This window comes from Humulus lupulus, chromosome 3 (assembly GCF_963169125.1).
Source record: "Humulus lupulus chromosome 3, drHumLupu1.1, whole genome shotgun sequence".
NCBI lineage: Eukaryota > Viridiplantae > Streptophyta > Magnoliopsida > Rosales > Cannabaceae > Humulus > Humulus lupulus.
The window spans coordinates 44,069,351-44,141,439 of record NC_084795.1 but is presented as its reverse complement, the minus strand read 5'-3'; the positions used below and the strand labels follow the sequence as shown (position 1 = coordinate 44,141,439).

General features: G+C 34.0%; 5 protein-coding genes across 6 annotated transcripts; all 5 read right to left on the bottom strand.

The window, feature by feature from the left end:
• Positions 1 to 5,628: 5,628 nt before the first annotated feature.
• Positions 5,629 to 7,343, bottom strand: LOC133822609 (large ribosomal subunit protein uL18c-like). 2 transcript variants are annotated; one of them, XM_062254999.1, is made up of 4 exons: positions 7,188 to 7,343; positions 6,850 to 7,034; positions 6,413 to 6,574; positions 5,629 to 5,992 (listed from the first exon to the last, which is right to left on the bottom strand). In XM_062254999.1, the coding sequence occupies exons 2-4, from the start codon at positions 7,006 to 7,008 to the stop codon at positions 5,843 to 5,845; spliced, it is 471 nt and encodes a 156-aa protein (XP_062110983.1). In that variant the 5' UTR covers positions 7,009 to 7,034; positions 7,188 to 7,343; the 3' UTR covers positions 5,629 to 5,842. The 2 variants fall into 2 exon arrangements, with proteins under 2 accessions (XP_062110983.1, XP_062110982.1); XM_062254998.1 differs by having other exon boundaries at positions 6,850 to 7,031.
• Positions 7,344 to 27,098: 19,755 nt separating this feature from the next.
• LOC133824040 (uncharacterized) lies at positions 27,099 to 27,778 on the bottom strand. Its single transcript, XM_062256900.1, has 2 exons — positions 27,550 to 27,778; positions 27,099 to 27,478 (listed from the first exon to the last, which is right to left on the bottom strand). The coding sequence occupies exons 1-2, from the start codon at positions 27,776 to 27,778 to the stop codon at positions 27,099 to 27,101; spliced, it is 609 nt and encodes a 202-aa protein (XP_062112884.1).
• A 92-nt stretch (positions 27,779 to 27,870) lies between these two features.
• Positions 27,871 to 28,254, bottom strand: LOC133824039 (uncharacterized). The gene has a single exon (XM_062256899.1). The coding sequence runs from the start codon at positions 28,252 to 28,254 to the stop codon at positions 27,871 to 27,873; it is 384 nt and encodes a 127-aa protein (XP_062112883.1).
• An 11,015-nt stretch (positions 28,255 to 39,269) lies between these two features.
• LOC133822608 (uncharacterized) lies at positions 39,270 to 41,902 on the bottom strand. Its single transcript, XM_062254997.1, has 7 exons — positions 41,753 to 41,902; positions 41,404 to 41,646; positions 41,159 to 41,291; positions 40,971 to 41,071; positions 40,709 to 40,862; positions 40,461 to 40,628; positions 39,270 to 39,687 (listed from the first exon to the last, which is right to left on the bottom strand). The coding sequence occupies exons 2-7, from the start codon at positions 41,598 to 41,600 to the stop codon at positions 39,541 to 39,543; spliced, it is 900 nt and encodes a 299-aa protein (XP_062110981.1). The 5' UTR covers positions 41,601 to 41,646; positions 41,753 to 41,902; the 3' UTR covers positions 39,270 to 39,540.
• Positions 41,903 to 53,375: 11,473 nt separating this feature from the next.
• LOC133822607 (glycosyl hydrolase 5 family protein-like) lies at positions 53,376 to 57,977 on the bottom strand. The gene is made up of 4 exons (XM_062254996.1): positions 57,491 to 57,977; positions 55,105 to 55,340; positions 54,503 to 55,008; positions 53,376 to 54,207 (listed from the first exon to the last, which is right to left on the bottom strand). The coding sequence occupies exons 1-4, from the start codon at positions 57,905 to 57,907 to the stop codon at positions 53,783 to 53,785; spliced, it is 1,584 nt and encodes a 527-aa protein (XP_062110980.1). The 5' UTR covers positions 57,908 to 57,977; the 3' UTR covers positions 53,376 to 53,782.
• Positions 57,978 to 72,089: the final 14,112 nt, after the last annotated feature.

Below are 72,089 nucleotides of genomic sequence, written 5' to 3'. Positions count from 1 at the left end.
TTAATTATGGTTTTGCTTGGTTGAGGGTTGTAAAGCCTTAATGTTATATGTTATGTTTAGGCTCGTCAGGGATACTTGAAGAGAAGCGTTAGGGTGTGTGGATCGCTACTGCATTTGAGGTAGGAAGAGAGGACACCTACACCCAGGGTGTACGCTTGACGTACCCTATGGTAGAAACTATTTATGAGATATGTTTATGTTAATGCATGATTATGTTAGTGAATGTTTATGTTTAATGAGCTTATATGAAGTATGGTTATGTTTTGTATATGTGTATGTGATAACTGTTTGACATGCTTACGTTTAAAATGCATGTCTACGTAACAAAAAATGCATGCTTATGATATGATGAAAATGCATGCTTACGTTATAAGATACTTGTCCAACTTAACTTGGACTACATTTTCTTTTCATGAGTTTTGATTTATGTTATATTATTGTTACTGTTAATGATTTAAATTCCCGATTAAGGTTATGGGGTTGTGTCCTACACAACTCTTCTTGCTGGGCTTGGGTTCATGGGTACTCTGTGCTGTAGGTAAAAGAAAAGATGTGGTTACTCCGCAATAAGTTGGAGAGTTTTGGCGAAAGGCGTACATGTCAAGGATTTAACGATCATAGGGGATCAGGCCTACATTGGAAATTTACTAAGTATTTTTTTTAGAATGATGTTTTAGTTTTATGGATTGGATTTTAAGTTGTTTATTTTATTTGATTTATGAAAACTACGAAACTCTGGAGTTTCATTCTTTTTAACGTTTGAGTGGTGCTTATGACCGATTTTATAAATAAAAGAGTATCTTTATTTTAAACCTTAATTATGATAATTGTTAAATTAACGCTTCAAGAAATTAGGGTGTTACATCACCACTCGAATTTCGCCGCCAAATGCTGCTAGACTGTGGACCACACAACAGTCAAAGTTGTCAAAGGTGTGACTTTGACTGCATTTTTTTCCAACTCTGGCCACTCCAAAGCCAAGGGGAGGGGGGTACCATTCGAACGAGCACTTCAACAAGAATAAAACCCAACCACCAAATCCGTCTATACCATTGTCATTTTCTGACGACTTTGTGGGTATATTCACCATTTTAGATCAATTTTTAGTGACATCAATAGTCATTTGGGCTCTTCAACTGTTTTATTTTTCTATATGGCAAGTATAAGTTTCTTGCCATTAGCATAAAAGATGACTTTAAGGGATTGATTTTGTGCTATAGTTCAAAAGTAACTTTTTAGTTTCTTTTTTTATTTGGTGAACCAAAAATTAACTACTATTCAAACATAAATTTAATGAGTTACCAAAAAGTTTATTTTTATTTTACATTGAAAAGTTACCACATAGTATCCTAAACAACATTCAAAGCTATTTTAGAAATCTATCGAAAGAAACTTTTTTAAAAGAGAATGTTTAGGATACTATTTGGTAATTTTTAAATAAAATATAGTAAGACACTTTTTGGTAACTCATTAGGTTAATTGCTTTAAAATTGTGTTATAGCTAAAATTAAGTTATGTTTTTTAAAGGTAACCAATTAGTATCTTATATTATTTTTTAGGCCATCAAAAGAAAACTTAATTTTTTTTGTAACTATTTTGCCACGAATTCATGTTTTAAAAGGTAACTAATAAGTACCTTAAATAGTTATAATTACAACCAAAAGGTAACCTTGATATTTTTCTAATTATTTTTTTAAATATCAATATTTGGATAATTCTTTTTGTTTTTCAGGTATATTTTTTGTCATCATTTTTAGGAGTGGTATTTTTGTAAATAAAATGAATTTTAAGTATACTAATGAAAAAATCTCATAAAAATTTATGCATGGCTTTTGCACCCAAAAAAAATATTAGTATACCTCTAATTTAAGTACACCTCATTTTGTTTATTAAAATATTACTTTTATGAAGACATCCACTTCTATTTACAAAATTGGGTCTTCTTTGAAAATATGAAAAAATTTACCTTTGTATAAAAATGATTCTTCTATTGATAAAATCTCAATATTGTATTTTTCTATTGATAAAAAATTTCAAGGGCTTAAAACATAAGGGTTTTTTTTATATATATAAATATGGAATTTTTAACAACCATTTACATATGGCTTTTTTAAGTTTTTGTTTAAAATCTGGAAATAAAAATTAAAAATTTTAAAATATGGAAACTTTTTAATTCCTATATAAATTAAATTTCCATAAATCCCTAATAGTTTTTTTTTCCTTATTTTCCTCTATCCCTCTCCATATATCGATCTCCACTCTCTCTCTCTCCTATTCACGCTATATTCTCTTTCTCCATCTCTTACTATACATCTTCATCATCTCCATACTCACCATTTATTTCGTTCTAGGTTATCATGGTGCTTAAGAGGTCGCCTAACAGTTTAACGGAGTGGTGGATTTTGTAGTAGTAATCAAATTGGGGAAAAATTTCACGTTGAGAACCTCCATTTTTTTCCCATCCAAGATTCTTCATTTTTTCAGATGGTGTTCTTCGCTGTAGCAGGTTCATGTTGCCAGAGAAAATGATTTCTATTCATCTTCTCTGCATAGAGACTTTTTAGGAATACAAAAATAAGTAAGAAAAATTGAAATTGCAATTTTGTATGAGTTAGATTTGATCTGAACTATAAATTATATTGATTGAATATTTTGATTTGAATATTTGTTTAATTTTGCTTGATTTCACATGTTTCTCTGTTGTTCATAATATCAACATTTCTCTGGTTTTATGTGTGTTTCTCTATTTTATTGTTTGTCTCTAAATAAAGTAACCTGGAAGATAACTTGCTTATCCAACAAAGGCTAAAAAGTTATTTGTCACTTGATTATTTACTATATTTGCTACAAAAAGTAATTTGGTAGTTATAATTTTTATTGATTGAATAATGTGAGGATCAATTTATTTTGGTAAAAGTAACCTCGTACTGGAAAAAGTAACCTGTCATTAGATTTTTTAGCTTAATGAAGTAATCTGGGATGTGCCTGCAATTTTAAGTGATTGAATTTGGTGAAAATTAATTGATTTTGGAAAAAGTAACCTCATGGTTGAAAAGGCAACTTATTACTTGATTTATTGTATTATTTTAACTTAATGAAGTAACCTGGTATGAACCTGCTATTTGAATTGATTGAACTTGGAGAGCAGTAATTGGTTTCTTAAAAAAAAAAACTGGTATTGCAAAAAGTATTGTCAATTGTTTATATGCATTGTTTTGCTCAATTAAGTAACATGGTACCTACAATTTCTTATTTATATTTTTTTTTAATGTTTAAATAATGTAATCTAGTATTCTTAAGTATTGTTTAATTTTGTACCAGGTTACCTTATTCATAATACACTTATTGATTGTAATTTTATATTATTTATGTATCTTTTTTCAGGTCAAACCATGCAACATCAATATTTTCCAAGTTATTGAAGAAAATAAAATGTTTATAGTCAACATTAAAGCTACATACACAACAATTGATTGTTTTCTATTGCTTACACACATATTAATAGTAGAATTTTATGGAATACCATATTGATTTTGATCAAGTGGCATCTCATTCATGTCAACCTCCCTAGCCAAGATCAATCTTCCACATAGCTACTATAAAAAGTAACCTAGTATTTATTGGACACTATAAAAATAATCTAAAACAATTTCAAACATAAGAAAGGCAACAACAAAAAGAAACTTGGTATCTTGCAATTCATTAAATTAACAAATACAACAACAAAATGTAACATGATACTTTGCAATCTATAAAATTAACAGAAGACAACAACAACAAAAAGTAACTTAGTACTTTTTAGACACCATAAAAGTAATATATAACAAGGACAAGCATAACAAAGACAAAAAAAAAAAAAATAGTCTATTACTTTGCAATCTATAAAATTAACAAAAGATTGCTTAATACTTTGCAATCTATAAAATTAACAAAAGATAGCAACAAAAAGTAAGCTATTACTTTTTTGATACCATAAAAGTTAAACAATTACAAGTATAACAAGGACAACAAGAAAAAATAATATGATACTTTGCAATCTATAAAATTAACAAAAACAACAAAAAGTAACATGATACTTTTGAAACACCATAAAAATAACCTAAAATAACTTCAAGCATAACAAAGACAATAACAAAAAGTAACTTGGTACTCTGGAATTTATATCGGAATCAACAACAAAATACAAAAAAAAAAAATTAAGCATGAACATTCCATTTTATATAAAGAGTGCCCCTTAACAATATTCCTAGTTGTGATGTACTATTATTTCTACGTCAATCACATTTATTTGCATGTTATAATATATATTTTGTCATTTTTTATACATTCAAATTAAAATAAAAAAAAATATTCCAAATTTCAATTTTACCCATGTTATATATGTATATTTACACGTACTGAGTAGACAAAATAATAAAAAAAATCATTTTTGTAAAATAAAAAAAAGATATATGTTAAAATATAGATATATATTTTTAAATAAATGGGATGTAATGACAAAAATACCTAAAATAATAACACAAATCTCTATATACCAAACTAATAAATGAAATATGGCTTTATTTGAAAAAAATTTAAAATATGAAAATATTTTCCCACACAATTAGCTTAAGTTAGGAAAAAGCCATACATTAAGAAAATCTTAAAATGTCAATATTTATGAAATTTAAGTTAAAAAAGTCATACCTCACATAATTTAGGTACAACTTAATTTATAGAGTGCACATCTCGTTGGCTCTCATTTATATATTTATTTGAGTAAGTAAGGTGTACTCACTAAAACTTAAATTTTATAAATAAAATTAATGTTTAAAACTGTATATCTTAGTAATTTTGTATAAAGATAAATACGTAATTAAACTTTTCTAAGAAAATGGAGTGTAGTTATACTTTTTTGGAATGCAAATATAACTTCATCTTTTATCATCTGCCTTAAATGTGTAGATGTTTGACTCCATTACTAGAATGTGTTGGTTTCAAACTTTTTACTTTATTAGATTATCCCTGTCCTCTTACCAAAACAACAAAATAATCTTTGGTAGGTAAACTAAAAATCGCCTCCAAGCAACCTGAATCAAAATTGTGGGATTACCAACTATCTAACAAAAAATACTTTGGATTTTGACTGCATTTTGAGATGTCTATTTATCTATTACATTTATGATAGAATTTTTTTGTCTAATATATCTAGACTTTCTTTTAACAAGCATCTCTTTTTTACTTATTCTGAAAATAAGAATAAAAAGTAGGAAGTTTGTGTTCATATAGTAGTACTAGTGCCACTAAGGAATCTAACTATTAAATACATTTTTGGATGAAGTGAATATAATTAACTTCTGAAATTAGAGAACAAAAGAAAAAGAAACGAAAATCCTAGAAAGAAGTTTCCCCAAAAAAAAGTGTAGATGAAAATAAAGAACAGATTTTGTGGAATTGTGAAGCAATAATGGCTGCAGTTGGCCAGTTTTCCTTGATCACCAACGCTAAGACACTGACTCTGAAGGGCAAAAAAAATCCCTTGAGACTACAATATGTCAATATGTCCCCTAACCATGATGCGACTATGACTAGGAGGAAGAACATCATGGATTCATCAAGACCTCACTCTGTCTTTGAACACAGACAATGTAGACGAAGAAAAAATAACCAAGATCAGGTCCACTCATTGTTTGAACCCACTCATTGTTTGAATCTCGGTGGAAACAAAGTGAATTCAAATCACCAAATGTTCTAACAGTTCATTGAAAGAAAAAGTTTACAGACGGTGCACTTCTATTACATGGTTTTACAAGAGATTGAAACAAACAATTGTACAAAAAGAAAACCTACCAAAAAAAGAACCTTAAAAATCAAGTCCATGTTCCCGAGCTGCACTGGCGATGGCTTCCACTCGTCCATGGTATGGATAGCCACCTCGATCAAAGGCCACCTTTGTGATCCCTTTCTCCAAACAACTCTTGGCTATGACTTCACCAACCTTTCTTGCTACTTCCTAATGTCCATCAAGAGAACAATAGTTATACACACACACAATACATGGGTGGCAAGACATTCAGATAATTGCTAGATAAGTCTACGAAAAAACAAAAAATACAACCTTGTAGGAGCAAACCATGGACTTTGAAACTCTAATTACCACTATAACTACCCAGTACCCACAGTTATTATTTTTTGAAACTAGCTCCCTGCCTAGCTTACAATATTTGGGGACCATAAAACTATAACAATTGCTATGTAGCTACCCAGATGACCTCAAATCTTTGTGGGAGCAAACACATGCCTGACTATTTGAATTACCCATTTTGAGTACTGCCCACAGATATTATAAAGGACCTGGCGTATATAAACCAGTTGAAAGAGTTCAATATAGTACGAAAAGAGCAAAAGGGCAGTGGTATTTTTAGTGACTTACAATGGTAGGACCTGAAGAGTAGTCAAACTCCTCAGAGATGGGTTTCTGCACTGTGGAAGCTGAAGCAAGGGTGTGCATTTTGGTGTCATCAATTACTTGGACATACAGATGCTTGTTTGAGCGGAAAACACATAACCTTGGCCTTTCTGTAGTTCCTTCAACCTAATAAAACCATTTATTTGTTTACATAAATAAAAAAAGAAAAGAAAAACCCACAAACAATTCTCAAATTTCTTCTTCTACAGATACTAAATTAGTGTATTGGGAAAAAAAAAAAGTAATGCGACTTTGTGGCAGCCATTTGCATAATGGTAATGTATTATGATAATAATTAAACAGCAGAATTCAATTATAGGCAAAATTGAACACTATATAGAATGAATTGAAGATGGGTTTGGTTCTTAACTAAACAACTACCCATAAAAAATAAAAATAACCTTCTTTCTAATACGAGCATGGCGGGCAATTCTGTCTTCTTGTCTGGTTTTGGCCTTGGCTACCACAACAAGTGACTGAGGTCTTGTTATGGATGGTAACCTTGGAATGGACCCAATCCCAAAGAATGAAATTGAATTAGCTGATGTAGACATCGACATTCTTCTTTTCTACTCAATTCTATCTGCTTCATTCAAAAATCATAATCAAAATTACCGTGGATGAGTTAGAGAATGTAAGAAAATAATCACTGACAGTATTATTTAACCCATTATGCTGAAAACCTCAACTTAATCATCTTGTTTGGTTGCCCAGAAAATGAAAGAAAAAATAAACTTACAAGAGAAACAGAGGCAAGACGAGACGAGAGGCCGAAGAGCGAGTGAGTGAGAGTAAGAGAGACCAAGGCAAAGCCGCTCCCGCTATAATGGATAACGTTAGGGAAATTTTACTATGTTATATAACATTCTTAATTTTTTTTAAATTCCAAACGTAAGCTACTCTCCCAAACATATATAATTTCTAAAATTTTAAACAAAAATACTCTTAGCATTAAACATTCTCTTCCCATCCAAACTCTCTCATTATAATTGGAAAATTTCACTTTTAATACTTAATAATGTCTAATATTACCAAAAAATCCCAACACTAATAATATTTTCAATTTGATGCTAAACATTCCTTTCATACCCAAAATATTCCTCATATTATATCAAAAAATCATAAAACATTCTCTTCCCTCTCTCTCTCTCTCATTCTCACGAAATCATCCATAAAACCTACAGATTTGTATAATTTTCTTGTCCAAAATCATTATTAGTCATCTCCATTGTCTATGTGAAGTCGTTAATATCAAATGTAACATCTATTTTGAGAGTTTTTGGAGGAGAAAAATCATGGGTAATAAGATTGTACATTTTATGTGTTGGATATTATTTGTTTACATTTTTTTGGCTATTTTGAACAGATCTGAGCCTATATTGGTGTATTTTTTTGGATTTTTAGAGAGATTCCGCAATCTGCGTTTGTCTGGGTTTTCTGCAACTTTTTTACTCGATAGGAGCTCGATAACAGTTCGATATGAGCACGATTGTATGTAGAAGAAGGTCTTGTATGAGCTCGATGTAGCTCGATGTGAGCTTGATTATAGCTCGATAGGTTTAGGTTTTAGTGCTCGATTGTGCTCGATGGAAACTTGATAAGGGTTCGATTGGACCCTACAATATTTGAGCTCGATAGGTTTAGGTTTTCTCGATATGTGCTCGATAGGAGCTTGATAGGGTTCGATGGAGGTTTTGGTTAGGTTTTATGCTCGGTTTAAGAAATGGTAGCTCGATACTGACTCGATAAGAGCTCGATGCTAACTCGATAAAGCTCGATGATAGCTCGATAATGTTCTTTTTTCATGAATTTTTGAAAAAATGATAGTTTTCCTGACAATGTTAATGTTTTTTTTTTCCAACACAGGCTCTATTGTCTATGTTTTTGTATCCTACAATGGTGTTTGGGAATTACAAGGGAATAAGTGGATTTTCAAGGACCCTCAATGCATGGTGATACCGATGGAGGATATTGTAACGTACTTGCAACTTCTTAACATATTACAAGGAACTTAAAGTTGATAAACAGATGTATGAGTTGAAATTGGAGGTTCCTTACACTTGCGGCGACCAACCGTTTACACCCGTTCATGTTGAAAGTGATCTTGGTGTCTGTGCATTCTTAGGAGTAACATCTAAAGAAAGGTTGGCCTTATGTGTCACTCCTATTAAAAATATTGTCATTGCAGACCCATATTCCACTCCCGGACCTGAGGGAGCAGCCAGTACTTTAGGATTTCCTATTGGTGACCTGAGGGACAACTAGTATGAGGACAACCCCTATGTGAATGACGATCCAGTAGCTGAACACAATGAGGACTTAGGATACAATTCAGTGGATGATGATCTAGTAGCTGAACATTTGCAATTAGAACAAGCACAAGAACAACCAATACGTCATATTGCACGGACGAACCCATCAAGTCAAGGACGTCAAACACCTGGCACCAGCTCTAGTCGTCCTGGTGGGACAGAATATAACTATACAGGGAACATTTCAATATGTTCAACAGAAGATCACAGAAAATGGAGTGCTCCCATATTTACAAAAGAAGATATCATGGCTTGTAGTCGTTCTGAATCCCCCTCATCCATTGTAGCGTTGGGGGAATTACATCTTGGGAAGACATTTGAGAACAAGATGGAATTGAAAACCAAAGCGGCTTTCTTTGCTGAAGAATAATTTTGAGTTTATGGTTAAGAAGTCTGGTACTGATGTGTTGTATATCACCTGCAAGGATCTCGATTGTGGTTGGAGAATAAGAGGGAAAAAAGTAGCGTGATCGGAGATGTTTGAGATCACTGTTTATAATAGTGTACATACTTGCTCACTAGAATTGCGACAAAAAGACCACCGTCAAGCAGCACCTTCTGTCATTGGGCACCTTATCAAGAACAAATATGCTACTGATGGCACTAGCTATCCACCAAACAGCATAAAGGAGGATATGAAGAATAATTTTGGGTCGATATGAGTTATATGAAGGCTTGGAGATGCAGAGAGAAGGCACTCGGTTATGTCAGGGGGACACCTGAAGAATCGTACTCCAAGTTACCTTCTTACCTGTACATGCTGCAGCAAAAGAATCCAGGTACAATAACTGATTTTGTCACAGATGACGGTCGTTTTCTTTACTGTTTCTTCTCACTCGGAGTTTGTAGAAAGTGATTTACATCATGTCGTCCTGTTATATATGTGGACGACACTTTCTTGAAGTCAAGGTACGGTGGCCACATGTTGTGTGCTGTCGCATTGGATGCGAATAACCACATTTATCCAATTGCATTTGCGATTGTTGACAGTGAGAATCATGCTTCTTGGAAGTATTTCATGATGAAATTGAAGGAAGCCATTAGAGTTGTTGATAATCTATCTTTTGTATCAGACAGGCACGCTAGCATTATTCTTGCTCTTGAGTTGGTCTTTCCTGATGCCTACCACGACGCATGCTACCATTACATAAGTATGAATGTAATCGCTAAGTTCAAGACCGATCACTGTCACAAGGAGATGTGGAATGCGGCATATGCATTTCGGAAGTCAAAATTTCACAGGTTCTTCAACAATATAAAGCAAATGGATCCTGCCATAGCTCAATATCTCGAGGGTATTGGCTTCAATAAGTGGACCCGTGCTTACTTTTTTGGGAATCGATACAATGTAATGACAAGCAACTACGCTGAAAGTTTCAACAACAAAACCAGAGACACAAGAACCTTCCCAGTCACTACTTTTGTGGAATTCATTCGTTTCACAATTCAGTCATGGTTTGCCGCGCGTCGTGAGGAGGTAGAGAAGTGCACATCCAAATTAGCAACAATATATGAGAAAGATGTCTCAGGCATTGCGGATGATGCAAGGTACTTGAAAGTCCATCCTCTTGGACAGTTTGAATTTCATGTGGTAGACCCAGAAGGTGATGGTGAGGTGAATTTGATGACCAAATCATGCTCTTGTGGTCAGTTTCACATAATGGGTTACCCTTGTGTTCATGGTGTGGCTGCGGCCATCTTGCGTAGTGTCAACATTTACTCACTGTGTTTGTTATATTATTTTATAATATAATGTTTTAGATTAAATAAATGTGACAAAGTGTGTCACATATTGTAACATATAATAGAGAGTTACAATATTTAGATATATGAGGTATATCCAAATAATGTAACATATTTGGTGTTACAAATTTGTAACTTCCAAATATTACGCTTTATTGTATAAAATTGTTGTTACACAATATTGAGATGAATTTCATAAAGCCATATGTGATATGGCTGTTAGAGATATGATTTTAACCCCAATAATGTGTTTTGGGAATTACATAATCATTTGGGAGGGTTTGGAACCGTTTGGAAAAACAGCACATTTTTTGTGCTGAATTTGGTCAGTGGTCGCGGCCTGTGGGTCAAAGACCAGTGGCCGCGGCCACTAATGTCTCTGGCCGCGGCCACAGGCCAAAACTGACCAATTTTTCAGTTTTTTCAATGTTTGTTGAACAGCTCAAAAAACTCAAATAACTCACAAATCTCATTTTTAACTCCATATTAATCCAATTAAATATTGGTAACAGCCATGGGAGTTTGTGGAATTTGAAATTCAAAGGGTGTCTCTAAACTCTATAAATAGGAACCTATAGCTCACTTGTAAGACACCATTTTTTCTATCCACTAGAGCACTTGGCTAGAAACACCTTGATGCTTGATTATTCCATAAAACATTTCCAAAATCTGTGAGAGATCCCTTAGTGCTTGAGTTAGGAGGAAATAAGCTTTTGGACAAAGGTTTCAAACTTTGTTCAAGTTGGTGATCCCCAACACTCTTCACTTTGGTTGTGTGAGTGAGAGTTTATTGTTTTGGTTCTTGTTCTTATTTTCTTCTATTGCTCTTTCTTCTTTTCTTCTTTTTCTATTTACTTGTACTTTTGTTTAAAAGTTGTAATCCTTTTATTTCATTTGTTCAAACACTTCTAGTTTACTTGTATCTTTTGTAATAGAGTTGTACTTTCTATTTCTATCATCTTACATCTCCTTCTCCTTTTATTTGTATTTTTCAATTATAGAGTTGTAACACTTTATTTAATCAATCCTAGTCTATTGTAATATTTTGCATAGAGTTGTAATATTATTATCAATTTCCATTGAGGCAAAACATTTTTTCCTAACATTCAAAAGCTTATCCCTTTTTTGTTTCAATGAAAGGGGAAACAATCAAGATTATGAACCAAGACCTAGTGAGATTGGATAGGTTTGATGGATCCAATTTTACTAGGTGGCAAGACAAGGTGAGGTTTCTTTTAACCACTCTCAAAATCGCCTACATCCTTGAGTCTTCCTTGGCTCCTCTAGCCGAGCCATCCGACAAAGACACTCCCGAGGAGGTGGAGAAGAGAAGGAAGAGGGAGGAGGACAACCTTCTTTGCAGGGGTCATATCCTCAACGCCTTATCCGATAGGCTCTATAACCTCTACACCGAGACCAAATCGGCCAAGGAGATTTGGGATGCACTTGAGAAAAAGTTCAAGGCGGAAGAGGAAGGTACCAAAAACTTTTTGATATCTCAATACTTTGATTTCAAATTTTTTGGTGATAAACCTATTCTTCCTCAAATACATGAATTGCAAATTATTGTTAATAAATTGAAAGTGTTAAAGATAGAGCTTCCCGAGGCCTTTCAAGTTGGTGCTATTGTGGCTAAATTACCACCAACTTGGAAGAGCTATAGGAAAAGAATCCTTCATAAAAATTAGGATTATTCTTTGGAGGAAATCCAAAAACATATTCGAATCGAAGAGGAATCGATATGTAGAGATAAACTTGTGGAGGGGTCTAATGGAGAGACTTCCAAAGCAAATGCGGTGTCATAACCAAAACATCCCAAAAACAAAGGGAAAAAGGGTAATGAGAAACCCTTGGGTCCAAAAACCAACCCAAACAAGTTTAAGGGCGAGAAAGGTCCTTGCTTTGTATGTGGGAAAAAGGGTCACTATGCTAGAGAGTGTAGACATAGAAAAGACCAACAAGGACCTAAGGTGAACGCAACTCAAGACGAAAACATAGTTGCTACCCTTAGTAAGGTGAATGCGGTCCAAGGCAAGGTGAAAGGGTGGTGGTATGACACATGTGCCACCGTCCATGTCACCTATGACAAATCATTGTTCAAGACCTTTGAAGAGTCAAAGGGCAACCATGAGATACAAATGGGCAATGAGATCAAATCCAAGGTACTTGGCAAAGGTACCATTGAAGTCTTTTTCACCTCCGGCAAGAAAGTTACATTAGTGAATGTACTTTATGTTCCCGAAATGAGTAGAAATTTGGCAAGTGGTGATTTGCTTGGCAAGCCCGGCATTAAAGCCGTTTTTGAGTCCGGTAAACTTATACTTACCAAATCAAATGTATTTTTGGGAAAGGGGTACTCTTATGAGGGTATGGTTAAATTGTACACCAATGATGTAACTTTCAATGTTATCAATAAAAATGCTAATTCTGCCTATATTGTTGAGTATGATTCTTTATTTTTGTGGCATCTTAGATTATCGCATATAGGTTTTTCAACTATGAAAAGAGTAGTAAAATGCGGTATGATTGCATGCAATATTAAAAACTATGGTAAATGTGAAACATGTGTTAAGGCAAAAATGATTAAGAAACCATTTGCTAGTGTAGAAAGATCATCTAATTTACTAGATTTAATCCATAGTGATCTTTGTGAATTAAATGGTGTTTTAACTAGAGGTGGTAAAATGTATTTTCTTACTTTTATAGATGATTTTAGTAGATATACCTATGTATTTCTTTTAAAGCATAAAGATGAGACTTTTGATGCTTTTAAATTGTATAAATTAGAAGTTAAAATCAACTAAATAAAAAGATTAAGGTGCTAAGAAGTGATAGAGGAGGAGAGTACTTCTCTAATGAATTCAATACATTTTGTGAAGAAAATGGTATAATTCATGAGTACACTGCACCTTATACACCACAACACAATGGTGTTGCCGAAAGGAAAAATAGGACTTATCTAGAGATAATAAATTCTATGTTGGTGTTTTCTAAGTTGAACTTCAACTTATGGGGTGAAGCGCTTTTAACCGCTTGTCACATTCTTAATCGAATACCGATGAAGAAAAAAGAGATATCTCCATATGAGTTATGGAAAGGAAGAAAACCCAACATAGGGTACTTCAAAGTGTGGGGGTGTCTTGCATATTGCAAGAAAAACGAACCTAATAGAACAAAGTTAGGTTCAAGAGCCATAAAGTGTGCTTTTGTTGGTTATACCAACAATAGTAAAGCTTATAGGCTATTAGACTTAGAGTCTAATATTGTGATTGAATCTAGAGAATTTGAATTCTTTGAGAATATGTTATGTGATAACAATTCTCAAGCTTCAACATCTCTAAAGGAGAATTTGTTATATGAGAACAATTCTCAAGCTTCTACATCCAAAGTTGATTCTCAAGAGGAGAATTCTCAAAAGGATGTAAAGCAACCCTTTGAACCTAGAAGAAGTCAAAGGCTTAAAAATCATAAAAGTCTAGTAATGGATGAGATAGATTCTCAACGAATTTCATTCTACATGGTAGAAGGAAATAGAGAGGAAGTCATTAGGAAAATTCCTATTGTACTTCCCGTTGAGGATGATCCTAAGACTTATAGAGAAGCTATGCAATCAAGAGATAGTGCATTTTGGAAAGAAGCCATCAATGATGAGATGGATTCCATTCTTTCCAATAACACTTGGGAATTGGTAGACCTCCCACCGGGGTCTAAACCAATTGGGTGTAAGTGGGTATTTAGGAGAAAATACCACACTGACGGCACTATCTAAACCTTTAAAGCTAGATTAGTAGCTAAAGGGTTTAGGCAAAAAGAGGGTATTGATTATTTCGATACCTATGCACCTGTTGCAAGAATAACTTCTATAAGAATTTTGTTCGCTTTAGCTTCTATACACAACTTGTATGTTCATCAAATGGATGTCAAAACAGCATTCCTTAATGGTGACCTCAGTAAGGAGGTCTATATGGAACAACCCGAAGGGTTTGTCCTACCAAAATATGAACATAAAGTTTGTACACTTGTAAAATCCTTATATGGATTGAAACATGCTCCTAAGCAATGGCATGAGAAATTTGATCAAGCCATCATGTCTAATGGGTTTAGACATAACAATGGAGACAAGTGTTTGTATTCCAAAACTTGTAAGGGATATGTGATCATTGTTTGCTTATATGTGGATGACATGCTTATTCTAAGTAATAGCATGAAAGGGATAGAAGAAACGAAGAGGTTTCTATCATCAACCTTCATGATGAAAGATCTTGGAGAAGTTGATACCATACTCGATATCAAAGTAAAGAAACATAGTGGGGGTTTTGCGCTAGGGCAAGCCCACTACGTTGAGAAAGTATTGAAAAAATTTAACCATCTCAAGGTTAAAGATGCCAATACTCCATTCGATCATAGTGTAAAACTAGAGAAGAATGAATGAAGAGCGGTGGCTCAATTGGAGTACGCTAGTGCTATAGGGAGTCTAATGTACGCTGCCTAGTGTACTAGACCTGATATAGCATTTGTGGTAAGTAAACTTAGTAGGTTTACAAGTAATCCAAGTGTGGATCACTGGAAGGCAATTGGAAGAATCCTAGGTTATCTCAAGAAAACCAAAGGACTAAGCCTTCACTACTCCAAATTTCCTTCGATATTAGAAGGATATATAGATGCAAGTTGGATATCCAATCTTGGGGACAACTTGTCCACAACTGGTTGGGTATTTACACTTGGTGGAGGTGCAATTTCTTGGGGTTCCAAGAAACAAACCTGTATATCTCATTCCACTATGGAAGCGGAGTTCATAGCTCTAGCTGCTACCGACAAAGAGGCCGAATGGTTAAGGGATATGTTGATAGAGATTCCCCTAATCAAATATAATGTATCTACTATATCGATACATTGTGATAGCCAAGCAACATTGGCTAGAGCATACAGCGGAGTGTACAATGGGAAGTCTAGACATATTAGTCTAAGACATGGATATGTAAGAGAATTGATTCAAAGAGGAGTCATCTCAATATCTTATGTGAGAACAAGTGAAAATCTGGCGGATCCTTTCACTAAGCCACTAACGAGGGATTTAGTGGCTGCATCATCTCGAGGGATGGGACTTAAACTCCCTAAAGAGATTCACGATTGATGGTAACCTATCTTAACACTAGTTATTCAACTAGTGTTAGGTTCAATAGGTAATAACAAGTCAATCAAGTGAATATTAGTTGTACTCAAAACAAGTCTCATCTGAGATATTGAGTACTTGTGTGTTACCAAGTGGAGGGTTAAAACCGAAAGGTTTTTTAATAGAATTCAGTCTTGTAAAGACAAGTATTTTTGGTAACAAAAAACTGTAAGAATTCTACCTATATGGACCTAGGGGTGGTGCCGCCTCTCATGAGAATTGAGAGTATTCTCAAGAACGTCCATGAATGGAAAGTGCACATGGCCATTAACGGTGCAAAGCGAGACATAGAGGTCTCAAGTGAACATCGCAAAGGTGTGTGTGTTATCACCGATTTGTCATCATGAAAAGATGGTTCAATGCCTAGTGCAACCTAATTTTCGACAAATTTTGTGATAATTACACTATAGTAAAGTTCAAGTTGAAAAACACTTTACTTTATGCACTAATGCAATGACTCCTATAAGAGAGAGTTCTTATTTAATCAAGTGGGGGATATGTTATATTTCAAAATATAATGATTGATTAAATAAGTGTTACAATAGATAACTATTTAATCTTGTCGGAGAATGTTATATTATTTTATAATATAATGTAAAATTATATTATATTATAATATAATGTTTTAGATTAAATAAATGTGACAAAGTGTGTCACATATTGTAACATATAATAGAGAGTTACAATATTTAGATATATGAGATATATCCAAATAATGTAACATATTTGGTGTTACAAATTTGTAACTTTCAAATATTACCCTTTATTGTGTAAAATTGTTGTTACACAATATTGAGATGAATTTCATAAAGCCATATGTGATATGGTTGTTAGAGATATGATTTTAACCCCAATAATGTGTTTTGGGAGTTACATAATCATTTGGGAGGGTTTGGAACCGTTTGGAAAAACAGCACATTTTTTGTGCTGAATTTGGTCAGTGGCCGCGGCCACAGGCCAAAACTGACCAAATTTTCAGTTTTTTCAATCTTTGTTGAACGGCTCAAAAAACTCAAATAACTCTCAAATCTCATTTTTAACTTCATATTAATCCAATTAAACATTGGTAACAGCCATGGGAGTTGGTGGAATTTGAAATTCAAAGGGTGTCTCTAAACTCTATAAATAGGAGCCTATAGCTCACTTGTAAGACACCATTTTTTCTATCCACTAGAGCACTTGGCTAGAAACACCTTGAGGCTTGATTATTCCATAAAGCATTTCCAAAATCTGTGAGAGATCCCTTAGTGCTTGAGTTAGGGGGAAATAAGCTTTTGGACAAAGGTTTCAAACCTTGTTCAAGTTGGTGATCCCCAACACTCTTCACTTTGGTTGTGTGAGTGAGAGTTTATTGTTTTGGTTCTTGTTCTTATTTTCTTCTATTGCTCTTTCTTCTTTTCTTCTTTTTCTATTTACTTGTACTTTTGTTTAAAAGTTGTAATCCTTTTATTTCCTTTGTTCAAACACTTCTAGTTTACTTGTATCTTTTGTAATAGAGTTGTACTTTCTATTTCTATCATCTTACATCTCCTTCTCCTTTTATTTGTATTTTTCAGTTATAGAGTTGTAACACTTAATTTAATCAATCCTAGTCTATTGTAATATTTTGCATAGAGTTGTAATATTATTATCAATTTCCATTGAGGCAAAACATTTTTTCCTAACAGTGTTCACCATATTACACTACTGAGATGTGGAGGGAGTCTTACAAAGAAACAATTTACCCAACTGGCAACGAGGATGATTGGGAAGTTCCCGAGAACATAGAGAAAATGCAAGTTGGGGTTCCCGTTGAAAAACAACCATTTGGTCGACCGAAGAAGAATAAGGTGGGAAGAAGGAAGACAAACCGCACTCCATCGAATGGCGAAATCATTCGCAAAGAGCGCAAGTGTAGCATGTGTGGTGGTCTTGGCCACAACAGGGCTACATGCAAAGCTAGGCTTTAAACTCTTTTTTCCCATTTGAACTTGTTGTATTAATAAACTCGTTTTATTTTATTTTTCTTAAAAGTTATGTTAATGGTTTGATATGAAAATGATATTGCTCAATAACAATTCGATAACAGTTCGATATAGCTTGATATTAGCTCGATAACAGCCCATGAAAGTTATAAAAAAATGATAACAGTTCGAAACTGTACATGTAAAGACCCCGTATACAAGATTATCATGAAGGTAACAAATTTTGATAATTCGATAACATTTCGATATAGCTTGATATTAGCTTGATAACAGCCCATGAAAGTTATAAAAAAATGATAACAGTTCGAAACTGTACATGTAAAGACCCCGTATACAAGATTATCATGAAGGTAACAAATTTTGATAATTCGATAACATTTTGATATAGCTTGATATTAGCTCGATAACAGCCCATGAAAGTTATAAAAAAATGTGAACAAGAAAATGTACATGTAAAGACCCTTTATATATACAATCATCAAGGTAACAAATTTTGATACCATAAGTCTGTGGTCCACTTGTTCCTGAACACCTCCATATTTTAATCATAGATAGTTTCCAATGGAAGACCGACCATTAGATGCTCAATATGATTGACAGCATACACACCACAATCCCCACTGTAAAAAAAAGTAAACATTAAGTGCACATTACTATAACTTTAGTTAGAAACAAAATTAGTATGAAGATGATGTTTGTTACCTTCTCTTTGACTGAGTGAGCTCGTGTTTCTGTTTGCGACGCCATGTGAACTGATGCGGCCTCTTTCCTGCTGATGGAATCTTCAACATCAAGCTATCAGTAAACAGTTTACTCTGCATTAACAGAGAAGGAAGAAAAAAGCACCATGGACTCATAATTTCCTCAAGCTTTGCGTCACTAATCACCGAGTTGTCTGAATCGTAAACAATCAGAGTCCAACTAGAAATGGAAGCCTCAATGGCAAACCAATGTTGTTGTCCATAGTTCTGGCACCAATATACATCCTCAATTCCTCCCCAAGATGCCAGAAACTGCTGCTCGATGCCAGTCAACATGGACATAACGTCAGAATCCCAAGTATACTTTGTTTTGTCGGCTATTTTCTTGTACTGATCATATCGGGCAGGTATCACTTGTGAGAAATAACTTTTCATCACAAATGCATTCTGTCGATATATATTGGGAAAATACTTGCGACGCATACGAAGCATGTGTTCTGCCGCATCAATATGCAACAAAGAGAGTACGATAAAAAAATTAGCAAAGACCATCATAAATTGTTGTTGTCGAGCTCCATCGAGTACTTCCCCCATGGATAGCTGAAGAAGTACTCTACGTTCTCAACAATTTTTAGAATATCACGCCAAATGTGCAACTTGCCCTCAATGGCATTCAGAACCCTCTCAACAAACAAACATAGACCAAGCTTGTACACATCTTCCACAACCGTACAAGTCTTGAAAACATGGTCCACCTGTGAGAGCTTTACTTTCTCAGCATCGTTGAAATACTCCTTTATCAACCAGTCGCTGAGATTACGCCCTTCCAACTCTTCTGGTCACAGGAAGGTACTGAAATTCAACCCCGTCACTAGGGCAAACTCTCCCATGCCAAATCTACAAGACTTCGGCCCCTAGAAAAAATGCACCTCATCTTCATTGTTGCTGGCGATTTTCCTCAGCAACAGTTGATGCACCAAGACTCCGGAGAAATTAAACTCCAAAGCCAAAAAGAACTGCTTGAAAGGGGATTCCTTAGTCCTTTCAAGCAGCCCGAGCTCCAAAAACCTGGTCTTAATGTGATTTAAAGTACTACTACCCCGATATGTCCAAAAACCAGGAAAGTGATCACTGAACAGAACAAGCAACTTAGGCATCTGCAACAACACATGAAAAAAATTTGGTAAGAAAACAGAATGTTAAACATAATCAGGAAAAAATTCAAAAAAATTTCATCAAAAAACTGAAATAAGCTGCCATCGAGCTGAAACATACACTATCGAGCTAGTGTCGAGCCTATCGAGCTAAGCAAAATATGTCTACATAAATAATCATCGAGCCTATTATCGAACTATTATCGAACCTATTGAGCCCTGTTTATTAATACCACAGATTCCATCGAGCCTACTGTCGAACCCTTATCGAACCTATCGAGCTCTTTTAACCTAATACCACAGATCCATCGAGCTCTTATCGATCCACCATCGAACCATTCAAACTACCCTATCGAGCCCACTATCGAACCATAATCGAGCTAGTTTCATATATTACCCATGGATAACATTGAGCTTCTATCGAACCTTATCCAACCTATCGAGCCCTTTTAACCTAATACCACATATCCATCGAGCTCTTATCGATCCACCATCAAACCATTCAAAGTACCCTATCGAGCCTACTATCGAACCATAATCGAGCCTATCGAGCTAGTTTCATATATTACCATGGATAACATCGAGCTTCTATCGAACCTTCATCGAACCTATTGAGCTACTGGTTCAAACCCAGAAAAAACCACAGAAAAACCTAGACCAAAGAACTACCATACCCATTCCACACCACCAGATTCAAAGGAATCAAAACAACAAAAATAATCACGAGGGTTCAAGAATATACCTTAATGAGAAATCGGTTCGATTGATGGGTTCGAAGGGTTTGACGACGTGGGTTTCGAGCTTCTTTGTCGCCATTGGCTCGACGGGTTCGACAGGTCGATGTCGGAGAAGAGAAAGAGAGAGCCTAAGATCGACGGTTTCCTTCGTTTTTTGGGGTTTTAGGGTTTCCTTCGAATTGGGTTTGGGTTTCGGGATTGAGAGACTGAGAGAATGAGAGAGTTTGTGTGGGAAAAAATTTGAGTGGAAAAAAAATGAGAGGGGTATTTTTGGTACTTGGTGAAAGTTTAGCACCAATTTGAAAAATTTATTAGTGCTGGTATTATTTAGTAATTATACCCACTATTATGCATAAATAGTGAAATTTCCCTTATAATTTTCTCTCAACCGAGCAGACCCTTCACATTCTCACCATCTCTCTCAGGCGAAGCTCTCTCTCTCCTCACAGCCGTCGTCGCCACCTTCTTCTCCATCGCCGGCAACGGTAAGGCAGTTTTTGTGGTTTTTTTTTTTAAATTTGAATCGTAATGTATAAAATCGATGAAATTAGTTTAATTTTTAATCTTTATTTTGCAAAAATGTAGCTTAAAATGGGTTTGATTCTATGTGCATCATTTTGGAAGATTATGTTTAAATTCTGCAAAAAATTTGTGGGTCGATGTTCATTCAATTCCACATCAATGCCATTTCGATGCTTCATCGATGGTAATTCGATGACATACAGTGCATGTGCAGATTTTTAAATTATTGAAAAGTTGTTCATCGATGCGCAATTGATGCTCCATCGATAGTATTTCGATGGACCAGTAAATGAAGGCAGTAGTCCATCGATGCACAATCGATGGTATATCGATGTCATTTCGATGGTTTCATGGTTTTCATTTTTTTGTATAAAAGTCGATGAAATTTCGATGCTATGTCGATGCGATGTCGATGGCTTTTATATGTTTATTCGATGCTCCATCGATGTTATTTCGATGCCATTTCGATGGTTGTTCGAGCACATTAATTTGATGGTGATGTATCGATGTTTATTCGATGCTATGTCGATGCGATGTCGATGGCTTTATATGTTTATTCGATGCTCCATCGATGTTATTTCGATGGTTGTTCGAGCACATTAATTTGATGGTGATGCATTGATGTTTATTCGATGCTATGTCGATGCTATGTCGATGCGATGTTGATGGTTTTATATGTTTATTCGATGCTCCATCGATGCTATTTTGATGGTATATTGATGGTTGTTCGAGCACATTAATTTGATGGTGATGCATCGATGTTTATTCGATGCTATGTCGATGGATTTATAAGTTTCTTCGATGCTCCATTGATGCTATTTCGGTTCTATATCGATAGTATTTCGATGACAACAACAGACTGAGTATTTTTTGTAAATTCAACTAATTCTTTTTTTTTTTTGGATATTTTGCAGATGCCACCCAAACGTATCCCACCGCTTGAGATTCCTATAGAGGATCATTATGTCGGTCGTATGACCTATAGGGGTTCCAGGAGGTTAAAAAAATTGAAGAAAAGATTTGAGGAGCATGGATTGTTAGGGAGGGTGAATGAGTCTATTTTTGGACCATTCTTCACAGCCCCTGCCTTTTCATTCTCTGGGGCATTGGTGCACACACTGCTTTTGTGGAAGGTCAAGTCTCCGCGTGGTGATGAGGTGCACTTCTTGATGGGCCCAAACTTATGTAAGTTTGGGGTGCACGAGTTTGCCATTATCACTGGCTTGAGCTGCTCTTGTCCACCACTTGTCGTTGACATTCAACCTCACCTTACTTCCTCCCGCCTAGTTGATACATATTTCAGTGTGGAACCCGAGAAAGACATTAGGTTCAGTATGTTGGAACGAGCTTTTAGTATGTGCGATGTACCTGATGATTTGTACAAGCTCTGTTTGGTTTACTTTGTGGAGGGGATACTATTGGCCGCTGAGAACGACAATGCTATTTGGCGAGATTCATTGTCGATGGTCGAGGATTTAGATTATTTTGAGAAGTATCTGTGGGGATCCCTTTCATTCGATACAACTGTGAAACAATTCAATAGAGATATGAAAGCGATTGGTGCTACAATACTTGGTAAGAAGGCGAAGAAGATCACTGAGGTGGAGTCTTCTAAGGGTGTTCAAGTAGAGGCAAAGCACACTTGCAAGGGGTATCCACCAGCCTTGCAATATTGGGCATACGAGACGATTCTTGATTTACAGAAGGAATACGCCAAGCCCTGTGGATTCAAGTTCCCTAGGATGCTATAGTGGGAGAGCACAGGCCAGCTGAAGCATTTGCATTTGAAGGATGTACTTGCGAGGAGACATGTAAGTTATATTAAATTTAAATAATTCAAGAACTTTTGAATTATACTAATCAACTTATGTCGTTTCTAATTTGCTTGTTTTGTTTCCATTACAGTTGCCATGCATTTCTATCCTAAGGCCTCGACCAAATGAGCGAGACTTCTTCGATGCCATATATCAGAGGACAGAGGGGGATGCTCCTAGGTATACGAAGCTGCAGGATATGATCCAGCTTGCACCAGAGGATGGAAGACCTTACGATCCTGAGGCAGAGTCTGCTGCGGTGGCTGAGATAGCCGTGGAGGCTGGCATATTTGTGGAGGATGCCCCGACAGAGACTGCTCCAGATACTAGTGCAGAACCTACTTCTGATCCTGCTCCTAGGGCTTATGAGGTTGTGTTGGGTGAGATGGCCAGACTATCAGGTGCAGTGGACGAGGTTAAGGCCACTCTAGGTATCGTCCTTAAAAATCAAGAAGTCATATTAGAGAAGCTGGAAACACTAGGTGGTACTTGAATCGATCTTCCTCAGTGACAAAATCTATCAACGTCCCGGGATTTTTCTGTTGAAGCATGAACAGGTACGATGGTAACTTTTGGTAGGATGCTTCCAGTGTCCCTCTAACATAAGAAAGAGCCTTCTCTCGACATCTCCAAGCTTTTCCATATGACAACTCAATGCCATAATCATTCTTAATGTCTTCTCTTATGTTGTTTGCCATGTACGCATTCAATCCAGTCTGATATTTTTTCTTTATGCAATGACCAATAACCCAAGGTGCAGCTTGGCGATGACCTTTATGTCGGATGTCAAGTGAGCAAGTGTGTTTGTTGGTGAAACAAGTTATCTCGAACATATCAGATTTAGGAATTCTCTTCCCCCTCAATCTCCACCCATAATCAGGATCCTTGCAAGTGATATACCAAACTTCAGTACCTAACTTCTTCACCACAAACTCGAAGTTCTGCTTCATTGCATACAAGTGTGTCTTCGTCTTCAACTCTAACTTTTTCTCAAAAACCTTCCCAACTTCTATTACTCCACAACTCACTCCAGATAACGTGGGGATAACATAAGAGGGGCATGGGATATCTTCAGCAGTATACACCGGAGAACTCCATCTATTTCTATCGTCTTGTGTGGTTGGACAACTGCTCTCTGAGCCAGCAGTCCTCCGTCCTTGGCTTTCTTGACATCTTGGCAAGGGTCGTACATTTAAATTATCTACTTGAACCACAGGTAGCATCAACAACCGATCCTCTGAGTTATCATCAAAACTACTACACCCATCAACTCTTTCATCATCATCACCAAAATGGGCAACTGGATCGTCATTGACATAAGGCTCATACTCATACCCATCATCATGCGGGAGATTTGTGGGGGAAAAAAAGTTTCATTATGACTAGGACCTCCCACGCATACACTTGGCCCAGGAGTTGTTTATGGAACAGCCGTGCAAGATTGATTATGATTTTCCATATTACACTCGCTCTAGGAGATGGATCAATAAGAGCAATGTTCTTTGCAATCGAAATAACGCATAAAGGAACCTGATGTTTTAAGGACTTCGAATTGTCAAGAATAAGAGCACTAACTCCTTCATCATCTGTGATTTCAATAGGATCTACGCTAAAATCATTGCATGTAAACGACACTTCCAACTTTAAGTCAAACAATGACCTATCCACTTTCAGCTTTGAATACAACTTCTCCAATAATTCTATGTAACTAACATCAATTGGTACATGTATTATAGTGTTCAAACCAGCTTTGAAATTCCATTTCTCTGCTTTCTGTTCCCAAACACCGTTGTAAGAAACAATTATATTAACTCTGGAACCTGTAAATTTACAAAAAAAAACATAAGAAAATTATAAAAATAAAGTGTAATCGATGAAGAATCGATGCCTATGAAAATCTGTATTGCAGTTCAACATCGACGCCACATCGATGACATTTCGATGCATAATCGATGCTGATGGTTGCCATCTGTATGCGATTCCATTTCGATGGTATATCGATGCTGAACCAAATCAACATATATGGCATCGATATACCATCAATATTATATCGAACATAACATCTAAATTATATGTTCGCCCCAACATCAAAATTTTATCGATGTACCATCGATATACAATCAAAATGTCATCATTGTATAATCGATGCTGATGGTTGCCATCTGTACGTGATTCCATTTCGATGGTATATCGATGCTAAACCAAATCAACATATATGGCATCGATTCAACATCGATATACCATCGATATTATATCGAAAATAACATCTAAATTAGATGTTCGCCTCAACATCGACATTCCATCAATGTACCATCGAAATGAAATTGATGTACCATTGAAATGTCATCGATGTACCATCGATTTTGGAATGGCTCCCACATAATCCCAGATCCAAAGAAAAGTTCAAAAAATGCAGAAAAAAATCCAAACTCAATTGCGAAACAGTTCGAATCTAATATCTAACCATGGCATTTCATATTCACAAGTAGATAGAATGAAATGATACTTACCCATGATTTTTTCTCTTAAAAAACGCCAAAAATGACAATTTCTTCACTTGAAATGAAACTTCCATATCCAAGCAATCCAATTTCTTCACCGATTTGGCTGTGAAAATCAACAATGGGTTGCTGTGAAAATGGATGTAAATGATGGATGAGAGAAAAAGATAGAGAGAAAAATGTGTGAAGTGTTAAATTTGACTGATGAGGGTATTTTTGTCCAAAATAGGGGAGGGGGCACATTAGTGGGAGAATTTTTATGATGGCATGTTAAAAAATTTAACTATATTATGATGCATATAGTGTAAAATTTCCCTAACGTTATATCATATATTACCGTATCATATGAAATTCCGTATATATAATATGTCATTTAATATTATATAAAAAAAAGGAGAAAAAAAAAAGAATGTAATATTATAGCTTTATTTCTATACACTTGCCAAGTTTTGTCAGAATAGACTGAGGCACGTTAGATGTTTTAATGTTTTGATGTTTAATTTTGATTCACATATTATTACTCTTTTTTAAAAAGAATAAGATTTTGTTTTACTTTTTTTCCAATAAAATAAGAAGGAATGGACAAGTGGATTCCAAAAATTTCCACGGGCTTGATGATAAACATGGAGCATGCTTGAGCCCCCAAAATAAAGAGCTTTGCATATTTTCTTAAATGAGTCTCATTATAGTGTGTATGTGTTTTATGAATTGATCTCATCCAGCCATGACCATGATCTATCTTTCCCAATCTTTTTTTTTTTTTGAAAAAGAGACAGAGGTCACAAGTTGACCTCCTTTCAATAACATTGAGAACCCTCATTTATGGTGGAGGAATATCGTGATAACAAAAAGAACAAAATAAAACAATAAACCAATCAAGCTCAAGAAAACAACCCTCAACTCACACTCTAAAAAAACCATTACAACCACAAACTACTCCACTCCCTACAAAGATCCAAAAAAGAAACACCCTAAAAATCTCTCGATCTATACACCCAAGTGGAAACCCATAATTTAATTTTATCCTAGAGATTATCCACCGTACAAGAAACGTCTTTGAAAGTCCTACTTTCCTCTCCAGTCAAATTGCCCAAAAAGTCGCCCACACAGTGCTCTGCCACAAAAGACTCACCCTCTGTCCTCCTTCTAAATGGCACAGGAACAATTGAGAACAAAAGGAAGGCATACACCAAGAGACCCCAAACTCAGCCAACACTTTAAACCACACCTCCCTAGTAAACATACACTCCATAAACAAATGGCAAACTGATTCCCCATCATTCTTACAGCAAACACACCAATTTGGCGACATAAAATGAAAAGGTATTCGCCTTTGCAAGTTAACGTGGTCATTCAACTTATCCAAGAATAATAACCATCCAAACAATTTAACTTTGGAGGGAACGACGCTCTTTGATAAATTCTTAGCCCAATCCAGCTCAGGGCCTAAATGAGCGTAGCTCAAGCAATGAAAGGCAGATTTACAATTAAAAACCCCGCTATTTTCTGGAATCCGATGCCTCATATCCTCCAAGATTGACTAGAGAGCCACAACCTGAAGCATGTTCATCATTTGACCAAAACTGGACACCTCCCTATCAAACAAATTCCTCTTGAAGTGCAAGTTCCATCTTAGGCCCCCCAAACTCCCTTCACCTACTAAGACTGCTAGGTCTTTAATCACACAATTCTTGGCCATGGACACTAGAAATAAATTCAGGAATTGAGATTGCAAGGAAACATCACCAAGCCAAGCATCCTCCCAAAAACAAATCCTATCTCCCCTCCCCACCTTGAAACAGCCCATCCCCCTATACTCCTCATACAAGGCCAAAATATCTCTCCAAGGACCACGAGCCGACATTCTTCCCCCTCCATCCGTGTCCCAAAGACCATCATCTACCCCATACCTACTCTTCACCATCCTATGCCATAAAGCCTTATTTTCTAAAGGAAAATGCCATAACCATTTCATAAGAAAAGTCTTGTTCCTCTTCTCAATATTCCCAATACCCAAACCTCCATGGCTTCAAGATTTACAGACTTCTTGCCAAGAGACCAAATGATCTGCCCTTGACTGATCCGCTCCCTCCCACAGAAAATCTCGCATCAACTTCTCAATAAACCCTGCTACATTCTTAGGGATCCAGAAAAGGGAGAGGTAGTAAACCGGAATAGAAGACAGAACTGACTGAATAAGAGTCAACCGACCACCTCGAGACAAAAAACCACTCTTCCAACCATCCAATCGTTTAGCACACTTCAAAACTATAGGCTCCCAAAATACTCTGGATCGAGGGGAAGCTCCCAAAGGTAGACTCAAATAATGAATCGGCCACTGGCCCACTTCACAACCTATCTCACTAGCCCGACGATCAACTAACTCCTCAGGCACATTTATTCCAACAACTGACATTTATGCAAATTAATAGATAGCCCAGACACAACACTGAAGACCTTCAGAATATCAAGGAGCACACCCAGGGACTCCTCATCGTTAACAAAAAAGATCGTATCGTCTGCAAATTGAAGATGGCTGACGTCAACTCTGTCTCCGCCCACTGTAAATCCTCTAAATGTTGAACTACTTTTAGCCTTATCAACCATTCTGCCCAATACATCCACCACCAAAGTAACACAAGAAATGGGACAAGGAATCCCCTTGACGAAGACCCCTCGATCCCTTAAATTTTCCCCTAGGACGCCCATTTATAAACACAGAGAAAGACATAGAGGACAAGCATCCATTGCCTCCAAACTTCTCCAAATCCTTTTTTATACAGAACAAAATCCAAGAATCCCTAATTCACACAATCATAATCTTTTGTAAAGTCAATTTTGAACACCCAACCCTTACTCCTATACTCCTCCACCGCCTCATTTGCTACCAAAACTGTGTCCAAAATCTGCCTGCCTTCCACAAAAGTTCCTTGAGTTTCCGCTAGTGTGTCGGACAGAACACCTCGAAGTCTATAAGCCAACACCTTTAAAATAATTTTATATAGACTAGGAATAAGACTAATAGGCCTATAATCCCTCACACAACAATTATTGATTTTCTTAGGAATAAGGCAAATATAGGTTTCATTGGCCCTCCCATGAATAACTCCATCCTTAAAAAACCCATGTAGGACTGTCATCAGGTTGCTCTTCACAATGTCCCAATTTTCTTGATAAACTGCCATAGAGAAATCATCTGGCCCTGGTGCCTTGGACCCATCACATCCGCGTCATTAACCAAAATCGTTCCATCATCTTGTTCAATCCTTGAAATGAAGTTTTTAGCTTTCCGAGCACTAAGAATATTGTGAAAAAGCTTGGAATTAGCATCCCCTTCCTTAGCCCATTGACACTTTAATTTAAGCCAGACACTTCTCTCTTCTTCCAAGACAATATGCTGCCATTCTTCCTTCACCTTGGATCGTTCCTTAAGAAAATGCTCATTCCACAATCCCCCTCCTCTATTCTATCTAGAGCAAACAATCTCCTTTCCAACGACTGTTTAACTACTTTTCTTGATCCAAAGACTTCCTTACTCCACTCCTCGATTCTATCTCTAACCCAGGCTAATTTGCACATAAATTGATACCCTGGCCACCCTTGCCCTCTGGCCGAACCCCACCACTTCTTGAAAAGCCTAGAAAAATCTTTATGCCCCAACCAAGCATTGTCAAAACTGAAAGGACTTGGCCCCCAAGAGGGAGGATTTGAGTCCAACACAACTGGGCTATGATCCGAAATAGCTCGTACCAACACTTATTGACATAGGAAAGAATAAACCCCTGACCATGTCGGAGTATACATGAATCTATCCAGTCTACCACAAATAGGCTTTTGTCTATAATTCGACCACGTGAAACGACCATTCTGAAGTTTTGGGTCAATTAATTTTAACTCTTATTTAACGCCCAAAACGTGCATCTACTAAGCGATGGTTGTAGTATAGATCGGGCGGTCGATTCCACAAGAAGGCAAGGAAATAAAGTTAATCGATAAATAAAGTTAAGAGATAAACAATATGAGGAAAATAAAACAAGTGATATTTTTGTTGTTTTTGATAAATATAGATTAGAAATAAAGATAGACTAAAGTGTGATGTAACAATAGGTAACAATTAGGAAGGGTCAAGAGCCACCAATATGCATACTTATTTATTTGGATCTTTGATTCATAAAAATTACACAAATGAGAAGTTCACATCCCAACTATTCATTTGGAAGATTTAGCATTGAAGCACAAATATGTTTCACAAAAATGTATTCAAGTGATTATTATTCTTTATCATGGAAAGATGAGATAAATCTTATGAGAAATCTAAAAATGACATTATACCATTGGCCATAATGCAATAAAAGATTGGACATAAAACCTAACACAAATATTTCTTTTATTATTTATAAAATACATAGAAAGAGCATGACTAATTCTATATAGATTTAGCAAAAGTAAATATATATGAATGAGATGGAGAAAATGATAAAAATATTACCTATATTATTTTCACTAATTTGATAATACATAGAAAGTGCTTGACAAAATCTATATACTATTAGTAAACATAAATATAGATAGCAAGATGAAGGAATACAGATAAAAGAAAATAAATCACTCAAATGTATAAACTTTAAGCACAAGGTGAATAAAAAATATCAAACAAAGTCATAGTGCATATAGGATCATCCTAACATTCCTAAGAAAGTTAGCCTATTATGCTAGACATTCTCATAAAATTCTAGAGAGAAAATATGAGAAATGAGACTAAAATTTGGTAGAGTTTTGTTACCTAAAAATTACATAGAAATGGTGAAAGAAGAGTCTCTATTTATAGAGGGAGAAAATGACTAAAAAGAAATTAAACAACAATTTGGGGTTTAGAAAATAAATCTGAAATATTAATATTAAAATATGATTTTGAAAAATCATATATTATTATAAATATTAACCTAGTTATTTTGGTGTATGGTCAATATGTCATTTTTCTAAAGCACCAAAAAATATGAGCTTTGAAGCTCAAAATGGCAATTTGCAATGCCCAAAGTACTTAGAAGATTGGGCTCATGGGTGGCTGTTGTAGAGAAGACCTTGACCCAGGCGCAGCCAATGGGAGTGTGCCACGTGGCGTTGGCTGATGGAGGAAAAGGACTGGAGGTTGCTTGGGCGTGGCAGGCTTGGGCTGCTTAGGGAATTTGGTTGCTTCGGATGGGCCAAGCATGCGTTTGGGCCGCTGGGTTGGGAGCTGATGAGAGGTGCTGGGCTTTGAATGGCCGCTGGAGGCCTTGGGAGAGCTTCAGCTACGTTGAAGGAGGCAAGGCTGGAACAGGTCCAGGTGTCAGGCGGCTCGGTGGCTCGGCTCACGTGGGCTAGGGAGGAAAACGGACCTGGGCTGGGGCCTTTGGATTCTTGGGCCCTTTATTTCAAGAAAAATACCATTTTTCTCTTCATTTTTTTTAGATTTAATTGCTTTATTTTCTCTTCATTTTAAAGTGCCAAAATACAACTTTAATTCCTACAAAATAACAATAAATTAAATCATAATCAAATATTTTCATTTATAAAATAAATCATATTAATTCCATGAAAATATTAATTAAAACTTAATTTATTTTGACTACTAAAATCAATAAATGTGTATTTTTCACCACTAATCACAACCCCCAACTAGCTTATTGCTGGTCCCTAGCAATTCAAGCGGATAAAAAATTATTACCAAGATGAATTAGTGAACTAAATTATGCAAAATCATTTAACAAAATGTTTAGTGAGAATTTAGAAAATGCTATTTAAAACTATCAAAGTTGTAATTCAAGAGACTTGTGTGTGTGCACCAAACCATATTCATCTTCCCATAATTTATAACACAAACAATATTGAAAATTCACCAAAGAATAAAGTCTCAACTCCAAATCCTCGCAAATGTATTGAAAGTATTTTTGTGGGAGATGGTTGGCACTCTTGGAGTTGGAAATTTATCAATTAACACTCAAAAATAGATGTTATCATTTCAGGACAAACAATATTAACAAATATTGATCAAAAGATAAGTTAATCAATTAATTTGAATCTAAATGACATAAGAACCTTCGGGATTTTACAAAATGATATTAAGAGCCAAAATAAAGAATAAAACAAAAATAAAATACACAAATTTTTTTCTTTATTTTTTATGACATAAATTGAAAACAAATGTAGTAATGTTGATTTTTTTTATTTGACAATTATTTTCAACAAAACTACAAAAAATGTTGCTCTTGTTCTCCTTTTTTTTCAATTTTTTTATTAATATATTTCTTCTTTTCCTTTATTTTTTATAATTTTTTTGACAAGAGACAACATAAGAATAAAAAGAAATTAAAAGGAAAATTACAATAAAATACAACAAAGGCTCTTTAAAACAAAAATTATCCCTCTAGTAAATGTCATGTTTTAAATCCCAAAAATTAATTTTACCAACTCAAATGATCAATAGAAGTTTTCAAAGTTGTTTTCTCATTCTCACATCTCACAAAAATTAAAAGCTTTAAACTTTAGGATTTTTCTCAATTGAATGTGTGAATTTTTTTTTCAATGTTTGGTTGTGCATGACATTACTCTAAAAAATTACTTCCTAATAGTAAAAATAGCAAAAACTATCTCACAAAAATTATGTTGTCATGAGTTTTGCAAACATTTAACTCAAAATTTTAAAATGGTAATCAAAATACATTGCAACGCATGAATATGCCCTACTACCCCCAACTTTAAATGAGACATTGTCCTCAATGTCTAACGTTAAGCCCATTGTGGGAGAAAAATGGAATATGATAACCAACAAAACCCCAAAAAGTAAAATTTGCAACATAAAATAAAGACACAAATTAAAATAAAACACACTAAAAAGAAAGATAAAACCTGATCAGTCTTTGGTAGACAAAAGCATCGCACTTAGGTAAGTCTACTAACTGCATGTTTGTGTGCTATCCTGTATCGAAAATGAATTTTCTTTTATCCTGCGTCTCAAAAATCAAAGCGTTAGTAACATTTTCAGGATAAAGAAAATGTTTGGTATCAAAATCGTGGAGGAAATTGGATGAATGTTTCATTGCAAATATGTGTATGATTTCCTCAACGATTAAGTTTATCACATCAGTATGATAGCTCTCATTTTTCTTTGGAGTGGTTGGAAGGATTTCAGTATGGGAAAGAGGTTCACTCCAAATGGTAATAGCATCATCCTCCTCGGGTTTAGAACTGGGAGTAAGGGATGGTGTTATGGCCTCAGGTTGGGACGAGAATTGACTTAAATTATGTGAAATAATAGTGTTGGTCAATTCTAAAAGTTGAGTACTAGTTTTTCTAAAATCTTCCACAAATTGTCTATTGAATTCTCTTTGCTCATCTATAAATGTGTGTAAAATATCATCTAAGGAATTTGTGTTAGTACAGACATTATATGGAGGTTCATGTGGGAAGGTAGGAAAATTTTGCTCAAAATTCACGTGAGGCAGTGCATGGTAGTTGTACTCAGGCTTCCAACTAAAATCTACGGGGTTGGTCCAACTAGAATTATGATTCATATGGTCGACTCTTTCAAAGTCACAATAACGTTCATCATAATCTACCTCGAGAACCTCGTAACTTTCACTTTCAAACTTAGTTTCTAAGCCCTCAAGTTCTCGGTATTCTCTTACACTAAGTTTGCATGCACTCCTAAAACGTCTAGTATCCTCAGTAGCACTAGAATGATGATTGTTTTTTAATGAAGAATAATACATTGGAAAATACATCTCAAAACGTTTCTTTTCTTCTTCATTCATATTTTTTTTATTTTGCTTTTGTGATTTTTTTTTATTTTTGATTTTTTTGATTTTGTTGTTTTACTTGTTTCCAGGTCGATTTGAGGATTTTAGAACGGTCCCACTTAAGACCCACACTTTATCTAGAACTCCCCGAGGTTACTAGATAATTATGGAGGGGTCACAATTCATAAAAACGGTCCTCTTACAATCAATACTTACTAGAACTCCCCGAGGTTACTAAGTAAGCATGGATGGAACTTTACTCAAATTGGCCTTTAAGCAAAAATTGCTTATGTTGACAAAACAAGCTTTGTTTTTATTCTTTTTTTTTTTTTTTTGTATTTTATGATTTTTTTTTCTTTTAAGATTTAAAACCTAAAAATAAAAAAATAAAAAAAACTAATAACAAAAAAAATGAAAAATAAAGATACAAATCTAACAATAGAAAAACAAAAATTATTTAAACAAAAGGAATAAGATGCTCACTAAACCTAAAAAAAAAAAAATAGGAAAAGGAAACACTAATACATAAAAGGGCTAAAAAAAAACTCTAAGAAAGTAACATTTTTTTTTTAAAGATGAGGAAAAACTATCTAAGTAAACAACAAAACTAAAGTAATCATACAACCACACAAAAAAAGGACAAAAGTAAGATAAAAAATGTAACAAATCCTAAACACAAAAAATTTTAAAAAAATAAATGAAAATTAAACTAGCAAAAGATAACAACCAATTTATTTATTTTTTTAAGTTTTTTTTTTATAAAAATAAAAAAAAATAAATAAAATAAAATAAGCTATTGAAAATAAATTAACAAGAAAAAAAAAACTAAATACACTCATAACAGGCTTTTTATTTATGTATATTTTTTTTTTATTTTTTTACAACAATAATAAATAAAAAGAGAGAAAAAGAAAACCAACAATAGAAAAATAATAACAAAATGGACTAAGAATAAAACTAACAAACCCTAGAAAAGAAATGATAGCAATTTTTTTTCTTTTAGTACAACAATGACAAAAAAAAATGACAAACTAACTAAAAAGGAACAATAAAAACAATGATAGTGATATTTTTTTTGGGAATTTACTCATTTAGTACCCTATGTTTTTGCAAAGTATCATTTTGGTACCCTCTGTTTTCAATAATGCTCATATGGTACCCTGTATTTTAAAATTATACATATTTGATACCTTAGACTCAGATTTGAAAGATAAAATTTTGTCAATATGATCAAGCTGTCATCAGTTATATGTAATTAAGTAATTAAATTTAAATTTGGAACTTACATAATTGACAGCGGTTTGATTAAATTGGTAAAATTTTATTAATTAAATTTGAGTTTAGGGTACCAAATATGTACGATTTTAAAATACATGGTACCAAAATGATACTTTGCAAAAACACAGGGTACCAAATGGTTACCTACCCATTTTTTTTTTAACTTTTTCTTTAGGGAGTAATAAATCTAAAAAAAAAAACCTAGATAAATATACACAAAAAGAAAATGATAGAATTACTTATCTCTTTTGCAAAATTTATTGAAAAACTTTTTTTTTCACTATTACCTCCCTAGCAACGGCACCAAAATTTGTTTAACGCCCAAAACATGCATCCACTAAGCGGTGGTTGTAGTATAGATCGGGCGGTCGATTCCACAAGGAGATAAGGAAATAAAGTTAATCGATAAATAAAGTTAAGAGATAAATAATATGAGGAAAATAAAACAAGTGATATTTTTGTTGTTTTTGAGATTTATAGATTAGAAATAAAGATAGACTAAATTGTGATGTAACAATAGGTAACAAGTAGGAAGGGTCAAGAGTCACCAATATGCATACTTATTTATTTGGATATTTGATTCATAAAAATTGCACAAATGAGAAGTTCACATCCCAACTATTCATTTGGAAGATTTAGCATTAAAGCACATATATGTTTTACAAAAATGTATTCAAGTGATTATTATTCTTTACCATGGAAAGATGAGATAATTCTTATGAGAAATCTAAAAATGACATTATACCATTGGCCATAATGCAATAAAAGATTTGACATAAAACCTAACACAAATATTACTTTTACTATTTATAAAATACATAGAAAGAGCATGACTAATTCCATATAGATTTAGCAAAAGTAAATATATATGAATGAGATGGAGAAAATGATAAAGATGTTACCTATATTATTTTCACTAATTTTATAATACATAGAAAATGCTTGACAAAATCTATATACTATTAGTAAGCATAAATATAGATAACAAGATGAAGGAATAGAGATGAAAGAAAATAAATCACTCAAATATATAAACTTTAAACACAAGGTGAATAAAAAATATCAAACAAAGTCATAGTGCATATAGGATCATCCTAACCTTCCTAAGAAGGTTAGCCTATTATGCTAGACATTCTCATGAAATTCTATTTAGAAAATATGAGAAATGAGACTAAAATTTGGTAGAGTTTTGTTACCTAAAAATTACATAGAAATTGTGAAAGAAGAGTCCCTATTTATAGAGGGAGAAAATGACTAAAAAGAAATTAAACAGAAATTTGGGGTTTACAAAATAAATCTAAAATATTAATAATAAAATATGATTTTGAAAAATCAAATCTTATTATAAATATTAACCTAGTTATTTTGGTGTATGGTCAATATGTCCTTTTTCTAAAGCACAAAAAAAGATGAGCTTTAAAGATTAAAATGGCAATTTGCAATGCCTAAAGTGCTTAGAAGATTGGGCTCATGGGTGGCTGTTGCAGAGAAGACCTTGACCCAGGCACATCCAATGGGAGTGCGCCACGTGGTGCTGGCTGATGGAGGAGAAGGGCTGGAGGTTGCTTGGGCGTGTCAGGCTTGGGCTGCTTGGGGAATTTGGTTGCTTCAGATGGGCCTGACATGCGTTTGGGCCGCTGGGTTGGGAGCTGATGAGAGGTGCTGGGCTTTGAATGGCTGCCGGAGGCCTTGGGAGAGCTTCAGCTACGTTGAAGGAGGCAAGGTTGGAACAGCTCCAGGTGTCAGGTGGCTCGGTGGCTCAGCTCGCGTGGGCTGGGGCCTTTGGATTCTTGGGCCCTTTATTTCAAGAAAAATACAATTTTTCTCTTCTCTTTTCAGATTTAATTGTTTTATTTTCTCTTCATTTTAAAGTGCCAAAATACAACTTTAATTCCTACAAAATAACAATAAATTAAATCATAATCAAATATTTTCATTTATAAAATAAATCATATTAATTCCATGAAAATATTAATTAAAACTTGATTTATTTTTACTATTAAAATTAATAAATGTGTATTTTTCACCACTAATCAACTATCTAATCAGTGCATCAAACTTCTTCATACTCCTGGTATTAGACCCACTATTCAATTTCTCATCAAATTTTCTAACTACATTAAAATCGCCCCCCACACACCACTTATCACCGCAAATAGCACTCAAACCTGCTATTTCGTCCCAAAAACTATCTCTTTTACCATACACCATAGGGCCATACACACCAGAAAACCACCAAGGATCATTTCCCTTGGCCTTAATACAAACAGAAACAGAAAAATCTCTTGATAAAGAATCAATAACAGAGACACTCCTTGTATCCCAAGCCACTAAAGTACCTCCTGATCTACCTAAAGCATGCTGATAAATCCAAGCCCTGAATCTGGATCGCCAAATGCTTCCTACGAATCTTCTATATATTGTTTCCTTTTTTACCTCTTGAAGAACGATAACATCTGGACTAACTTTGCAAATAGATTATTTAATCGCCTTCCATTTTTCTTTGTTACCGCACCCCCTCACATTCCAAGTCATAATCTTCATAAATCACTACGGCACCCCATTGCTATCTTCTTCCTCTTCTCGTAATTAACATTGAAACTTAATTTTCGTAGTTCACGATAGCTCTTCTTAGATAGACAAAAGGAATCTCCTTTCTCCTTTTCCCCAAAATCATTAGGATACACCGAAATGCCTAACAAATCCATTGCCTTGAGAAGTCTGGAAGACTCAATCAAATAATCCTCTTCCCGTCCCACAACCAACCCATAATCCCCTGGCCCCCTTGCTTAGGAATCAAGGAATCATCCATGTTCAAACATTGGCTCTCTTCTACACTCTTAGTTACATCTCTTTCCTCTTGGGCCCCTTCAATATCTTCTTCGTTCCACATACCACTCCCCAGAAACACATTATCCTCCCCCTCCCTCCTATCACCTTCAAAATCAACCTCCTCAATTTCATCTTCGGAGTTGCCCGAGTCAAGTTCATCTAGCATTGGATAAAAAAACTCATCCTCTTCCACAACAACTTCATTAATGAAAGCCCCTTCTTCCTGTTCTTCAACGAAAAAAGTATTTGAAGCACAATTTTGAGGATTCTTCCAAGTATACACTTTCCAGCCTGACTCCTCTGTTTTAGACTTCGAAGTATCCTCATCAATATGCTCAATCAAAACGCATTATTTTCTAGGAGTAGGCCTAGGAACCATGTCATCCCAAAAATGGATAACTCCTTTAAAAAAATTTTCTCGTGGCTTTGGTCTGACTCCCCGAATGGAACCCGAAATGTAAACTGAAAAGGGCCGACTCAAAGCATATTGGCCCAAGGCCTTAGTTTCATACCTTGGATTGAAGAAAGCTACCATTCACTTTTAATGAGCAAGGCCCACTCTCCAAAATCACAGCCCAGCCCAAACAATTAACTGAAAAAGAAACCTGAACTTTCCCAACACTACACGTGTTGGACAAAAAATATTTCCCCTTCCCAATAGGGCACGTGGAAGGCAGAAAGGATTCCACCTTTTTAAAGCTAGAGCACGTGTAGGCCATTCGAACATCTTTGACCGAGAGATCTTCCAAAATTCTATAGTAATTTTTTTTTTAAAGGTATGCAAGAATTACGGGAATCAATCACCATTAATTTATGAGTTACCTCCTAAAAACTACGATCCGATAACTGCCCAGCAAGCTTCTCCATCCTGTCTCCGGTGACTGCTGTGCCTTGACCTTTCATCTCATCGGGAACCTTTCGAATCTCTGTCCTTTCTCCCCCAGACTCCCACTTCCCCTCCGATTGTGCCCCAGCTACATCTTCAACCCCCATCATCTCTTTCCTCGCCGATTTTCTCATCTAGACTTGCCCCACACGTTTGGCCTTCTTCCCCTCTCTCTCCTGACACCTAACCAAGCACAAAGTTAAAGTTTCACCCTCATACGAAAGAGAGATTCTCTTGGGAATAAACCCAGAAGCATCCCCAGCCACTTTGAGTCGAGCGTAATTCAAGTTCTTCCCCCTCAATGTGTTCTTATCAATCTCTAATAAGCCTCCACAAATGGAGCCTATCACCTTAAACTCATGATGGTTCCAAATGTTCAACAGGACTCCTTCAACATCAATCCAGTTGTTTATGCACAAAATTTTCCTATCAAGCGATTGGTTCTTCCAACTCCATTTAAGGAAAGTTACTGATATGATTGTCGGAATAATTACTGTACCTAGAGAGATCAACGTCTCTTGCTCCCTCTCATTGGCACACCAAATGACTGCTCTATCATCTAAAAAACTGGAAAAGCTAAGGGTTTGCCCCCACCATCATTGCACTCCAATTTGAACTGCAGCCCATGGGAGTCTACAATCCTCTCTGATCATGAGGACAACATATCGACACTCCAAGACTAATTTCTCCCCCTTCTCCTCCACTTCCATCGCCTCTAATGTTGTTTTCGCGCCTTAAGCAACCGCATCCCTCCCTCCTAATATCGGCACCTCCTTAAAGGATCCAGAAAGTGATCTCCTTTTAACTATGGAAGCCCAAGAAGCCGATCTGTCCACCTTCCGATTAGATGCCCCTTGTGAATAAGAACCTTTTTTCCTAACCGAATGATCTAAACAAGCCGCGAAGTCTTTCCACCCCTTGGCGAGCCCCTCCTCAGGAACTATGATCGACTCAATAGCACTATGTTTGAGAACAAATAATTTCAAGAAGACTCCTCTAACATTTTGGAAACATTCTAACTGCAGCCTCTTGGAATTATTCCTAAACGCCCTCCTCCGATCTGCCCTAAGATATTCCTTAGCATCAATCATCCATTCCACCTCTTCTAAAAGTCAAATGGTTGCATCTAGCGATATAAAAATCTCATAATCTGTTAATCTAGTCCTCTCACAAATCCGAACTGATCCACCGTCCTGGAAAGGGTCAACATGAAAACCTTATGTGTTGTTCTAAAACTCCAATACCTAAAACCAGATTACGATTTAGGTGCCCCCAATTCTTATTTTTGTCTAGATCCAGTGGGAAAAAGGGCATTTTTCTTCCCATAACCAGTAGGGTTATGGTGCACTCTCGACATTTTAAAAATACTATTTATTATGAATATAGATAGAGAAGTTGTTAGCTATGAAATAATGAGAGAAGTATGTAACATGATGAAAGTTGGACATCATGTTATAAGTTATAACCCTTTTAGTTGTAGCTGTAAGGAACAAACACATGTCTTGCCACTTATAAGTTAAAAAGCATAACTACGGAGCCAGCCACGACATGTTTATTCCTTTTGTTGGCTGAATTCTTAGTTATGGATCTTTTATCTTGAGATATATAATACACATCTTTATAGTTACATAGCAATGCCAACCCATTTTCGGCAAGAAATTAGTAATCAATTAAGAAAATGGTGAAATGGGATTTAATTAAGTTGACGAGGGACATGATTCATCATGGGGAGAAGCAGTACTAGAATGATCTCTGTAGGAAAATAAGCGGATTGCATTTTCATAGCTTACTTCAGCAACTTCCTCTCGGCTCATCTCTACCAAAGATGCAACGTAAGTGAGCACCTGAAAGTATACAAAACCATACGCCTCAATAATGAAATCAATGAGATATAAAGGAAACCAACAAAATCTACTTCAAAATATTTGGGTTTTGTAATTGTATTGAATTCAACTAATTGCTCATATTATGTTACTTCAGTTTTGGCACATTTACCCCTTTTTCACTTCATTCTAAATTTATAATATAAACTCACCATTTTCCTCAATGACCTCTCATCTATTAAATAAAAGCTCTCACTGATGTGTAAAAAGACACTTTTGCAATTTCTATGTTATGCTAATCTTGTGTGATATATTGAGTATTCCAAGCGGATTTTTTTAAGAGTTGAACATGAAATGAGACAAAAGTTATGGTGTGTATCAGCCATGGCCATCTGTTGAATAAAGTTAGATATTGGGTAGCTACACGGGTTTTCAATGTAAAGGAGTTTAAGGGTTTATTGTTTGCTGATTTAGTTAGAGATTGGAGTTTTTTTATTGCAATCTTCTGGTTTGTAGTTGTTTAAGATATTCTCTGGTTGTAAACTCCTTAGTCTGTTCTCACAGACTTGAATTTTCTCTATATAGATTAGTCAAATATCAATGAAGTGACAAATTTTACTAGCCCAGAAGACAGTATAGATCAATGAGCCAGAGACAATCAAGGCTTTTGTGCATTCTAAGGCCAAAAGTAAACCAATGTAAAGATATGAAGAGTAATTTGTGTTATCTTTTCTCTATCTTAAATAGCAACCAGAAAAAAGGGTTTAAACAAAGAAGCAAACACTGTCACTTACATGGAGTATGTTTGCAGGGTGATTTAGTGTAGATGCATCTGTTTCAGCAGTAGCATTGGAGTTGGAAGAAGAATCTCCTTGAACAAGATACAATGACTCTGAGGCAGGGATAGATTTGGGGAGTGCATCAGGTGCATCAGTCTCCAACAAAATCCTCTCAGAAGGCACCTGTGGAATGGATAAAACTAAGATAACAAAACAACCCAAAAAGGAATATTCAACACATTGATTGAAAGCTGATTGATCACCTTCTTGAGCATCTTCTTTGCCTTTTTTTCTTGCATAGACATAAGAAATCCAGAGAATGAAAAGTAAGCACCAAGCTTGGCGAATTCCGGGACCATCTCAGCTGAACCTAAGTAGGAATGAAGAATAACTCCAGCTGGGAAAGGGCCCATACGCCTAAGAATTTAAGATTCAGATAACAACAACAAAAATTCATCACCTTAGAACATTAGTCATCACTCCCAAAGTGGAAAGGAACAACAAGCCATTACGAAGCATACATACTGCATTATGGGAAGAAGATCACCAAAAGCCCGGACACAATGGACTGAAGCAGGCCTATTCAAGTCTTTGGCAAGTTGAAGCTGTTGCTCAAATACTTGAACCTGAATCAAAATTCGAATTCAAATTCTTATAATAAGAAGAATAAAAATGTTCTTCATTTTCAAGCAAAAATGAATCCAAACCCAAACCTGATCCGCAAAATCAATTAGCTTTCCTTTTGAACCTTTGTCCAATCCAATCTCCCCAACAGCAGCATTAGGAGTGGAATCAAACATGTGTTTCAATGTTTCAAACCAATTGGTAGTCCTTCCTTGAACAAACCTATTCACCACCAACATGATAAATGATATATACACAATATATATATATATATATATATATATGAAGAGCAACAATAAATTGAATCAAATTCAAGGAAAGAAAGAAAGCATACCAGGGATGGAGACCAAAGGAAGGAATAATAGAAGGGTAAGACTGAGAAAGTTGCTTAACCAAACGCCAGTCATTCTCAGAGACCCCATTAACGGCAAAAGCAGCAACGCCAACTACTTGAGCTTTGGCTATTAACTGAGGAACCTTGCCCAATATTCTGGGGTCTTGCAGGTGACAGTGAGCATCAAACACCTTCATTCGATCCAAATTTGAGGATGATTATATATTATTTTTGTTTTATCTTCTGTAAATCATACATGCAGTGTGTGTCAAAACATCAAATCCATAAAGAAAAAGGAATCGAATAAGTAAATTCTAGTGATATGAACAGAGAGATAAGAAAGACGAACCTCAAAATTCAAAGGAAAGAAGAGGAAAAGCACCATTCGGTCGAAATGACTTAAAATTGGTTTTATAACGTTTTTTTTCTTTCTAATTTTCTAATTTTTCTAATTGAATTTGGTTCAAAGATTTTTTTTTATTGGGAAATTTGTTTAAACAGGGTACCATAATAAAAATAACCTATCCATTATATACATGTCCACCCTTATCATTTGTTTCACACTTTCCCTCTCTACTCTCTCGGACTCTCTCTATTCTCTCCCTCACTCTATGAGTCCCGAAATCAAAATCTCCAAAATCTCTCACTCTCATTTTGCATTTAATGTCGAATCTGTAGGCATTGTCTTCCATGACCACAACTGCACATCAATGGCAAGAAATCTCGACTGGAGTAGGCGAGTAGGAGAGAAAACCCAAGAGACCAACGAAACAACCCCGAAATAGAAAAAGGTGATGAATTTACCTGTTTATTTTGCAATAAATTGTCTGGGTTTGATTTATTTGTTAATTTTTTATTCATAGGATAGATCAGAGCTAGAGAATGAAGAAATCTGAGTTTCTTTTTCGAGATTTTTGTTCACCTCGATAGTATAGGTTAGGTTCTGGGTTTGATTGTGACTCGATAGACCTCGATAGAATTAGGCATACTCTGATTATTGCATCTGCCTCGATAGGCCTCGATAGAGTTAGATATATTCTAATTTTGCATTGCCTCGATAGACCTTGATAGGCCTCGATAGAATTAGGCATGTCGAGGCCCATCGAGGTTTAAAAAAATCAAACGGCAAACAAAATATCAAGGTCTGTCAAGGCCTATCGAGGCCTGTCGAGGTACCACACAATAATGATGCTGACTACTACTATCGAGGCTTGTCAAGGTCTATCGAGGCACAAGCAAAATCAGAATATACCTAATTTTATCGAAGCCTATCGAGGCCTATCGATTCCTATCGAGGTCCATCCAAAATCATAAAATTCCTAATTCTATCGAGGTCTATCGAGGCAATGCAAAATCAAAATATATCTAACTCTATCGAGGCAGATGCAATAACCAGAGTATGCCTAATTCTATCGAGACCTATCAAGGCCTATCGAGGCACAATCAATGTAATGACCCGACTAACTTAAAGACCTCGGACCATTAAAAACTACTAAGACATAACTACTATTTTCGAATACATGCATAAAATAATAGAACTTTATTATAAAAATCCAAAATACGGGATCCCATTGTTTATTACATAAAAACATAAAGAAAACATAAACCTTTAATTAATTGTTCAAAAACTAAATGCAAAAAAACATGAATACATAATTAAAAAGACTCAAAATATAAACTTCATCCTCGATCTTTTCCAGCAGTCCATTCATTCCATCCTCTCCCAATACACATGCCAAAGCTGCCATGAATCTGTCCCGCCTTTCAAGCTTATTTTCTTGCACCATCTAAAATAAAAAGGAATGAGCCTAATGCCCAGCAAGGAAAATCTACTAAAACATATCATAAATCATAAAACGTATGATGTAAAAACATAAATCATAAAACGTAGGACTACAATATTAATGGTCATTAACTCATTTCCGTAGTATGTGATAGAAACCATCTAGGTCATCTTGCTACTATTCGAGGTAGGTTTAAACACAATATAGTATATGACAAACCATCTAGGTCCTCTTGCTACTATTCAAGATAGGTTAAATCATAACTATAATCTACGATAATGATAAAAATCTTGGGGTTTGCTTATTTTCTATCTAAGCAACTATATTTCCCAAGTGACTACTACATAAACATATACATACATATACACATAGAACATAAACATAACATAGCATATAAACATAACATAACACATACAATCTAACTTATTTTCCTTACAAAAAACCGGGATATTGGTGACAAGGGCGGGATTGAAAACTCCTAAAACCAAACAGTAAGATCCAAAAGTTTTCTAAAGAAATGGAGATGAAAAGAAGAACTAAACCATCAAGACTTACTGAAATCCTTAAGTTTCAAGAAACTCAAACACCTAATCAAAATCCATTATAACAAGTTAGGATTTTGAAGAAAAATGAAAGAATAAGAAGAACTATCGTGGACTAAACATGAGGATAAAGAATACCTTAGATAGATTAGAACTTTGATCTACACCTCAATACCGAAATATCACTCTATCTCACTTCCCAAGTGTTTAGAAAAGCTTAGAGTGGAAAGTTTTTAATCCCAAAACCCTAGTGTTTCTCTCAAGAATGAACTTAGCAGCTTGAAGGCTTTGAAGAATGCTTGAATGATGAAGCAAATGGCTGAGTGAAAGGTCTTATTTATAGAGTTGAAGGAGTGAAACTAACTCCTTTTAAAAAGAATAAATAATTGAATAAAATTTGAATTTTCTGCTCAACAGATGCCCAGAACTCGGTCAAAAAAGTTCAAGAGCAAGTCCAAGTTGCTGAGGGCTGTTCTAACTCGGATTCCAAAAAATTTCAAAAATGCCAAAGGGAGCCGATATATCGCCCTATAGGCGATATATCGCCTACCCCTATAGCCCAAGCCTCTGTGGTTTCGTTCGTGCGAAGTCGACGTGTTTTCTGTATCACCCATAGGCGATATATCGGCCCCTATAGCTGCAATATATCGGCATACACTGATATATCAAACACTTTTTGCACACTTGAATTTTTTTAAAACCACTTTGACTGAGTAAAACGTGATCCTAACAGCTGAGGGAAGGTTCTAGACTTCCTAGGTCTATCCTTTATTAAATTATTCATCTAAAATCCTTAAATCTTTAATAATCATGCACGTGACAAGTGTCGCGTTCTTAATTATTCTATCTAAACCTTAGGTTATAATTAATAATATTTCTAGGACCAGCTATATTAAGCAAACCCTTTGTTAAAATTAATATTTCTAAACTATAGGCTAAACTTATAAAATCCATAACTATCTCTATGAGTTTCCAACTAAATCTCGACTTGAACCAATAACCACAAAACTAGATTACTAAGCTACTACAACTACTACTATTACTGCTACTGCTACTACTACTGCTGCTGCTCCTGATGCTGCTACTGTTATTGCTGCTGCTACTGCTACTGCTATTGCTACTACTACTGCTGCTACTGCTACTGCTGCTGCTGCTGCAGCTAGGCTAAACTTATAAATCCATAACTATCTCTATGAGTTTCCAACTAAATCTCGACTTGAACCAAGAACCACAAAACTAGATTACTAAGCTACTACAACTACTACTGATGTTGCTACTACTACTACTACTATTGCTGCTGCTACTACTACTACTGCTGCTGCTACTACTGCAACATATACTATCGATGCCTATCGATTACTATCGAGGTGAACAAAAGTCTCGAAAAAAAACCCATATTTCTTCATTCCCCAGCTCCAATCTATCCTATGAACAAAAAATAACAAATAAACTAGACCGAGACAATTTATTGTAGAATAAACAAGTAAATCCCTCACCTTTTTCTATTTTAGGGTTGTTTCGTCGATCTCTTGAGTTTTCTCGCCTACCCGCCTACTCCGGTCGAGATTTCTTGTCATTGATGTGCGGTCGTGGTCATGGAAGACAATGCCCACAAATTCGATAGTGAATGCGAAATGAGAGTGAGAGATTTTGGTTTCAGGACCGAGAGAGTGAGGGAGAGAATAGAGAAAGACCGAGAGAGTATAGAGAGAAAGTGGGAAACAAATGACAAGGGTATTTTTGGAACTTAGGAAAATACTAGGATCAAATAGACATGTATATAGTGGGTAGGGTATTTTTGTTATGGTACCCTATTTAATGAATCAATAGTCAAATTTCCCTTTTTAAATAAGATGAGAGAGAAAAGTAGGGTCAAAGGAGAGAGAGAGAGAGAGAGAGAGAGAGAGAGAGAGAGAGAGAGAGAGAAAGAGTAGTGGAGTGAAGTAGAAGAGAGAAATAAGAGAAAGTCATTTACAATGTACTTAAAAATAGGGTAGCACCCCAAAAAAGGGCACGCCGGTATACCCCTCCCTAATTTTTTGCTCAAGAAGTATTTTCAGTCCAATTTTTTTTATAATAGTGTTATATGGTAGTTATTTAGAGCATTCTGCAAAATTTCGAGAAATTCTGAATAATTTACAGTGTCGAAAACAATGTTCAAATAAGTTACTTTCTACGTACATAAAAAAAACATTAACGCGTACAACAAACTATTTTAACATTTTTTCGACACTGCAAATTATTTAGAATTTCCTGAAAATTTACAGGATGTTATAAATAACTACATTATATACGCCCATAAAAAAAATTTGTGCAAAAAATACTTCTCAAATAAAAAACTAGAGAGGGGGTTGCACCAGTGCGCCCCTTTTTGGGGGGTGCACCAAAATTTTCCCAAAATGTATTATTATTTTTTTGTCGAGTAAAAAATGTAGGGGTTGTTCTCTAGTGCACTCCCCAAAAAGGGGCACACTAGTGCACCCCTTCTCCATTTTTTGGCTTGGGAAGTATTTTCGATGCAATTTTTTTTATAGCTGCGTATATTGTAATTATTTAGAGCATCCTGCAAATTTTCAGGAAATTCTGAATAATTTACAGTGTTGAAACCAATGTTCAAATAAGCTACTTTCCATTCGCATAAAAAAAAAAACACAGTCACGAGTTCAACAAACTATTTGAACCTCGTTTTTTGACACATTAAATTATTTGAAATTTCTTGAAAATTTGCAGAATGCTCTAAATAACTACAATATATACGGACATAAAAAATTGTGCTGAAAATACTTTATGAGCTAAAAATTGGTGAGAGGGTGCACCAGAGATTTTCTCAAAATGATTCTGCCTATAACTCCATGCATCCCAAGATTCTAATATTAAATTATGAAAAATAATTGAGTCAATTGAGATTTTTATTAAGGAAAATATTATTGGGTGTTTCTCTGGTGCAACCCCCCAAAAAAGGCACATTGGGGCACCCACTTCTAATTTTTGGTTTGGGAAGTATTTTCAATATAAATTTTATTTATGGCCGTGTATATTGTAGTTATTTAGAGCATCTTGCAAATTTTCAGGAAATTCTGAATAATTTACGGTGTCGAAAATAATATTCAAATAAATTACTTTCCACACACATAAAAAAATACTCATGCATGCAACAAACTATTTGAACCTTGATTTTGACAATGTAAATTATTCATAATTTCTCAAAAATTCACATGATGCTCTAAATAACTACAATATATACGGCTATAAAAAAAATTAGCACATAAAATACTTCCTGAGCCTAAAACTGGAGGGGGGTGCATCAGTGTGCCCCTTTTTGGCGGGTGCACCAGAGAAATAACCAATATTAATTTGGGCCATTTTGTTTTTATGAAATACTTGATCAGATTTTGTATTTTGTTAAATGATATTTCAGATCCGTATTTTGTAAAACAAATCAAAATAGTAACTTAATCCTTGTAACGCCCTGCGTTTTGGACACATAGTAATAACAATTCGGATTGAGATTTTATTCCCATAATATATATCATACTAGGGTTGTATTACAATTTGAAAATAAAAGTTCAAATTAAGATGTGGCATTATTATGAATTTAATTGACTTTTGGTCAAACTAAGAATTTTGTTCCCAGACCGAAACAAAATCCTTACACAGGTAAAATCTCGGATAATTAATATTGAAATATAAATAATTATGAAAAAAACATTTAATTTGGGCATAGGAATATTAAGAATGCTATGAGAGAATTTTAAATAAAAAATTTCGGAAAGAATCCTAATATGTATTTTGAGAGAAAATGCTTATTTGGCCTTATTGGGGTAAACAAGTTTGCCAGGATGCTTATGCGCTCTTGAATTTTATGTTTAGGGCCCGGTTATACCGGAACCCTAATTCTGGTTAGATTTATGAATGTTGTTATTATGACTAAGGTTTGGTTGTCTTTATTGATGTTATTTGTGATGGGTTGATCTTACTAAGCGTTTTCGCTTACTTAGTTGTTTCATGTTGTAGGTGTAGAGTCCAAGAACTTTACTTAGCTAGTTAGATAGTAGTAGTAATAGTAATAGCTAGTAGTAGTTGTAGTATGTTCATTACTATGGATTTTGGTTCAAGACGGGACTTAGTTGGACACTCGTAGTAACACTTGTAGATTTTATAAGTTTAACCTATAGTTTAAGAATATTAATCATAACCTAAGGTTTGCTTAATATGACTGATTATGGAGATGATATTTATTATACTATAAGGTTTAGATAGACCCAATAAGATAACAACACTTGTCATGTGTATGTTTAATGAGAAATTAAGTATTTTTTTGGAATAGTTTATTAAGAGTAATATTTGAAAATCCTAGAGTCTGCCAGCAGCTTTTAAATCATTAAAGGACTTAGTCAAGGCTGTTTACTTAATTCAAATTAGGCTAAAAAAGTGTAATTACGTGTATAATATTTCAGCGTATGCCGATATATCGCAGCTCTAGGGGGCGATATATCGCCATACGGGGATACGGAAAACACGTAACTTCACACGACAACTTCGACGAGCCTCAGGTATATCAACCCAGGCAATATATCACCTAGCATGGGCGATATATTGGCTATGGTGCATGATTTTTGAACAATTTTGAAACCGAGCTCATTTTAATCCTTAACCTCTTGATAAGTCCATAATCTTTTTGATCGAGTCTTCAGCCTCTGCTGAACGATTATTCAAATTTTTTTTAATTAAAAAGCCATTATTTTATTCAAGCTAAATGACGATTTTTTCATTCTTGAACTCTATAAATAGGACCTAGTACCCAGCCATTTCTTCATTCATCAAGCTGAGTTCAGAGCCTACAAGCTGCTAGGATTACTTTAGAGTGTTAAACACTTGGGTTGGAGTTATAAGCTTTATCATATAAGCTTATTAAACACTTGGGAAGTAAGGTTCATAATGTATTTCAGTTTTGAGGTGTAGTTCGGTCATAGAAGTATTCAAATGTATTCCTATTCTTAGTTCCTTTTAGTATTGTTTCATTAGTTTTATAGTTTTTCTCTACTCAAATCCTAACTCAGTATTCTTTATTCTTGATTAGGCATCTAAGTTCTTTGAACTTGAGGTTCTTATTGGTAAGTATCTACTCGATGGTTTAGTTCATTTCATCTCTTTTCTTTTAGAATACTCACCTCTCTATTAATGGTTTTTAGGAGATTCCAAAGTCCCGGCCTTGTTCTCATCATCCCGGTATTTTTGGTAAGGAAACTAGGGTAGTTCTTGTGCGATATATGTTTATATAAAAAGTGTTATGATTATGCTATAGTATGTTTCTATGTGTTATGATATATGTATGATTGGGGCTTATAGTTGTTATATAGCAAACCCTATCACATTTATGTTTTGGGGCTTATAGTTGCTATATAGAAAACCCCAATAGTTATATTTTGGGGCTTATAGTTGCTTAACTAGCAAACCTCATTATAGTTCGAGGCTTATAGTTTCTTAGTTAGCAAACCCCAAATAGTCACCATGTACATGGGTTAGAATTGTGATATTATGTGTTATAGTATATGATATATGTTCATAATGTGTATGATTATGTTCATGATTGTAGTAGAATTTCCTTGCTGGGCATTAGGCTCATTCCTTTATGTTTATATGTGCAGGAAAATAGTTATGGCGGCGGGAAGGTTCTTGGCAGCTTGGGAATGTGTATTGAAGGAGAATGAAATCGGTGGACTGCGTGAACGATTCGAGGATGAAGTTGTTTAAGTCTTTTAAATTATGATTTTTATGTATTTCAGCACTTAATATTGAAACCATTTTATTTAAGATTTAAGTTATGCTCTATTTTATTTTCAAAACAATGGGATCCCATATCCTACTATGAATTTTTATGTATTTTAAACCTTTACTTTACAGTTTTTAAATAAAGTTATGGTTATTTCATATGTATGTTTTCTTAAGATTAGTGTCTGTGTATAGTAGTTATTAATGGTCCAAAGTCTAGAATAGTTGGGTCATTACAGTAGGTAAGTTGAAATGTAAGACAGAGTAGTGAGCGTTGGAGTCTGCATTGTGGAAATATACATGTGGTCCGACCGTGGGAAATCTACACTTGAAAAATATGCCTTACTTTTAGAAGAACATATCTTGAGCTATGTATTTTGGATGTTTAGAACTTTATAATGTTGTAATCACTTTTTAAGTATGTGCATACTTCCAAACTAAAGCATTATTGTTTTTAAAAGTTTTTTATACGAATTTTTTAGTCTTTTTTAAGGTTAAAATTATTATTATATTCCGCATTATTAGTCTTGTAAATTATTTGGGTTGTTACAAGTGGTATCAGAGCACCGGGCTAATGTAACGCCCTGGTTACCCCAGAACAGTTACGGTGAATGGTGAACCAGAAATTTAACTCGCTACCCGAGTCCTTTGGTTAAAAACGTGCTTCTAAGTGTTATTAACAGGCTAAGGTGGAAAACCAATCAAAAGGAAATGATATATTTTATTTAACGCATAAAACTATTCATGGGCCCATAAAAACATTTACAAGTTATTTACAACTCAAAATGGTCTTTACTATTTCAAATTTACAACCCGCCGTCCTAAGCGGAAAAAATAGGGTAAACCCCCTAGTTCCTCTGAGAACTCCTTGGCCGTGGTGGTCAAGCGGCCGCATATGTACACAACACCACCTAAGCTCTCCACTCAAGGCTGGGTGAGCTTTTCTTTCCCTTTACCTGCACCACATAGCACCCATGAGCCAAAGCCCAGCAAGAAAACACAATGTAGCACGAATATAATATCAACAATGATCATAATAATCATTCAGGACTTTCAGTCCAAAACAGATGAGCGACAGTTGAAAAGTCACTAAGGTGGGTTCCGTTCCCAATAGCCACTAGGGCTTTAGAAATAAGTGATCCTTTCACTAGCTTAAACAGGATAGGTGCATGATGACTAGTCACCAACATAACCTACCTCATGACCATAAAGTCATAACCGTGGGATTCCATTCCCTAGCCATGTGACAAGCTGTCACCTAGGCCTTTGGCCCTGACTCTGAGTAACTAGCTTAGACTAGTCAAGCGCTCATAAGATTCATCGACCTTAGGGTTGGTCCAGCATTAGTGCTCTAGAGCCATTCAACGCTGATATTGATTAGATCTAATCTTCAATCGGCCCTACGTTCAGGACGCTTATGCCGTTTCTGACTCTCAAGTCAGTAATATGCGACCAGTGCCGTCCCTGACTAATCAGTGCCATACACAATTAAGCAAGCTCTGCTAAGCATTTATTATGCAATCAATGTCCACATTTATCAACCAACATGCCTCAACTACGATCATGCATGTCATATACACAGGGTGCAGTTTTCTTACCTCTGGTTCGAGCGAGAAATATAATAAGAACGACTCTTGAGAACGATCGACCTTTTGATTCCTTAGCGGTTACCTAATCATAACCAATTATAACCTCCATTAATGAAAATCAACAATGAAAGGGTCTTAACCTAAACCCCACTCTCGGGACCTCGAAACATGCCCACACAATGAGTAGATTCGATCCCGGGCCTTAAGGATTGAAACCCCGAGCCAAAAACCCTTAAAAACACTCAAAACGGGATTCTGGAGGAACAGAGTAGCGCTACAGCGCTGCTCAATAGCGCCCCAGCGCTATACTTAGAACCCCAAACCGCCCAGCAGAGCACTGGGTAGCGCTATAGCGCCCTCTAGTGGGCGCTGTAGCGCTACACCCAGCCAAATCCTCCCCTGAAACCTCCTTCTTCGACTCCTTCAATTCCAACTCGATTCCAATGCTTCCAAACCTCATTTTTGGTGCCAAATGAACCCAAAAAGCATCCCCACATGCCCTAAGCATCACAACCACAAGAACCCTAGCCAAAAACTCCCAACAAAACCAATCATCCAACCTATAAATCTTAACTGAAAACCAAAGCTAAAACCGAGCAAACCAGGAAATTTAATGGCTAGAAACTTACCTCAAGCTCAGATTATGATGCTCTTCAATGGTGGAACACACTCCCAAGCTCTCAAGACTTACTTCCCAAGCTTGAATCCTCAAGTTAGGCTCAAAAATCCAAAGAGAAAATAAGGAAAAATAGGTGCGAGAGAAGCTTTATTCTATGCTATGTTTCCTCTTCTTTCTACAACCTTCAATGGCTTATATCTATCCTAGGGGTGAAAAGACCAAAATACCCCTAGGTCAAATAAGGATTTCTAAAGGCTCCCAAGGGCAAAATTGACATTTCTCACCTATTTCATTAATCATAATTAACGCTCTCCAATTCCCGCTATTCTCGATATTCTCAAACACCAATAATTCATACCCTTTTACCCTTTAATTCCCGGCAACGCTCTAATCATTAAAATCACCCCGAGACTCACCCCGAGCCCCAAACTTAAACCTGTTATGACTAATCCGCTAATTAATATTCCAATATCGTCTCATGCCGAATAGCTCGAACAAATCCACATTATAATGTGGTCTCAACAATATGTCAACGACATGCATACAAATATATAATTACGTCCTCAACGGGCCAAATTACCAAAACATCCCTGTAATGAAATGTGGACCCACATGCATGCATTTAACATCATATTATAATATAATTCACATAAACATGCATATTATCAGTTAATGACATAATTAAACAGTTATGGCCCTCCCGGCCTACTAATCCAGCCATTAAACCGCATTAGGGATTTCAGGGCATTACAGCTAAACTGGTGCTCCCCACATTATTAGTCAAGCCTGTGGCAGGTGGCTCCCCACCATTACGGATGTCCTTGGGGCGTGGCCTAACTTGAAGACATTCACGCCTGGAAACATATCATAATGCGCTAGGAGGAGTCTACGCTCTGAGGAGCTCTAGGCGAGCTCCACAAGACTTCATTAGCTCCCGAGGGGCCTAATTACTTCTTTAATGATTGCCATGTGTCCAATGATGAAATCACGGACAACAGACACGATTAAATTTCAGGTCAAAATCACGTAAACCGGCTAAATTCAAAATTGATTATTTAACACGATTAAGTACAAAATTAATAAACTAGTTAACCTAAAATTAACCCATTTTCTAACCTACATATATAATTACTATATATATATGACTATATAATATTTTATTTTTGTATACAATTTTTTTTTAATATTAGGTTTATTATGTAACCTATTTATCTAAATATGTGTTATATGAGTTAAAATGACATGTTTGAATTTGTTTTATTTATATGGGTTAAATAAGTTATAAGTAAGTTCAAAATGTAAACGTGTTATGTAAGGTTAGCACGACCTAAATATGACATGTTTAAATACTATGTTATATGTATGGTGTCACAGTTAACTATTTATAAATATGTCGTATTCGTGTTTATATTTTATGACACATTATTTAATTATGTCGTAATCGTGTCGTGTCATAATCATGTTGACCTGAAACATGATATGATAATATAAATTGCTAGTCCTATTATTTGGTAAGAGATGTCAACAGATCGATTACATTCCTCGTCCCCATCCATGCAACTCCGTCTTATTTCTCACCCGGCATATTTCCCACAGTAGGTGTGGGGCGACATTTCCTCACTAGAGTCTATTTATCCAAATAGGTCTCAAAATACAACTACACACATTATAAAATGTCACAATATTTATTATATATATGCAATAATATATATAATTATTAAAAGAGTAATGATATGTGCACAAAAAATATGCACCAAAGTATTACATACATTGACGTGACACTGCTTTTTTAAAATAGTGGGTCTCAGTTTTGATAAATATGATTGATTAGACTAAACTGTCATGACACTGTGTGTAATGTTTGAGCACATATTTTGTATGCAAAAATGATTACTCTTATTTAAAATATATATTTAATACCAAAAAATTAAACAGGACCTAATGTGATAGAGAATGTCATCGCCGGCCCTACTACATATTTGACTTATTACTTTTATCTCACATTGTGGTATTTAGAATCCTCAAACGGCAACACCATGATCAGATTCGTCTTAGTAAATTAGATTCAACTAGTCATGGACTTCTGGTGCTGTCAACGAGTTTGAACCATTGGCTTGAAGGGTCGCATGAACTCTCTCTACTTAAGCATTTACAAGTGTTTGTTACAACTTCATTTGCAGAGTCAATGTCTAGGCAAACAGTGTCACCATTGGGAGTCGTAGAAGAGAGTTGCAACTTGGAATCTGATATGGTTTCCCACTTTGAGTCAGATTCAGTGCACTTTATGCTAAGTCGTGCTGGTTTGCCTACATCATATGCTTGTAAGCAAAAATATGTTCCTTTAATGGTCAATGTCTTCTGAGGTGTATAATTCCAACCATCAGAGCTTGAACAAGGACCTAACTTCAGTGAATCATGTACAGATTTTCTTACCACACAAAGACCTGTTGATGGGTGGAATATGCTTTTGTGTGGTCGAGTTTCTGAAAGACTTCGCCCTGTCAATTTCACTCACCACATGTTAATGCGTCCAAAAATAACACTTATGACACGTAAGTGTGCAACGAGCAACTAATAAAATATTTCTACAGACATAAGGTGATTGGTATAATTTCATATAGTCTAGTATTATTCTACACTAATAAAAATATACTGCACCAAATAATATAGTGCCCTTAACAATACCTTTAGCTTCTAATCATTAAGTGCAATAAGTCACAAAATAAAAGTTTCAATTCTTGTTAAGTAAATAAAAAAAAAAATAGGCATTTGCATGAGATTTCATTAACATACCTCGAAAAGGGCGTTGGATAGCAGAGATTTTCTGTAATAGACTTGAATTTGGAGATTCATCATCCCAATCCCAGTTCATGATTCCATAATCCTCATTCATCCCAATAACACCTTGTCTCCCCAAAGCCCAATCCAAGTCTAGTTCAGCTGCTAAAGCTAAGAAGCAATTCAAGTATCTGTTGTCACTCATATTGGTTCCCTTTTGGTTTTGGTCCACCCAAAACTCACTCAAAAACAAGGGAAATCCTTTTTCTAACAAAAACCCTGATTGTCTCATGATCTTATTTATTATTGTACCACATAATTGGTTGGGGTTGCCACTTTCCCATGCCTTGTCATCTGTAAACGCATACCAATGAGTTTCAAAAACCAATTTCCCAGAAAATGTGAGGCTCATCAGGCGATTTCGCAGGAAGGATAGGTCTTTGTCATGATTCAAACCAGAAAGAATCAAAAGAACATCTGGATTTGCCGAGTGAACTGCCTCAGCTCCTCTTTGCATGCACCTGTGATATACATATATATATAATGATTAGGATTTTTCGTTCACATTACAAAGAAGAGCAATAATATTTTTCATTATTTATTGAAAAAATACGTACTTGTACCAATCGTTCACATTCTGCTTGGGGCCACGGAGCTCGTTCCTCAAGCTCATGCCAACGACATTGCTAAGGCCTTTGAACAATGTGGCCATTCGAGTAAGACCCTTAATCCAGAGGTTAGGGTCGAAGTACTTGTCACCAATGAAGCCATTGTCGTCGAACCAATTGGGCTTGGTAATGTAATTATCTAGGATGACCATCACCTTCTTGTTCCCTAGGCCAGAAACCACTGCCTGTATATTTGTACGTATTTTTTTTTAGAAAAATGAAAATAATAATTACAAACATTACTTAAACCAAATAACACATGGATATATAGTTATTATAGGAAAATACTCTTTAGTTAGATCGGGTTGAACAACTACAGCCAAATGTCAAACATTATTATATGAAGGCAGGCCCTCCACAAAGATAGATCAGATCTAAACCTAAAGTCTCAATTCAAGTACTCCAATTTATAAAAAATTAATTAAAATATATAGCAGTAAAAGAATTAAAAATTTATAATAATTTCAATAAAATTTAAAAAATATTAACAGTGTATGTGATTGTCTGTCTGAAGCGTCTTTTCCAAAAAAAAAATATATATTGAAACAGTACTATTTTGCCTAACACATCGTGCAAAAGTATCCTGATTATGAGTAATTAACATTTAAAAATGGAATTCGTTGTTAAAACAAAAAATATCAACTCGTCTTTCAAAGGCCTATATATATATATTTATATTCAACATATATGGTTGTTTAAGATTGTAGATAGAATGTACGTAACATTTAATTTGTCACGCAACTGAGACCCACTATATAAATACATATATTTCAACCATATAAATACATATATTTCAATGAAAGAGACAACCATTAAAAAAAATCTCTGAAACAAACATGGTGACCACAGTGACCATATAGTTGGACACATTATATTATTATTTTTATCAGCATCACTGGAGTGTTGACACGTACAACACTAGACGAGATGTGCCTTATATTGAATTATACTAATAACACAATACATTGAGATGTACCTTATATTGAACTATTCTAATAGTACTATGACATCATCATGTGTTGTTGACAAATGATACCCTTGGCAATTCTCTTATTTTTATCATATAAGAATGCGGTATAAGAATGCGGTAGAACTAGCTAGATGACTAGATCTAGAGAAATAAAATAAATTAAATAACAAGGAAAACAAAAGATAAGATCGAATTAATGGTGGAAACTTGGTATTGTTACTCTATTATTCTAGTACCAAGTCAGTCTTGTTGATATCTGATCTGATTATCAATGGACGCATATAATTAAGCCCAAATGGCGTATCATATGCATTGAACATGTTTTATGAAACGATGAAAAAGAACGAAAAAATTAGTTGACACACATTATATCTCTTCGATACGAAATGTGTATAGATAACCAAAATTTTTTGTTTTAATAATTTTTTATTTTTTTTATTAATTTTAATGAAATATTCTTATATTTAACAAAAAATTATTATATTTAGATAATAAATATGATTTAAACTTATTTAAAATTAATAAATTAAAATAATATATTTTTTTAGATATTTTACAATAATAATTATTTAAAAAATAATAAAATTATACATTTTATAACTTAAATAAAATTTAATTAAACTTAAATTCACTTATTAGAATAATATCATATTAAATATATAATATAATATAATCTACTATCAACTAGCCACAAACTTAAGTTTTAAAATTCAAGGATAATATTATATTAAATATATAATATATAATCTTTTGTTGTCACTGCTTAATTTAAAAACTAGATTAAACATAAATATAAATTTAAATAAAAATTAATTAATTAATTAAAATATGACATTTTTATGATATTTTATGATAATTTAAATAATTAAATCATATTTGTTTATAAATAATAAAATCATACATGTTATTTTTTATCTTATAAATTTATGTGATAGATTATTTTTTATCAAGTGATTGGAGCTTTTTTTCTTCATCAAATTCACCACATTACGAGAGAGATTATAAATTAAAAATAGTTGATGCATATGTACTAATATCTTCATTATTGACTTTTTCTATTATTATTTTATTTATATTATTAATTTCTTTTTAATATTATTATAATTTATATATATATCATATAAATATATTATAAAATTATAATTCATTATATTTTATATATATTAAAAAAAACTAAATTTTATTAAAATTATAAATAATATTTACACTTTAAAACTATATTATTTCTAACTTATTTCTACCTATAGTATAAATAAATATATATATCTCTACACGCAAGCGTGATGAGTTAGACAAGTAGCAGTTAGAGTCTGATATTAATCTAAGAGAGAAATTTTGCAAAGGGTAGCTTAATTAGCTACCTACCTGGTAGGCTTGTATGAGGGAAAGGTCGATGATGGAGGGATTATTGGCCTGAACACCAGCTATGGCTTGCGTGAGACCAAGCTTTTTAAAGGACTGTCGGACCGTGAGAACGGCGAGCGAGTCGTTGGTAGTGGCTAAGTAGAGTGGCCAAGTGAGGCGGACGCAGTTAAAGCCCATCGACGAGATTCGGTCAACGATGGCATCGATGGGCTGTTTGCTGAGGCCTTCGGCCACCCCCGCCTCCGGATGCGAAACCCAATTCGCGCATGCCATTTTCACTCTCTGCCCGCTGCTCTCCTCCACCACCCATCTCGATTTGGTGCTCAGAGGCACACCAAACGCCGCTCCGCCTTGGGTTGCTGTGACGATTATGATCGTAACAAGAGATAAGGGTGAGAGAAAGGGAAAGCTTCCCATTTTTCTTTTCTTGGACTTGTGCAAGACTTTGAAGGTGGACTTTGAGACTTTGCTTATATATATATATATATATATATATATATACACTAACTGATTTACTGGGGCTGTTCATTCGATGGCATCGTTTTTAAGCTTATTCGATCCGATCCAATCATCTAATTGGATATTGAATTTTTGGAACCGATCCGATCCAATCATCTTGAACCTACCGATTCGATCCAATGGATGATTGGATTGGTTCGGTTCCATCCATTAGTTATCCGTTGGATCGGATTTAAAACCTTTATTTAGGTTGATTTTTAAAAAAAAAGAAATATTATTTGAATTATAAGAACACTAATTACTCATCCAATAATAAAAATATTTAATTGTAATGTTTAGTTTATGATTTTTTTAATCATCCCATGTGTGCAAGCCTATTGTAAGCTTCAGTGAGGTATTTGATGTAATTGGATGGAAATTTGATCGGTTCGGTCGGTTTTTATTGGATGTCGGATGGTCATCCAATAACCGACCGATCCAATTTGGATTTTTAAAAATTACATTTGATCTGATCCAATAGTAATTGGACATCCAATTTTTGGCGGTCGGTTTTTTTTAGATCGGTCGGTTTTTATTGGATCGGATATTTTCTGCATACCCTTATGATTTACTAGTATTTTTTTAAATTATACAGTATATATAAATATATTTATATCTTTAATTTTTATATATATATACACACACACACGACATTTAAACATAAAGTTTATATATATATATCAAATATAATAATATTTAAAAAAAATTATTACTATATTTTTATTATTTTTATTTCTAATCAAATAATAAAAATAAATTATTACACAAATTTATAAAATAAAAAAAATATTATATACACTTTTACTATTTTTAAATAAATATAAAAAACATTAAAAAAAAAATTCCTTTTATCTACACATTTATAATAAAAAAAATATATATACCTACTGGCTCGTACACTTATTTTATAGAAAAGATATATACAGGCGTAAATTCGCACTCCTAACTTTTTTTTTATTCATTTTAATAGAAAGGGTACACTGTTTACTGTTACTAAAGCTGCTATATATAATTTTTCTTAAGTTGCTTTATTAAAGCATTATTTTAATAATTGAACATCGAAAATTGGTGGAAAATGAATCTTAAAATTGATTAAGCGCTAGCACCAGAAAAATATTACTTTACGCTATCAAAAAATTCAATTCTTATTAGTACCAATGTACATCACAATTCATAATCATTGCATTTTTGTCATCAATATATTACTTTTTGGGGTACTTGGCATACTTCCCAGGCAATGCATGTTCTGTTATATGCAAAACTTGTAAGAAAATTCACCACATATTTTTTTATATAATCGATTACGGTGTGAATATAATATCTATGCACACTCAATGCAAAAGGCTACTTTAATTGGATTTCTATAAACTTTTTAATAAAGCATTAACGCAAACCAAGTTCACACCAATTTTTGGAGGACTTTTATGTTATTGTGGTATATAAAAGAGACTATTATTTTAGCAATTTTATTTTTTCATTAGTACTTGTTAGATTATCTGTTTTGAAAATACTTTTATAGACCTCATGTTTTACTAAATGATTCAAAATAATCTTGCAAAATCAATTTTGATCAAAATTATTACACCTATTTTTTTAAGCTGAATCACATGAATAATTAGACAAGACACGTGTAGATCGAAGACACATGTCACATGTGGAGTGCTCGGGGTTAGGACCCTCGAGAGGCCTTCTCGCAACTAACATCTACATTCAAGCACTAGGAGTAAGAAGGTCTTAGCAGGCACTTGAAAGCAAAGCTACTCGGGCTCAAGACGCATGCTCAAAAATTATGGACAATTGAGACCAGTGACCTGAGTGTACAACACATGTGCCCACCTTCCCCTGACACCAAAGGCGACCACCAATAGGTAGTGGCCTGACAATAATTCAGACTATTAATTCGGATGGTGTCTAGAAAGTAGTAGAGCAACTTTCATTCTCTTCTATTTAGAGTAAGTAAGCCATAAATTCTAAATGGGAAATTTTACACTATATGCATCATAATATAGTTAAATTTTTTAACATGCCATCATAAAAATTCTCCTATTAATGTGCCTCCTCCCTTATTTTGGACAAAAATACCCTCATGAGTAAAATTTAACCCTTCACACATTTCTCTCTCTATCTCTCTCTCTCATCCATCATATACAACCATTTTCACAGCAGCCATTGTTGATTTTCATAGCCAAATCGGTGAAGAAATTAGACTGTTTGGATCTAGAAGTTTCATTTCAAGTGAAGAATTCATTTCAAGTGAAGAAATTGTCATTCTTGACGCTTTTTAAGAGAAAAAAAATCATGGGAAGGTATCCTTTCATTTATGTACTTGTGAATATGAAAGTCATCGTTAGATATTAGATTCGAATTGTTCTGTTGTTGAGTGTGGTATTTTTTATGCATATTTTGATATGTTCTTCAAATCTAGAAATATGTGGGTGCCATTCCAAAATCGATGGTATTTTGATGGTATATCGATGGTACATCGATGGAATGTCGATGCTGGGGCGAACATCTAATTTAGATGTTATTTTCAATATAATATCGATGCCATATATGTTGATTTGGTTCAGCGTCGATATGGCATCAATATACCATCGAAATGGAATCGCATACAAATGGCAACCATTAGCATCAATTATACATCGATGATATTTCGATGGTATATCAATGCCATATCGATGGTACATCAATGCAATTTTAATGTTATTTAGATGTTATATTCGATATAATATCGATGGTATATCGATGCCATATCGATGCTGAACCAAATCAACATATATGAATCACGTACATATGGCAACCATAAGCATCGATTATGCATCGAAATGTCATCGATGTGGAATCGATGTTGAATTGCAATGCAGATTTTCATAGGCATCGATTCATCATCGATTTACCATCGATTCTTCATTGATTACACTTTATTTTTATAATTTTCTTATGCTTTTTTTTTTTTGTAAATTTGCAGGTTCTAGAGTTAATATAATTGTTTCTTACAACAGTGTTTGACAACAGAAAGGAGAGAAATAGAATTTCAAAGTTGGTTTGAACACTATCATACACGTACCAATTGATTTTGGTTACATAGAATTATTGGAGAAGTTGTATTTAAAGCTGAGAGTGGATAGGTCATTGTTTGACTTAAAGTTGGAAGTGTCGTTTACATGCAATGATTTTAGTGTAGATCTCATTGAAATCACTGATGATGAAGGAGTTAGTACTCTTATTCTTGACAATTCGAAGTCCTTAAGACATTGGGTTCCTTTATCCGTTAGTTCGATTGTAAAGAACATTGCTTTTCTTGACCCATCTCCTAGAGCGAGTGTTAATATGGAAAACCATAATCGAAATGACATTGTTTATATATATATAACTAAGGAGAAATATACTATTGTGTATCATCGAATAGCCATCGAAATGACATTTTTTATATACAAAACTAAGGAGAAATCAAAATAAATTTTCTAACATATAGAAATCAAAATAGATGTTCTAACATCAAGAGTACACATTCTCATAAAAAAAATTCGATGCATAATTTATCCCTGAAGTACTGAATGTGGTTGTCGATGGCATAAGGGAATGTCTCCAAGAATAAACTCCAAGTGTTTGATGGCAAATACGCCACAATCTCCACTGAAACCAAGAAATCGCATTTGTGAGTGTATTGAAACTTGAAGGAGAACAGTGTTATGAAAATCTGAAGTTAGTACGTCTAAATACTTGCTTTTAGACTGTGGGACAATATCAGTGGACATGCGCCGCCAATCAAAGTTTGGAATAGTGATCTTCGGTCTAGCTATTTTCAACTTGGGGTGTCCTTTAAACATACCAGAAGCGTTGAGTAAAGATGGAAGCATCCTAGTCCAAGGCTCGATTAACTCAGATAACTTATTATGGCTAAAGTTGGAATGATCTGAGACAAATACAGTGCTCATCCAATCAGTAAAATTTATTTCGCAAAGGACCCAATGACAATTTTCCAAGCATCAGTGGAAGTATACCTCGTTGCAATCACTCCAAGGCTTCTTGTATTTTTTAGCATCTCCTTTCGCGAAATTAAGAATGTCCTCATCCCATTGGTAAGCCCTGCTTTTGTTCTTGAAGTCCTCATATGTAGCAAGAATATACTGTGCAAATGATGAATCAAGTACGGTGGCTTTTACGGGGTACGTCCTCGGCAACTCAAAAAGACGTCTCCGTATAAGATAATTCGCAGTGTCAAGATGCTGCAAATAAATAGAGTATCGTTAAGGAATAGTGGATTGTTAAAATGAGATAAATGTTCTTACAAATATAAAAGACTTACAGTTTCTGCCAACCATTCTTTTGCCACCTTCAACTTCAAGAACCAAACAGGGGTGCCATCACAACATTCCAACTTCCTCGATCTGCTGTTGTCAATCTCACCGAGTACCCATCGGTTAAAAGTTGTCAACATATCTTGATCCAACACCTTTAAAGGATGGATCGTAACTGAGTCCTTGAACTTTGGCTTCTTGGTTGCTGGAGTATAGTCCTCATACCTTACTGGTCTCTGTCTAGTGCGCTTACCTGTAACAAGAGAAATTAGTATCTAATCTCTCTAAAACATGTAAAAACTCATGGATTAGTCATACCTAAGAACATCTACTCTGGTTGAGAAGGTATGGCTTCTCCAACAGGAGGCTCGTAACATGTGGGGAGTATGTCGTACTCTACATCCTCTGTTGGAGTAGGTGTAGGAGTAGGTATACCACCAAGTGTTGCCACCTTCTCTAATATAACTTCTTGATTCTTAAGGACGATACCTAGAGTGACCTTAACCTCGTCCACTACACCTGATAGTTTGGCCATCTCACCCAACACAACCTCATAAGCCCCATGAGCAGAAGTAGGTTATGCACTAGTATCTGGAGCAGTCTTCGTCGGGGCATCCTCCACAAATATGTCAGCCTCCACGACTATCTCAGCCACCGCACCTTTGGATTGTAAGGTCTTCCATCCTTTGTTGCAGCCTGGATCATATCCTGCAGCATCGCATACCTAGGAACATCCCCCTCTGTCCTCTGATATATGGTGCCGAAGAATTATCGCTCGTCTGGTCGAGGCCTTAGGATAGAAATGCAGGAGAGCTGTAATGGAAACAAAACAAGCAAATTAGAAACGACATAAGTTGATTAGTATAATTCAAAAGTTCTTGAATTATTTAAATTTAATATAACTTACATGTCTCCTCGCAAGTACATCCTTCAAATGAAAATGCTTCGGCTGGCCTGTGCTCTCTCACTGTAGCATCTTAGGGAACTTGAATCCACAAGGCTTGGCATATTCCTTCTGCAAATCAAGAATCATCTCGTATGCCCAATATTGCAAGGTTGGTAGATACCCCTTGCAGGTATACTTTGCCTCCACCTGAACACCCTTAGAAGACTCCTCCTCAGTGATTTTCTTCGCCTTCTTACTAGGTATTGTAGCACCAATCGCTTTCATATCTCTACGGAATTGTTTCACAGTTGTATCAAATGAAAGGGATCCCCACGGATACTTCTCAAAATAATCTAAATCCTCGACCATAGACAATGAATCTCGCCAAATAGCATTGTCCTTCTTAGCGGCCAATAGTATCCCCTCCACAAAGTAAACCAAACCGAGCTTGTACAAATCATCAGGTACATCGCACATACTAAAAGCTCGTTCCAACATATTGAACCTAATGTCTTTCTCGGGTTCCACACTGAAAATATGAATCAACTAGAAGTAAGGAAGTAAGGTGAGGTTGAATGTCAGCGGCAAGTGGTGGACATGAGCAGCTCAGGCCAGTGATAATGGAAAAATCGTGCACCCCAAACTTACATAAGTTTGGGCCCATCAAGAAGTGCACCTCATCGCCATGCGGAGACTTCACCTTTTGCAAAAGCAGTGTGTGCACCAATGCTCTAGAGAACGAAAAGACAGGGGCTGTGAAGAATGGTCCAAAAATAGACTCATTCACCCTCCCCAACAATCCATGCTCCTCAAACCTTTTCTTCAATTTTGTTAGCCCCCCGAAACCCCTATAGGTCATACGACCGACATAATGATCCTCTATAGGGATCTCAAGCAGTGGGATACGTTCGGGTGGCATCTGCAAAATATCAAATAAATAGAGAATTAGTTTAATTTACAAAAAATACTCAGTTTGTTGTTGTCATCGATGTTCCATCGAAATACTATCGATATACCATCGAAATGCTATTGATATACCATCAAAATGTCATCGATATACCATCGAAATACCATCGATATACAACTAACTAAGCCACTTACAAATAAACAAAAAACTATCGATGTGCCATCGAAATGGAATCGAAATACTATTGATATAACATTGAAATAGCATCGATGGAGCATCGAATATCTTTCAAGAAGATAACATATAAAAGCCATCGACATAGCATTGAATTAACATCGATGCATCACCATCGAAATGGCATCGAAATAACATCGACATAACATATAAATTAATGTGCTCCTATAACCATCAAAATGGCATTGTGATGGACCCAAAACGGGTATGTTTAAATATTTATACTCGCAAGCGCACGAATCGTATTTATAGAATAGTTTTCGTGTAAGTACGAGGTCGAACCCAAAGGAGTTGTCTAAAATAAAAAAAGAAAACTATTTTAAATCAAAAGTAATAAATTCTAACCTAGTTCCAAAGATTGATGAGTTTTAATATTATGAACATAAAATAAAAGATTGAAAAATAAAGCTATTTAAGAGAATGAAAATAAACCAATAATGATTTGACAATAAGTGTTAAAAGAAAATATTATTAAGATACTAGAATCCACAAAATGTAAGTTTAATAATATTTATTAGTATATTGATTCCCAAGTTTTAGTGATAGTTAAAATAATTTAAACTATCATTTTCCAAAAAGATTTATAATTTTAAACACAAATTTCTTATAAAAAGATAGGATTTTTCTTCACTTTTCAAAATTATAATTTCAAAGCATTTAGTGTAAATCAATCTAATGAAATAACAAATAAATCAATGAACATTATTTATAAGGCAAAACATAATATTTTTGTTCTAAGCATGGATGTGTACAATTTAATGACACACCTTACACAAAGAATATTATGTTTATGCACTAATGAAGAACAAAGTGTAAATATGTTCTAACAATCTAAAATGCAAGATATTTAAGATGAAAGAAATATATGAAGAAGAAAAATCCATAGACTTTGTTGCATTACAAGGGAAATCAACATACAACATAAATATTACCTAGTTACAAGTTGCTTTATCATGATCTTAATAATCTTATGAAAAAGATTAGAAGCACATAACTAGAGTAGAAATTACAAAATAAAAGACATACATACTTGCAAAATGCTCTTGAAAAACCCAAATGGAAGAGAGAATGGTAGAGAGAAAATGAGAGAAAAAGATGGTAACCAAAAACATTAAGCACCCTAAAATGGTCTTGAAATACCATATTTATAGCCAAAATGAGATTATTAAAATAATCAATTTAAATTAGTTAAATTGATTAAATTAATTAAATAAAATAAATATGGTATGTAGAGGTAAAATATAGGGTGTAATGATGAAGTTGTGGTGAAAATGTGTAGACAAAAGGGTAAAAAGTTGGCAATTTTGTCATATGGGACAAAATGCAAAATGATGGGCTCAAGAGGTGGCTGATGGTGTTGGTGGCAGGTGGTTTTGGCTGGGCTGTGACTGGGCCGAATGGGCCTGGCAGATGGCTGCTTGGTGACTTGTTGGTGCATGGTCTTCAAGGGGTTCTGATGGAAATGCATGAGGAGAAGACTTTGGTGGGCAGCTGGCATGTGAAGGAGAGGCTTGGGCGTGGGAAGTCTTCAGCTGGAGGAGTTGATGGAAGGCTTGGACGTGGGCCTGGGCTCTAGCGTGGGCCTGGTGGTCATTTGAAAATAGACCATTTTTCTTGTTACTTTCTACAAAAATATCACTTTTATTTCTTTTTCTCTTCTTTTTCAAGCATAAAAAAAATTGCAAAGTACAACCTACAAAATAAGTAAATATTAAATTAGAGTCAAATATTTTCAATTATAAAATAACTCATATTAATTCAATGAAAATACTAATTGAAATTTAATTTACTTTGGCAATTAAGCTCAATAAAATCACATTTTTTAACTTATAATCTAACAAAACAAATTTCAAATAATTAAACTACAACATATTATAATAAAATATATATAAAAACATATAAAAATCTAGAAAACTACAATAAGACTAATAAATTAAAAATTACATAAAAACTTTAATAAGTTAATTAAAAACTCAAGAACTAAGCAACAACTAGCATATAAAATATGGTAAAATAACTCTATTTTGTAGAGTTAATACATTGAAATAACATCGACATATCATTGAAATTAATAGATTTATCGAAATATATCTAAAACTAAGAAAGCATCGAAATACCATAGAACTATAATCGAAATTGCATTGAAGTCAGCATCGACATATCATCGAAATTGTTGGTTTTTATTGATCAAATCAGAGATTATGCACAGCGGAACAACAATCAAATTGTCAGATTAATCCCATAAGATTTCTAGATCTACTTCTTCACACTCATATATATATTGAATCAAGGACAAGAATAGAAACATTACCTCAGGTCCTTCCTTGCTGCTATCTTTTCGTATGACTGAATCCTTGAGATCTCACACCAAGATCTTCCAAAATGTTCTCAGTCACCCAAAGAACGAGTGTGGGCTCGCTATACAAATAATAGGCAATAACTATTTATCAGATATTCTCAACACATGAGATCTGATAAATTTTGGACCTAGGTTTTGTGAAGAACAATGACCTTTGTTTTTGTCACTGTTCTCTTTTCTCCGAGAGAATCCTAGATATTTTTCTATCCCTGAAAACTTACGTTCTGTGAAAACTGATATCCAATATTTAATAATATCCAATATATTAAAATATTTGTTATTTTAAACAAATTCAAAATAACTGATCAGTTATCAGATTTTTGTTTAAATAATAATATTTAAATCAAATCAAAATATCTCATTATTTATTTAATATTTAAATAACTAAAATTGTGGAATCAAGAGACCAAGTCTCTCCCTTATGCGTGTAGCACAGTGCATGTGCACTGTGCCACACGTGTACCACATGCATGTGCAGGCATGTGATTTTTCCCAATTTTATTATTATTTAAATACCAAAAAATCCCAAAAAATAAATTAATTCAAAATTAATTATATTTTTGTTAAATCAAATAATTAATTCTTAATTAATTAATTACACATAATTAATCAATAATTATGTTTGATACATAGAAAAATATTTTACTTATCACATAAGTTCTTTTTGCCCATTTTTGCCCATTTTTGTATTTGCCTTTGACAGTGATTATTTGAGCCATTTCGGGGACCATGGACCTATAACATTAAGCTTCAATAAATTGAAACTAAATAATTAAACTCTTTAACTATAATAGTTAATTTATTAATTCTGATATTACTCCACTATAAATTCAGAATTGCACTCTTTATGTTATAGATATACTTTTACATAAAAAATTTTCTTAAGTCGTCCATAGATATAACCATCTTGCAATAGTTCAACCCTCTAATTAATTAGTTCATAAATTAGAATGGAAGAATTACCATTTAACCTTTCTAATTTACTTCTTATTCCTTAAGTACGATTAATTCACTAGTGAATAATTAATCTATAATCTAATTATAGATTTGAGCTCAAAATCATTCAGTTCCAGACTTAACCCTTAAGGGAACTAATATACGATCCGTTAGGAAAGATTAGATTCCTTATTGTTGATACATGTTCCCAGCCATCCATGATATTAACTCTCCAAAACAAAAGTCATTAGCCTCATGCTTTGAAGAGACCTTAACAAGTGAATCAAAAGATTTAATAAACATGAACAGGAGTTCATGAACACTTAGGATTTAGGTTGATCTATAAATGATCATCTGTTATGATATGAATTACAAGTCTTTATTGTTAAATGGTTTTTGGATAAAGAGTTTAATTCATATCGGTCCATGTCATATATAATCATACTATATAAAGCACCTTTACCGAGATGTCTTTCCACATCAATAATCCGAATCTAGATTATTTGTATCATTATGATACTCAGTAAACCGTACTTACAACTCCAATTAAAGAATACCATAACTTTAATTTGTTGTTGTTGACTATTTTTATTCATTCATGTGATCTTAATTCTCTCGTACTAATACAAGATCACACCCTCAATAATGAATATGGAATTTTTATGATATTTACAAAATTATTCAAACAATAATTTAATAATCTAAATATGACAATAATAATAAACCATTGTATTTATTTATTCACAGAAAAAACAAATGTCTTTACATGCTTTTAGGACACACTCCTAACAGAAATTTCATCAATTTTATACAAAAAATAATGAAAATCATGCAAGCATCGAAATGACATTGATATACTATCGATGGACTATCACCTTCATTTACTGGTCCATCGAAATACTATCGATGGAGCATCGATTGCGCATCGATGAACTACTTTCAATAATTTAAAAATCTACACATGCATTGCATGTCATCGAATTACCATCGATGAAGCATTGAAATGACATCGATGTGGAATCGAATGAACATCGACCCACAAATTTTTTGCAGAATTTAAACATAATCTTCCAAAATGATGCACATAGAATCAACCCCATTTAAAGCTACATTTTTGAAAAATAAAGATTAAAAATCACACCCATTTCATCGATTTTATACATTACGATTCAATTTTTTTTTTTAAAAAAACTACAAAAACTGACTTACCGTTGCCGGCGATGGAGAAGAATGTGGCGATGACGGCTGTGACGAGAAAGAGCTACACCTGAGAGAGATGGTGAGAATGTGACGAGAGTGAGAGCTTCTATTGAGAGAGAAATGAGAGACTTCGGCTGGGAGGGAGTGTTTAATGCTAGGGGTGTTTTTGTCCAAAAAATTAGAAATAGAATATCTTTAGGAGAGAAAGTTATGTTGACATTTAAAAAAAATTAAGTATGTTATAGGAGATATAATGTAAAATTTCCCTTCTAAATATCCTTGAGAAGATGAAGATAAAATGAAAGATGAAAAAAAAGTTGAAAAATAAGTAAATGTCTAATCAAATTGACACTATTACTTTTTAATAAAATAATATAGAAAATATTTAAATGGATATTACTTTTCTATTAAAATACCAATAAAATAATTAAATAAAAAGATCTCATGTTAAGTTCCATTGTAGCTATCTCTATCATATTTTTAACATTTTGATCACTCATCAATGACTACGAAAATGTTCCTACTAGGGAAAAAAATAAATGCCCTACAAAATAACTATTATATAAATATATATTGGACAATTATATGGTGAGGACGCCATTTTTTACCATACCACTAGGGTCGTTTATCTTTTTCGGTACATGAAGAAATTATAATTTAAATTTTTATATGACAGTGTACATTTTAATTATAGTAGATATCCTTTTAATTTTTAATTTTTTATAAATAATTTACAGTGTCAAAACAATATTCAAACAATTAGCTGTACATTTTTTTTAACATGCGTGTAAAATAAAATATTTGAACCCTATTTTTTGAACCGCAAATTATTCAGATGTCAATTATAACTATAATATATACTATTATATAAAAATTTTGTATTATAATTTATCCACATGCCAAAAATAAAAACGACTTTGCTAGTAGAGTCAAAATAACACCCCACCCTAAAATTGGCATATATATATATATGTATTTATATACATTGCAAAAGAACTACTTTAATTGGATTTCAATAATCTTTTTAATAAAGCATTAAAGAAAGTCAAGTTCTCACTTTTTTTGTTCTTGTTTTTACATTATTGTCGTTTTATAGAAAATGTCATTTGAGCCCTTCTATTTTTCATTATTACTCGTATCGTATTAGAACATCTGCTTTAAAATGTTTTGCTAGACAATTTAAAATAGTATCATGAAATTTTTTTATTAAAAATTAAATTATGTTTGATTAATTTAAATATTAAAATAAAAATTGTAAAATTTACTTTTTTAAAAAAATAGTTTATAAAGTTCGGGTCCAATAGACTATTTTGATTTATTTTATAAAACACGAAATCCAAAAGTAATTTTTTCAAAGTAAAGAGTCCAAACGAGTAATTAATTATACTAGAAAGGTCAAATTAGTATTTTTCTATTTTTAATTAATTAACATAGTTTTGATTAAATATTTTTATTTTAAAATAAATTTTTATTTTTATTTTATTTTTAATTATTTAATTAGTTCATTATTAATGTAACTAAAGTTATTTTAGACATATAGAAAAATATTTTGATCAAAACTAAGTGTAAGAGACTATTTTTAATTATTGTTTGACAAAACACAAAATCTGAAAAAAATTATGTTTCAAAAAAGAGGGTCCAAATGAGTAATAATGAAAAACAAATCAGCCAAATTGATATTTTCTTTTATAAAAATTAATATCATTCTTGTGTTATTGTTGTGGCTTTCTATAATATTATTTTGGTAGTTACGATTTTTTTCTTTGAAAGGTTGTTACGATTTTTTTTTTAATATTGAAATGGATGTGTTATGATATAACTGGGAAATAGGACCGCTCTTCATGTTCTTGTTTTTTTTTTAAGAAATAAAAGAAAGAAAGAAAATGTATGTGAAAATTTTATTTATACAAAAAAAATAATTAAAAAAAAGTAATGGAGAGAATATTTTAACATGAAAACATTCAAGTAATATTATATATTTGACATTATATTATTAATATTAATCCAAATCATCCCATTAGTATATTATAATGTATATACTTTTTGTTTAAATATAATTTTGTAACTATAGTATATGATAAAGGAATATGAGTTATTTCTTAAAAAATATTTAAGCAATAAGAGTTATTTATATATATATATATAAAGTAATATGAGTTATTAATATAATAAATGTAATAATTTTTTTTTAAAAAGCAATAACATGTCATTCATTTACTTATATGTAAATGATTTAAGATAATAAGAATGCAAACTAATTTTTTTTAATGAGATCACAAAAAATATAGAAAACAAAGCATAGACATTGCTACCATATCTACTTTAGTCTGAACTTTATATAAATACATAAAATGTTACTTTCTTCTGGTTTGTTTAGTTATTAATAGGGAAAACCTTTGTGTTTTTTCCGAATACGCGATCGGTCTTTATGTTTTGTTAAATGATAATTCGGACCATGTGTTTTATAAAATGGACCAAAATAATACCCTAGACTTAATTTTGGTAAAAAAAAATCAAATATAAAGTACACTCGAGGAGGTGAGAATGAAATATTATCTTTGAAATTTTTTTTGACCAAAATTGGGTATAAAATACTATTTTGATCCATTTTATAAAATATATAGTCTGAATTGTCATTTAACAAAACACAAGGACCAATAAACATATAAGTCAAACCCTATGAGTCCTTTGAAGATGTGACACCCTTAAAAAATTATATCTAATTTTATAAAATTTATATGTCAAATTATGCTATTTCTATTTTGACCTTTACAAAAATATATTATTTTCAATAATATTCTTATTATTATTCTTTATTTTGTCTCTATACATTTTATATTCATTTTTTTTAAAAATATGTTTATGTTTTTTTCTTAATTATTTTAAAATAGAATACACTATTTTATTTTTTGTATCAATTCTAAATATAATTTGTTTACTCTATAATATTAAAAAGAAAAAAATTATTTTGACCCATTTGTTTTATCGGATTATTTGTTTGGACTATCTATTTTGGAAAATATACTTTTGGAATCCGTGATTTTCCAAATGATTCAAAATAGTCAATTGAATCCAATTTTAGTAAAAATATTTCTCAAAATGAATAATATACTCTTAAGTTTTATAATTAAATAAATTAAATTATTTTCCTAATTAAAATAAACATTACTACTTAAATAATTCATAATAAAAATAAAAACCTAATCAAACAATATAATTATTAAAATTAAATTCTTTTAAAAAAATGTAAATTCAATTTACCATCATCAAACCCTAAA

Excerpts from the sequence above, each read along its gene's own strand:
- LOC133822609 (XM_062254999.1), bottom strand. The coding sequence starts at position 7,008 with ATGTCGATGTCTACATCAGCTAATTCAATTTCATTCTTTGGGATTGGG. Across the intron at positions 6,575-6,849 it reads ATGCTCGTATTAGAAAGAAG|GTTGAAGGAACTACAGAAAG; the intron begins GTTATTTTTATT and ends TGGTTTTATTAG. Across the intron at positions 5,993-6,412 it reads ACTCTTCAGGTCCTACCATT|GAAGTAGCAAGAAAGGTTGG; the intron begins GTAAGTCACTAA and ends GATGGACATTAG.
- LOC133824040 (XM_062256900.1), bottom strand. The coding sequence starts at position 27,778 with ATGGGCGTCCTAGGGGAAAATTTAAGGGATCGAGGGGTCTTCGTCAAG. Across the intron at positions 27,479-27,549 it reads TAACGATGAGGAGTCCCTGG|TTGTTGGAATAAATGTGCCT; the intron begins GTGTGCTCCTTG and ends CATAAATGTCAG.
- LOC133824039 (XM_062256899.1), bottom strand. The coding sequence starts at position 28,254 with ATGGCAGTTTATCAAGAAAATTGGGACATTGTGAAGAGCAACCTGATG.
- LOC133822608 (XM_062254997.1), bottom strand. The coding sequence starts at position 41,600 with ATGAAGGTGTTTGATGCTCACTGTCACCTGCAAGACCCCAGAATATTG. Across the intron at positions 40,863-40,970 it reads GATCTTCTTCCCATAATGCA|GCGTATGGGCCCTTTCCCAG; the intron begins GTATGTATGCTT and ends TTAAATTCTTAG. Across the intron at positions 39,688-40,460 it reads ACCCTGCAAACATACTCCAT|GTGCTCACTTACGTTGCATC; the intron begins GTAAGTGACAGT and ends GTATACTTTCAG.
- LOC133822607 (XM_062254996.1), bottom strand. The coding sequence starts at position 57,907 with ATGGGAAGCTTTCCCTTTCTCTCACCCTTATCTCTTGTTACGATCATA. Across the intron at positions 55,341-57,490 it reads CCCTCATACAAGCCTACCAG|GCAGTGGTTTCTGGCCTAGG; the intron begins GTAGGTAGCTAA and ends ACAAATATACAG. Across the intron at positions 55,009-55,104 it reads AATGTGAACGATTGGTACAA|GTGCATGCAAAGAGGAGCTG; the intron begins GTACGTATTTTT and ends TGTATATCACAG.